Genomic DNA, 72,089 nt, shown 5'->3' with positions numbered 1-72,089 from the left:
GACAAATGCATATTTTTTTCCACCCAAGCAAGTACTCCTAATTGGCCTAAAAGGATCTACATGGATCAATTGTAATACTCTATTAGTTGATACATCATTAATGGATTTAAAGGAGGGTCTTTTATGTTTTCCTTTAGCACATGCATCACAGATTTTATCATTATCAAATTTTAGTTTTGGCAATCCTCTTACTAAATTTCCTTGAATATTTGTAAAGCACTCATGCTTGTATGTTATAGTCTTCTATGCCATAACCAACTTCATGTTCATCCTTAGCAACTAGGCACAAATTAGTCATATTTATTGTAACTAAATGCACCATGTATATGTTTCCTATTCTATGACCAATAAGCATAATCCGATTAGATGCAATGTCAATGACTTTACAACCATTTGATTCAAACAATACATTGTATCCTCTGTCGCATAATTGACTAATACTCAATAGATTATGCTTTAACCCATTCACATAAAATACATTTTCTATTTGTATGGAAGAGGTATTACCTATAGTAACTATACATTCAATGTAACCTTTTGAGTTGTCACCAAAGGTTACCACTCCTTCTTTTTTGTCATTAAGTCTATAAATCGACTCTTGTCTCCGATCATATGTTTTGAGCATCCACTATCAAGGAACCATGAATTTGAACTTGTATTTTATGCCTTGTAGCAATGCTCATTTTCCTACAAACATTGATTAATTTTTTATTTTTGGTACCCAAATTCTTTTGGGTCTATATTCATTAGTCTCTAAATTCTAGTCCCCTTGGGTATCCATTTATTTAGGATATCCTTATCCTTAGTAGTATTGAGTCCTTTAAGAACCCATATACTTCTAACGATTTTTCCATTAGAGGTTCTTTGGGGACCTCTATGATTGTAATTTTTAAAGCTTTTTCTAATATAATTGGATTTTGAACTTTCTCCTTTTTCAAAATATTTTGTTCAAACTTTATCAAAAGAAACTTTAAGATCATCAATTTCTTTTTATTGATCATCGTTGACTCTTGAAAGTAAATTATGCAAATCATAATTTTTCTTTTCAAAATTTTTGATTTTGATTTGCAATTCATTAATTTTACTTTCAAGATCATTGTTGGTCTTAGATATGAGATTATTTTCATTTTTCAATTTTGAAATATCTTTCTTGTATTTTAAAAATAATTTCTCATAATCCGAAGCCAATCTAGTATATTCCTCTAATAACTCATCCTAAGAATATTCTTTGAAATCAAATGAGTTAGAGGTTACCTGAGAATCTTCCCCGCTGGCCATCAAGCACAGGTTCACTACTTCTTGTTCCTCTCCATTTGATGATTCATCATCATCGCTCCAAGTAGCCACATGTGCCTTGTTCTTTTTCTTTGATTGACAATTCTTCTTTAATTACGGGCAATCGTATTTGGCATGCCCAGGATTTTTGCATTCATAGCAAATGATCGGGTCTTTCTCCTTTGGTTCATTTTTGAAGCCTTCATTTCTTTTGAATTTTCTTCCTCTTTTGGGTTTCATTAATTTTCTGAACCATTTGACAAATAATGCCATCTCTTCATCATTATCATCATCATCAGAATCACTCTTATCTTTTATGGATATGAGAGAAACTCTAACGTTCTTCTTTTTCTCCGTCTCCTTCTTTTTCTCATCCTTCTTCTCGAGGTCTATCTCATCTTGAATCATCATTTCATGCATGAGGAGAGAACCAATAAGCTCATCGAGAGTTAAAGACTTTAAATCTTTAACTTCGATAATCGCCGTCTTCTTTTATTACCAAGCTTTTGGAATAGAATAAATTATCTTCCTCACAAGCTTCTCATTTGGAATAATTTCTCCATATGCTTTGAGGCCATTGAAAATCATAGAAAATCTATCCGTCATAGCTTTGATGTCTTCATTCGATTTCATTATGAAATTTTCATAGCTATGAGTAAGAAGACTGATTTTAGTTTCTTTTACCTCGTTGGTGCCTTCATGAGTGATGTTTGCGTGTTGTGAGTACTATAAAATTAGGCGCAAATAATGTGCAAGTATATACAATCGCTCAAGTAGTAAAGTGATGAGTGAGTATCGTCTCCACAGGGATTGGGTGAAATTACAAAAGTCTAACCAAAGCAATGCACTATTCTATCTAAGTATAGTTAGTCTTGATATATAAAAATGTCATGGCAAATGAAAAGTGTATGATGGTGGATTTTGATTGATGGTATGATGGTGTAGCAAATGGAAATGCAGTGGCAAGAAAAATATTTAGTGTTGAAAATGGTGTAATGTCGAGGCAATGAAAAATGGTAAAAACAATAAATAAATAACAAATAAATGATGAGTAGATAATCCTCACATGACAAGTTTCCACTGGAATGAATGGTAGGGATTGATTTAAGGATGCTAAACTTATCTCTCAGGATATTTATGCTAACTATATTTACTTACTCGACAGGGTTTTCTGAAAGTGCTCCTGCTATCTCTAGTCAAAGGAACCTAATAGAATAGGATGCCATGGTATCTGCTCTCACTCAACGATGATGACATCCACACTATTGATAAAAACACCCTTTTTAGCCATTTAAATCCTATACTAGTCTCTCTCGAGTACCTAGGCCGATTCAAAGCCTCTTGAAAAACACTATAGCTCATTGCTTATGAGGATCTTGTCTTGTGTTTCTCTCAATACTACAAGTATTTTTAGCTTAGGTTTCTCTCAAACACCTAACCTTCATATAAGAAATGGACACTCTTATGCCTCTTATAAGCCTATATGGTGAAGTATTCATAAACAAAGCAAGAAATAACCAAGATAAATATAAATCTACCATTAAAATAAAGTTTAAACAACCATGAAACCAACCCACCAAATAAGTTAGTTCATGGAGGGGTTCGAAATATCCATAGAACAAGCCATAAAATATTCGTTCCAATAACCCAAAAATAAATAAATAAAAATAGCAGCAAAGGAAAGTGAGAAGAAGCCTTCGACGCGCGCCACTGGAGCTCTCTCGGCCACCACCAACTACCTTAGCTCGCTAGCTCCTCTCGGACGCCTAGGTTGCCACTACTTGAAGCTTTATCAATAGAGGAAAACCCAAGGAAGAAGAAGGGAAAAGGAAAATAAAAATGAGATTTTTCTACTCTGCCCTATACATCTTTCTCTCTCCCTTGTGAGATGTCCTATATAATAAAAATATCTAAGGGTAATGATGAGGTTGTTGGGTGATGTTGGGTGCAAAATACCCCTCATACCCCTAGAATCACACCATATGCGTGAACATTATCCTCCATTGGCAGTGGTCCTCTGGCAGGCAGTTACAACCATCATTTCACGTGCAGAGTCAGTTATCCTCGTACAATTGTATCTTTTTATCGTTTTATGTGCCATCTGCTTCAACAACGTGCGATGTTGTAGCATTATTTCCCAAAGGGACCTTTTTCTTGCTATTCCCTACACACCAGAAACAACTGCAGCTTTCTCTCATACAATACCATTAAGAAATAAAACAACAATACCACCAAAATGCAACTACATGATCGTAAAATAACTAAAATGAGCTCTTAAAAAAATAACTTAAGTGAAAAAGGCCTTAAAAGTAGCATTTTTAGGAAGTTAACACACCCCCAAACTTAAGCTATTGCTTCTCATCAAGCAATGGATAGCAGTTACATAAGCAGAATGTCATGGCAACTTTCAACAATAATATAGTAGGACAAAATTGAATTTCAACCCTCAGAACAATAGGCTTCAACATGCTAGACATATCAAGAAGTCAAGTACTTTTCCCCTGGTCAAGATCCTTTGTGGTCGTGTGTGTGTGTGATTGTATCCAATCTATACTTAGAAAATTTAGAATATTTCTAATCAAGTCCTCTAGTTTTTGTCAAGGCATTTACTTATTCATTAAGCACATTTTTACTCCCCTTTTCCTTAACTTATTTTTTTTAAAATGTTGTTACGAAGGGAGTCAGCTTATCACACATACTTTCCACACTTTAGGTGAAAGGGAGCATACTTTCCACCCCTAGCTAGTTAAGTAGAGTCATCAGTGACTGTTTTCATTCACTCATATATCGAGGCTGCCATTTATTAAAGAGAGTTCCAGGCAATGCCACGGCAAAGAGGAGTGTCCCTCTACAACTATACCTACGTTTTATTCACAGTTTCATATTTCACAAAGCATCAAGCCCTAGAGTGAGTTATATCATTCTCAACAGTCAATTACATTCAAATTCTAGCCTAAAAAAATTCATCATCATCGGGTATCTTCAAAATATTCTATCTAACTGTCCTACTATTTAATGATGTCATGGCATAATACTACGCTAATGCTATCATGCATATGCTCTACCGAGAACACTACCTCCCCCAAACTTAAGGGAAGCATTGTCCTCAATGCGTAAAGAGAACTAAACTAAATAAAAACTAAATGACATGCAATGAAATGCAAAATAAATGCAAATGGATGCAAGTGAAGTACCTCATGATTTGCGTGGTGGTGTTGCCTTGGAGCTACTAGTAGCTCCTCGTCTGGTGCGCTTGTGTAGGGGTACTGGGATGGACTCTAAAGAACTGGAGTGATGACATGCAATATTGATGCTTCCAGCCGTGGTTTTGGTACGTTGGCCACTACGTGGTGCAGGAGAAGGATCGGGCGCAGGAACAGGACTGGGTGTTTCTTCAACAGGTATAGTAGGCAGATATTCAGGAGTCTTAGAACGGTGTTGGGAAGTAGTCGGTTCATCAACTGGAGGATCGGCTGCATCTTGCTCGGGCTCGAGAGATGCCTCGGCATTGAATGCTGACAGAATTTCATCAAGAAAGCCAAGGAAATTCCGTTGACCATGGGGAATAATTTCTTGAAACATCGTTTCCACTACAACATCTCTATGCTTCACATAACCAAAGAAATTACAAATGTCACCATGTAAAGTATATAGGTGAGTCTGCATCACAGCTTCTTTAAGAGCAAGTAACCTTGCCTCGGCATTTGATTGTTCAGTACCTACAACTGCTCATGAGTAGGGTCCTTAGACTTTGGATTTTCAATTCCTAATAACAGTGTAATCTAGCCCTAGTAATGCCCAATATTCTAGGTAAAATCTCATCAAAAGCATTCTCATTGACCTTTTTCTTATGACATAAAGCATTTATTAAATTAGGGAACACTAAATTACTTGCCTTTTTACCCAAACACTCATGAACTTGATGAACAATGATTCGACCAACAATAATAGGACAGGATACCATGATCGAGTGTAAAAGCATCAAACGAGAAAGTGATACCATTGTATTGTGTGATGTAGGCATGAGTTTGTGTTTGAGAAAATGGTTCCATAACTTGGCGCTCGGTTGAAGACGCTCACGGTTGACCGAATATCGACTGGTTTGGCACCCATTCTAGTCGGTGTTTACGAAGCACAAGTTCTCCAAAATCCCATCGTAGGTGGTGCTATTGACATCATTTTCGAACGTGGAATATCGGTCCTCCACATCCTGTAAATGAAAATACCTATTAATCGCAGAGGGTGTAAACCAAATTTGTTTACCTCACATGAAAATGGAGTGTTGGTTCAACTTGGAGATGTTGGCGTAAAACTCCTTAACTAACAAGGCATTAAACGAACCCGGATTCATTGCAAATTTCTTCCATCACGTCCGGTCCAAAGCCACTATCGACTTTATCGGTAAAGATAAAACCCAACTCAAATAAGAGTTTTCGATTCTTGAAATTTTGAAATTGTGCCTTGGCTTCATCATTCTCGAACTGTTGCAAAGTGGAAGCCTCGGTTGTAGCCGGTCTTGTACGCACATTTTTAGTGGTTTTGAAGTAAGAAAAATGAAAAACGAAGAAGCTTGATGTTGTTAAAAACTTGAAGGATTTTCTACTATGGAGGAAAATGAAAGAAGATGATAAAGAAATGAGAGAGAAAAAAAGGAAAAAGTTAAAGATGAAAGAAAAAAAGTTAAGAATGAAAGAGATAAGAAAAATGAAAAATGAAGAAGCTTTGATGTTGTTAAAAACTTGAAGGATTTTCGACTATGGAGGAAAATGAAAGAAGATGATGAAGAAATGAGAGAGAAAAAAAGAAAAAGTTAAAGATGAAAGAAAAAAAGTTAAGAATGAAAGAGAAAACAAAAAGTTAAAAATAAGAGGGAAAATGAGTGATAGGATGGTTAAAAAAATTGAGTGGGTGGGGGGTTAATGCGTGTATGGGGAAAAAATAACCTGCCAAAAGTAATGATGATGATGGGAAAAAACGTGGAGAGAGAAAAGTAAAAATCATAAATAAAATAAATTAAAAAGAAAAAAATCAAAAGAATATCTTCCCCATTTAATGTGTTGTCCTTTCCTCCCTTGGTAACCGCTCCCTGTACGGTTTGTAGCACTGTGGTCCCTATAAATCAAATCAAAAATTATTTACAAAACAAAATAAAAATAAAAATAAAGAAAAGTTTAAATTTTAAATTTTTATTTATGCACAGACACAAATTCAATGCCGTGGCATCGAAATTTGATTTTCTTCTCGCACTCTTCAACATCGTGCAGATGCAAAACTGCTTTGTTGTGTGGTGGTGGAACTCCATTATAGGCTTTCAGACGCTGGCCATTGATTTTGAAGATTGTCTCATCTGTATTTTTAATGTCAACAGCTCCATGGGGTAGACATAATGCACCTCAAATTTCCCTGACCATCGAGATTTGAGCTTTCCAGGAAAGAGTTTGAGTCTGGAGTTATAAAGTAATACTTGTTGGCCCACATGAAAATATTGTGGCATCATTTTCTGGTCGTGGCATCAGTTTCTGGTCATGCCATTTCTTGGTTTTCTCCTTGTATATCCGAGCATTCTCATATGCTTGTGCTCTAAACTCTTTCATTTCATTAAGTTCTAGTAATCTCTGCTCCCCAGCTAGTTGAGCATCAAAATTCAATTGCTTGATGGCCTAATACGCCTTATGTTCAAGTTCAACCGGGAGATGACAAGCTTTTCCATACACCAACTGGAATGGTGAAATCCCCAAAGGAGTCTTGAACACTGTTCAGTACGCCCAAAGTGCTTCATCCAACTTCGACGACCAATCCTTATGCCTTGGGTTCACCACTTTCTCTAAAATCTGCTTGATCTCTTGATTGGATATCTCATCTTGGCCATTCTTATGCGGATGATATGTCATGGCAATCTTATGTCAAACTCCATATCTCTTCAATGCATTGGCAATCAACTTGTTATCAAAGTGGGTTCCCTCATCACTTATGATAGCACGAGGTACTCCAAACCGAGTGAAAATATACTTGTGAAAAAACTTGAGTATGGTCTTAGAGTCATCCCCAAAGCTGTTTGATGTTTGAAAATATACATTTTGTAAAATGCTTGGGCATCTCTAAACAGAGTTGGACAGTAAAAGCCTGATTGAAGGACCTTAGTAGCAGTCCTTGCTCCACCAAAATGGCCTCCACATGGGGCCGAATGAAAATGGTACAAAATGTCGCGTTATTCTTCTTCAGGTACACATCATCTAATGAATTGGCACAATGTTTAAACAAATTTGGTTCGTCCCAAAAATTATGCCTTGCATCATGCTTGAACTTCTTTTTACCCTGGCTGTCTAAATCAAAAGGCAATATTCTTTTAACAAGAAAATTAACAAGGTCAGCGTACCACGGGATTACCGCAACATATACAATTTTCTCATCAGAAAATTCCTCTTGAATATCTACAGTGTCATGGCATTCATAATTTTTCTGTAGCCTAGATAAGTGATCAACAACATGATTTTCAGTTCCTTTTCTATCTACCACCTCTAAGTCGAATTCTTGCAAAAGTAAGATCCACCTAATAAGTCTAGGCTTGGCATCCTTTTCTGTAGCCTATTAGGTAAGGTCTAAATTTATCAAAAACAAATACCACCGCAAGCAATTCTTTCTCAGTAGTGGTGTAGTTCAATTGTGCTTCATTTAAAGTGCGACTAGAATAATAAATAATATTAAAAAGTTTACCTCGACGTTGCCCTAAAACAACTCCTAAAGTATAATCGCTTGCATCTCACATCAGCTAAAATAGTGATGTCCAATCGGGAGAAACTACAATAGGTGCCGAGATCAATCATCGTTTCAGCTCAGTGAATGCGCCGAGGCATAACTCGTCAAACACAAAGGGTTGGTTTTGTTGAAGCAATGTGCACAAGGGCTTAGAAATCTTGAAGAAGTCTTTGATAAACCTTCTATAGAATCTAGCATGTCCAAGAAAACTTCTTATACCCTTGATCGAAGTTGGTGGTGGCAACTTTTCAATTACTTCAATCTTCGCCTTGTCTACCTCGATACCCTTGTGAGAAATTTTGTGGCCTAATACAATGCCTTAAGTCCCCATAAAGCGACATTTTTCCCAATTTAAGACCAACTCAGCCTCATCATATCTTTTGAGAACTTTTGCTAAATTGTCGAGGCATCGTTCAAAATCGTCTCCATAAACAGAAAAGTCGTCCATGAAAATCTCCAGAAAATCTTAACCATGTATAAAAATATAGCTTGCATACAGCACTAAAATTTTGCAGGGCATTACAGAGTCCAAAAGGCATCCTCCTAAAGGCAAAAGTGCCATAGGGACAAGTAAATGTGGTCTTTTCCTGATCTTTTGGTGCGATGGCAATTTGATTGTACCCCAAGTACCCATCCAAAAAGCAATAGAATGCTTTTCGGCCAATCAATCCAATATTTGGTCGATGAAAGGTAGAGGAAAATAATCCTTCTTTGTAGCTTTATTGAGTTTTCGATAGTCCATGCATATCCTCCATCCGGTAACAGTGCTAGTGGGTAATAACTCATTATCCTAATTAGTAACCACCGTCATGCCTCCTTTTTTCGGAACACATTGGACAGGGCTCACCTATGAGCTATTTGAGATAGGGTAGATCACTCCAGCATCAAGCCATTTCAGAATTTCTTTCATCACCACTTTCTTCATAAAAGGGTTGAGTCTTCTTTGTGGTTCTATTGAATTGTCGTGGCAATCTTTAAGCAGAATCTTGTGCATGTAGATCGTGGGATTGATACCTTTCAAATTGGCCATATTCTAACCAATTGCTTTCTTATGCTGCATCAATACACTTAACAAACTTTGCTCTTGGTTAGCAGTAAGGTTAGCGGAAATAATCATCGGTAAAGTTTTATCGCTACCTAAGTAAGCATATTTAAGATGCCCTGGCAAAGTCTTAAGCTCTAGAGTAGGTGCATGCGATAATGAAGGCTTAGGAGGAATAAATTCATCAAAATTCAGAGGTTCAAAATTCATACCTGATCTAGCTTGTAATAAGCTAGATTTTTCCTCCAAAATTGGAAAGTTGTCAGACTCCACTAAGCTTTCATCATCCACCCAATATTCATTTTCTGCTAGCTGAATGAAATTGTTCTGGCAAAGTGTTCAGTCTCTTCTTCAACCACTGATTTCAATTCAGAAATGCCTTGGCATTCTTCAATGTCATCGACATACTTGAGAGTTTGTAACACATTGACAGTCACACACTGATCAACCACCCTCATGGTGAGTTCACCTTTTTCATAGTCTATCAAGAAACATCCAGTGGCTAGGAAAGGTCTTCCCAGAATGATAGGTGCCTTGGCATCAACTTCGCATTCCAGAATTAATAAGTCGACTGGAAACACAAACTTATCCACCTTACTATGACATCTTCGACTCTCCCTTCAGGTTTCACATGGGATCTGTCGGCAAGTTGTAAAATAACCGAGGTGGGTCTTGCATCTCCTATGCCAAGTTTCAAGAATATAGATTTCGACATTAAGTTGACACTTGAACCAAGATCACACAGTGTCTTTCAATGAAATTAGCTCCAATCAAACAAGGAATAATGAAGTTGCCCAGATCATTTAGCTTTGGTGGAAACTTACTCAATGAAGAAAAAAATTCTATTGTCGTGGCAGTAGTCTCTACTTTCCTCTTCTTGGTACAAATTTCCTTCAGAAATTTGGCATACATCGGCATTTGTTCAATAACTTCTAAGAGAGGTACATTGATATGGAGCTGATCAAGAATGTCCATGATCTTCTTGAATTGAACTTCATCATTATGCTTCTTCAATCTTTGATGGAAGGGTGGTGGAGGTCTAGCTTCTTTAACTGCAGGAATATGATTTTCTTTTTCCTTGGCATTATAATCTGGTGCCTTAGTAGAATCCTCCTCCTTGTCCTTCTCAGAAATGATACCATCATGTAATTCAGCTTCACCACTTTCAGTAGTGGGAGTAGAGTCTTCATGTTGTGCCCACTAGCTTTGACTTGTTTATTGATTTGTGTTTCACACCTAAGAGTTAACACATTACAATGCTCTTTTCCATGCCCTTTAGTGACTTCCGTATCACTTGAAAAACATCTTTGCTGACGCTCTTGCAATGCCATAGCAATCTGACCAACTTTTTCTTCCAAAGCTCTCAGGACGAGCTATGGCTTTGAAGTAAGGCGCCTTGACTATGAAGTAAAGCTCATTGATTCTTAATTGAAGTAGAATGGTCTTGCAGCATTGTCTTCGTAGTAGATATGAACTCTTGAATGATAGCTTCCAATGAACTTATGCTCGATGAAGTTGAAGCTCCTTTGTTGGTATTATGCCATGGCATAGCATTTTGGTAACCTTGAGGCTCATTGTGATTCTACTGCCTAATGGGCTGATTCGCATTGTGAGCTCCTTGATTTCCCCATGAGAAATTAGGATGTTGACGCCATCCATCATTATAAGTGTTAGAGTAAGGATTGTTGTTGGCTCGATTGAAATTACCTACAAAGTTGATATACTCATGGTTGGTCGGACAATCGCTCTTGCGATGATTGCCTTTTCATAACAGACATGCCAAGCTATTTGCTTTCACTTCCTTCATATCAGTAGAACGTTGTAATTTTTTTAGCATATTAGTGATAACTGAGAAATTAGGATGTTGACGCCATCCAACATTATAAGTGTTACAGTAAGGATTTTTTTGGCTCGATTGAAATTACCTACAAAGTTGATGGACTCATGGTTGGTCGGATAATCGCTCTCGCGATGATTGCCTTTTCATAACAGACATGCCAAGCTATTTGCTTTCACTTCCTTCACATCAGTAGAACGTTGTAATTTTTTTAGCAAATTAGTGATAACTGAGAGTTGAGGGGACACCGAATCTTTGGTATCTAACTCAAATGCTCCAGGTGCTCTCTTTCCACTCCCAAGACTAGAGGAAGGAAATTGATAATCATTGTTAGCAATTTTGTCCAAGATAGCAAATGCCTCAGTAGGTGATTTATCCAACAATGTCCTATTTGCTGAGGCATCCAACATTATCTCGTGGGTACATTGACTCCATTATAGAACATAACTACTTGAGTCCAATTGTGAAAACCATGATTTGAATACTTTCGAAGCAAACTCTTGTAACGGTCCCAACACTCATACATGGATTCGTCGCTGCCCTGGTGAAGGATACTATATCATTCCTTAGTTGAGTATTCATGTTCGGTGGGTTGTACCGCAATAAAAACTCTTGTAAAGATCAACCCATGATCCATCAAACCAGATGGTACACCACTCAACCAAGCTCTTGCTCGATCACGCAATGAATCCGAAAATAACTTTAATTTCAGAAAATCCTCATGCACTCCTTCTTGGCGGAAATAATCACAAACTTCCAGAAAATTTCGAATATGTTGCCTAGCATCTTCATTTGGCATACTCCCAAACTGCCCAATAGAATTCAACATGTTGAACGTGACTGGTTTAAGCTTAAAATGTGTAGTTTGAATTTCAGGTGCCACAATTCTAGGATTCAGATCATCCAACATCGAATTTAAATGATCACGAATAACACGTGGCCTACCAACAGGATCATCATTGTCTAATGTCGATACATTCTGATTTACATCGTCTTGACCAATGCCTTGGTTTCCAATCTATACATATTTTCTTGAGCAAGTTGAGCACGTCTTCTTTGTCTGAAGAGTCTTTCAATCTAGGTTCTATCGATTCCAAAGGCTCTTCAGAATGTCTTCTAGGCATATACTAAATAAACCTAAAAATATAAAACAAAAATATCAAGTAAACTATACACAAATAAAAATGCAAAAATAAAAAGCTCTAGCAAAACTAAATAACTTCAGGTTGCCAATCCCTGACAACGGCGCCAAAAACTTGTTTGCGTGTTATGAGTACTATAAAATTATACGCAAATAATGTACAAGTATACACAATCGCTCAAGTAATAAAGTTATGAGTGAGTATCGTCTCCACAGGGATTGGGTGAAATTACAAAAGTCTAACCAAAGCAATGCATTATTCTATCTAAGTATAATTAGTCTTGATATATACAAATGTCACGGCAAATGAAAAGTGTATGAAGGTGGATTTGGATTGATGGTATGATGGTGTAGCAAATGGAAATGCAGTGGCAAGAACATATGTTTAGTATTGAAAATGGTGTAATGTCGAGGCAATGAAAAATGGTAAAAACAATAAATAAATAACAAATAAATGATGAGTAGATAATCCTCACATGGAAAGCGTCCAGTGGAATGAATGGTAGGGATTGATTTAAGGATGCTAAGTTTATCTCTCATGTAGATTTATGTTATCTAATCTTTACTTACTCGACAGGGTCTTCCGAAAGTGTTCCTGCTATCTCTAGTCAAAGGAACCTAACAGAATAAGATGCCATGGCATCTGCTCTTACTCAATGATGATGACAACCCACACTATTGATAAAAACACCCTTTTTAGTCATTGAAATCCTATCCTAGTCTCTCTCGAGCACTAAGGGATTAGGATGTAGTATTCCTAGGCCGATTCAAAGCCTCTTGAAAAACACTATAACCATTTCTTATGAGGATCTTGTCTTGTGTTTCTCTCGAATACTACAAGTATTTTTAGCTTAGTTTTCTCTCGAACACTTAACCTTTATCTAAGAAATAGACACTCTCATGCCTCTTACAAGCCTAGATGATGAAGTATTCATAAGCAAAGTAAGCAAATAACCAAGATAAACATAAATCTACTATTAAAATAAAGTTTAAACAACCATGAGACCAACCACCACCAAATAAGTTGGTTCATAGTGGTGTTCGAAATATCCATAGAACAAGCCATAAAATATTTGTTCCAATAACCCACAAATAAATAGCAGCAAAGAGAAGTGAGAAGAAGCCTTCGACGCGTGCCACTGGAGGTCTCCTCAACCACCATGAACCACCTTAGCTCACTAGCTCCTCTCGGACGCCTAGCTCGCCACTCCTTGAAGCTTTATCAATAGAGGAAAACCAAAAGAAGAAGAAGGGAAAAGAAAAATAAAAATGGGATTTTTCTGCTCTACCTATGCGTCTCCCTCTCTCCCTTGTGAGGTGTCCTATATAATAAAAATATCTAGGGTAATGATGAGGTTGTTGGGTGATGTTGGGTGCAAATTACCAGGTGGTAGTGGTCCTCTCGCAGGCGGTTACATCAATCATTTCACGTGCAGAGCCAACTGTCCTCGTACAGCTATATCTTTTTTTCATTTTCTGCGCCAGAAATGCCAAGGCATTTCAATATGCTTCAGCAACGTGCGATGCCACGGTATTCCTTCCTAAAGAGACTTTTTGCTTGCTATTCCCTGTACACCACAAACAAATGTACCTTTCTCTCATACAACACCATTAAGAAATAAAACAACAATACCACCACAAATGTAACTATATACAACTACATGATCATAAATGACTAAAATGAGCTCTTAAACAAACAATAACTTAAGTGAAAAAGGCCTTAAAAGTAGCCTTTTTAGGAAGTTAACAAGTGACTTGTAGTTTATCCGATATTTTCTTGGCAGTTGTACAAGATGAAACTCTCTTGTATTCATCTGGTCCAAGAGCAGAAAATAGAATACGATAGCTTTTGAGTTGAGCTGGAACATTCTTGTCTCTTCTTTACTCCATAAATTTGGATGTGTAGATGGTTCGATGTATCCGTTCACCATGATTTTCCATTCTCCCATGTCACTAGCTTGAATGAAGTATCTCACCTTATTCTTCCAATAAGTATAATTAGCTCCATTGAAGAAAGGAGGCTTGTTGACGGACTGAGAATCAAGAACGAAGTCGAAGTTTGAAGCGGAGGCCATTGATGACTTGAATATCGATATGACTCTTCCCGAATCGACTCAAGAGGTGGTAAAACCTTCAAATGAGTGTAGTTCGGATACAAATTGTTAAGTTAATCGATTGAAAAAATAGCCAAGAGGGGGTGAATTGGAAATTAAAAATTCGGTGGAAGCTTTTTAGAAAATTGAAAATATTTGCACAGCAATTTAGTGTGGTTCGAATTTCTCAACCAAAGTCTACGACACTACCTTAGCTTTCCACACTAAGGATTTTCCACAAATTCACTAATTTATCTTTCTTTTGAGGATAAAGAGTAACCTTACAACTCCCTCAAGAATTATACCCCAAAATATTGAGAACACTCTCTCCCTAAGAGAAAATTACAAGTTTCACAAACTTACAAAAAAACCTCTCAAGGAAAGATGTTTGCACAATTCTAGAACAAAGAAAGAATACTAAAAAATAAATACAATTGAGCAAAAATGGTGTTCTTGAAAGCAAAATGAATATTGAATGAAAATATGCTTGAATTTCTCAACTTGAGGTTTGATGCTTTTTGATAACTCCGTTAAAAGGTCACATAACTTTTCACTTAAGTTATTGACTGTCTAAGAGTCCATTTAGGATCATATAGATGAATTTAGGAGCATATAGTTTCATGTGGTGAAATTATGTTTGTCGCGGTATTTTATTTTGTAATCAGTGCTGCATTATAGGGAAGGTGTTTTGTTTAATGATGTGCAGGATTTGGGAGCAAGGATAAGCAGAAGGGAATTGCCATGACATGATTAGACTACTGAGAAAAATACGATTTTCTCGAAAACTCGAAAAATATTTCTGGGCAGAAAAGATAAAAGAATATATTTTTAGTAAGAGCTAGTTGTCAATGTCTATGCGTGATTTCTGCAATCATCCATAAAGGAGGGGCCCATTACCACCTATGCACCATCTTTCACATAAAAGGAATAAACTTTAGGGTACTAGGGTAATTTTAAAACAAAGCCCTAGGTTCATTCTCTCCCTATAAATAGAAGATGAAGCCACAATGAAAAAAAAATTTGAAACTTTTAGACAGCCGCCAAGAGCCTAAAAATCTGGAGAAAAAAATCTCTCTTTTTTCCATCAATTGTTTTTGTCGTGGCATTCCTCATTTGACAAGCTAGAGGGAGTGTCGAACTAGGCGTCTGAGAGGAGCTTGATCACTGGGACAGTTCATGATGGCCAAGGTAAGCTCCAGTAGTGTACGTCAAAGGCTTTTCCTCTTTCCCTTTTCTCTTTGATTTCATATTTTATCTTTTGTGTTGTAAGGAACTGATTAACTTGCTTTGTGTTTGCTTATTTCGAACCCTACAATGAACTAATCCTATTTGGTGGGAGTTTATTTTGGATATTTCAGATTTGCTTCAATGAATGATTATTTTTCTTTGTTGTTATCTATTTTGCATATGAAGTTTAATGCCTTAAGGTTGTAGGAGCTATGAGATTAGTCATTTTATAGATGATTACTTAGTGTTCGAGAGAATGTATAAGTAGCACATCCTTAATATTCGAGAGAAACTAGGGAGGAAAAACATAAGCAAGGGGTTCTAGATAGTAACTAGGCTTAATCCACCTTAGAGATAGGCTAGGATTTCATTCGACTAAAAGGAGATGTGCATGAGCGACAGGTTAGATGTTAATGTTGCCGTAAAAAGGTATGCCGAGACATATCCTATTATCTAGACCAATAGGATCCCTGCAGTAGCTAATGCCAACCGGTTTTGCCAAGGCATCTTTAATCTATCAGTCCCTTAACTAGAGATAGCATAGGGAACCCTTAGTAAACTATGTCGGGCAGATAAGGCATAGAAGTAAGACCATTCTGAGAAGTAGACTTAGATTTTCCTAAGTGACTCCTATCACTCATTCCCATAGTAGCTTGTTGTGTGAGGAGTCTAAAGTCCTTATAAGCAAATCCAGTATTTATAGTTATTTTGCCTTTACATTTGTTTGCACTTAGCACAATTAAATTTTCCATAACATCTCAATTTACTACCATATTACCATCAAACAATTTCCACAACATCCATTCATTTTGCCACAACATTTTCATTTGCAAATAACATCACTAATTTTACTTAAGTGACATAGTAAAGTGCTTTGATTGAACTTATCAATTTCCTCCAATCCCTGTGGAGACGATACTCACTCATCACTGTATTACTTGTTCGATTGTGTATACTTGCACATATTTCCGCACCATATTTAGTACTCATAAATAACGGACAAGTTTTTGGCGCCGTTGCCGGGGATTGGCAACTAGAAGTTAATTTGTTTTGTCATAGTATTTTTATTTTACTTGTTTATTTTTCTTTTATATATAGGTTTACTTTTTATTTTCCTTATCTTTTTCAGTTTTTTTTTTGTGTATGACCAGACCTTGTGCCATTTGTGATCACTTAAATCCAATCTTAGATGACTTAAATCCAGGAATTGTGGCACCAGAAATTCAGGCAGCCCACTTCAAGCTCAAACTTGTCATGTTTAATATACTGATTTCCATAGGGCAAATTAGGGTATGTCAAATGAAGATGCCAGGCAACATATTCGAAACTTGTTGGAGGTGTGCAATTCGTTTCATCAACAATGAGTGCACGAAGATGTATTGAAGTTAAAGCTATTTCCATATTCTCTGCGTGACCGACCAAGGGCTTGGTTGAGTGGCGTTCTAGCTGGTTCAATAGAGTCGTGGACTAATATGTTTAAAAAAAAATTTGTCGCGGTATAATCCTCCGAACATGAACATCCAACTGAGGAACGACATTACTTCTTTTCGTCAAGCTGATGACGAATCAATGTATGAATTCTGGGATCGATACAAAGGATTTTTCATAAATGTTCAAATCATGGTTTTCAAGATTAGACGCAAGTGGTGATGTTCTATAATGGAGTTAATGCACCCACGAGGACGATGCTATATACCTCGGTAAATGGGACATTACTTGACAAATCACTAGTAGAGGCATTTGACATTCTGGATAGGATTGCCACCAACGATTATCAATTTCCATCTACAAGGCTTCAACTTGGGCACAAATCACATGGAGCTTTCGAGCTAGATTCTAAGGATACGATATCCGCCCAACTTGCTGCTATCACCAATATGTTGAAGAATTTGCAAAGGCCAAGTGAGGTGAGAGAAGTGAAGGCAGCTAATTCAGCATGTTTATTATGCCACGGCAACCATAATAAGAGTGACTGCCCAACCAATCAAGAATCCATTAACTACGTGGGAAACTACAATCGAGGCAACAATAACCCATATTCTAACACATATAATCTTGAATGGCGTCAACATCCAAACTTTTTATGGGAAATCAAGGATCCAATAATACTCACCAACTGGCTCGTCAGTAGAATTTCAATTACTCCCAGGGTTTTCAATCGAATATGCAAGGGCATAATTCTAACAAAGGAGGGCCATCTTTATCTACCACCAGTTCTTTGGAGGGCACAATGTAAGAGTTCATAGCAACAACGAAGACAATACTGCAAGACCATATGACCTCCATAAAAAACCAAGTAGCTCTGTTTTAGAGCCACAGTTCGTCATTGAGGGCATTGGAGAGCCAGATTGGTCAAATTGTTGCGGCATTACAAGAACGACGACCAAGAAATCTGTCGTGTAACATTGAAGTCACAAAACCTCATGGCAAAGAATACTGCAATGTGCTAACTATACAGAGTGGTACACAAATCAATGTCGAAGACAAGTTTGGGGGAAGTTTGAAGAATGATTCACCCCCTGAGACTGTGCAAGCTGATCAAGAAGTGCTAGAAGAAGCACCAAAGGAAGAGGATAATGATGAGGATTCATCGAGTAAATCGACTGAGGGAGCAAAAAAAATGCCAAGCCAAATTCTGTTCCCACCCCGTTAGTACAAGAAGTCAAACCCCCGCCTCTTTTCCCGCAAAGACTGAAGAAACATAACGAGGATATTTAATTCAAAAAGTTTATTGGCATTATGAGTCAACTTCAAATCAATGTTCCTTTTCTGGAGGCTATGGAACAAATGCCTATATATTTTAAATTCCTCAAGGAGATTTTTACCAAGAAAAGAAAGGATGAGCAGTATGAGACAATTGCCACGATAAAAGAATTTTGTTATTCTTTAAGCAAGGTGCCACCAAAGAGACATGATCCGAGCAGTTTTATCATCTAATGTTCGATAGGATACAAATTTGTTGGGAAGGCACTATGTGACCTTCGCTCAAGCGTGAACTTGATGTCTAAGTCAATTTTCATGAAGCTTGGGATAGAAGATGTGACACCCACCTCTGTTATCTTGTAATTTGCTGATCGTTCACATGTTTGTCCCGAAGGGCGAATCGAAGATGTCATTGTGCGGGTTGATAAATTCGTTTTTCCAATCGATTTTTTGATTCTGGACTGTGAGGTCGATGCCACAACACCCATAATTCTGGGGAGACCCTTCCTAGCTACCGGTCGCATTCTTATCGACTGCGAGAAGGGCGACCTGACCATGAGAGTGGCCGACCAATGCGTCACTGTGAACGTCTTCCGATCTCTCAAATACATGAATGATTCTGAAGAATGCCAGACCATTTTATAAGTGGATACAATAATCGCAAGAGAAGCATATCAATTTTTCCATGACAATTTCATTCAGCAGGAAACTAATGAGAGGTTACTTGAAGACTTAAAGGTCGAAGAGCCTAATGATTTTTCTTCCAAGGAACAACAGGCTAGCTTTCTCATAGCTAGCCCAAGTACGCATTTTGAACCTCTAAATTTTGAAGAATTTGTTACTCCTAAGCCCTCACTACAACATGCTCCTACCCTAGAGCTAAATAATTTACCACAACATCTTAAATATGATTATCTGGGTAGTAATGAAACTTTACATGTGATTATTTCCTCTGCCCTTACTCCTAACCAATAATCTAGTTTGTTAAGTGTTTTGTCGTAGCATAAGAAAACGTTAGGATGGACAATGGCAGACCTGAAGGGAATAAGTCCAACTATTTGCATGCACAAAATCATGCTGGAATATTGCCTTGGAAAATCCATAGAACCACATCGAAGATTAAACCCAATCATAAAGCAAGTTGTAAGAAATAAATTCTCAAATGGCTTGACGCTGGAGTGATTTACCCCATTTCTGATAGTTCTTGGGTGAGTTTCGTCCAATGTGTGCCAAAGAAGGGAGGCATGATCGTGGTGACAAGTGAAGACAATGAACTACTACCTACACGCATTGTCACCTGGTGACGAATCTATATGGACTACCGCAAACTGAACAAGGACACCAAGAATGATCACTTTCCTTTTCGTTCATCAATCAAATGATGGATCAACATGCTGGCAAAGCATATTATTGTTTCTTGGATGGATACTCGGGGTATAATCAATTTGCCATTGCACCAGAGGACCAATAGAAGATAACATTCATGTGTCCTATGGCACTTATGCTTTTCGAAGAATGCCTTTTGGACTCTGTAATGCCCTGCAACTTTTCAGCGCTGCATGCAAGCCATATTTTAATACATGGTTGAGGATTTTCTAGAATTTTTTATGGATGATTTCTTTGTTTCTAGAGATGACTTTCAGAAATACCTCGGTAATCTAGCAAAGGTACTCAAACGATGTGAGGAGGTCAATCTCATACTGAATTGGGAAAAGTGTCACTTCATGGTGATCGAAGGCATTGTTCTAGGCCATAAAATTTCTACAACGGGCATTGAATGGACAAAGCCAAGATCGAGGTTATCAAGAAGCTACCCCTGCCAACTTTTGTCAAGGGCATTAGGAGTTTCCTTGGACATACTGGGTTTTATAGAAGATTCATCAAGGACTTCTCCATGATATCCAAGCCCTTGTGCACCCTACTGCAATAGAACCAGCCGTTCGTGTTCGATCAGAAATGCCATAGTGCATTCAATGAGCTGAAACGAAGACTTATCTCTGTACCGATCGTGGATCCCCTAGATTGGACATCACCATTCGAGTTGATGTGTGATGTAAGTGATTTTGTCGTGGGAGATGTACTTAGGCTACGTAGAGGTAAAATTTTCAATGTTATATATTATGCTAGTCGTACCTTGAATGAGGCACAATTGAACTATACTACTACTGAGAAAGAATTGATTGTTGTGGTATTTGTATTTGACAAGTTTAGGACATACTTGATAGGTACCAAAGTCATTGTTCACACTGATCACTCAGCTATAAAATACTTAGTGAACAAGAAAGATGCCAAGCCTAGACTTATTAGGTGGATATTACTACTGCATGAATTTGACTTAGAGGTAATCGATAGGAAATGTACTGAGAACCAGGTTACATATCATTTATCTAGGCTAGAAAACACTTCAGAATGCAATGACATTTTTTATATTAAAGAAGAATTCCCTGATGAGAAAATTTTATATGCCACGACAATCTCGTGGTACGCTGACCTTGTTAATTTTCTTGTTAGTGGTATTTTCCTTATGAATTGAACAACCATGGTAAGAAGAAGTTCTATTATAATGCCAAGTTCTATTTTTGGGATAAGTCATATTTGTTTAAACAATGCGTCGATCAAATGATTCGATGATGTGTCCCTGAAGAATAGCAACGAGACATTCTACACCATTGCCACACAGCACCCTGTGGAGGGCATTTGGAGGTGCGAGGACTACTGCAAAGGTCCTCCAATCAGGCTTCTATTGGCACTCACTATTTAAGGATGCTCGCGAGTTTTTCAAAGCATGCGATACATGCCAATATACTGGAAACATTTCCAGATGACACGAAACGTCATTGCAAAATATTCTGGAGATAGATCCCTTTGATGTTTGGGGCATTGATTTCATGGGACCATTCCCATATTCTTTCAAAAATTTGTATATTTTGCTTACCGTGGACTACGTATCTAAGTGGGTTGAAGTAATTGCCACACTGAAAAATGACTCTAAGATGGTGCTCAAATTCCTTCATAATAACATCTTTACTTGATTTGGAGTACCAAGAGACATCATCAGTGACGAGGGAACTCACTTTGATAATAAGCTAATTACGAAGGCATTACAAAAATATGGAGTGCGACATAAGATTGTCATGGCATATCACCCACAAACCAATGGGAAAGCTGAAGTATCCAATCGAGAAATCAAGCAAATCTAGAGAATGTGGTGAACTCTAGAAGGAAGGACTGGTCCCCAAAATTGGACGAAGCACTCTGGGCTTATTGAAACGATATTCAAAACACCTCTAGGAACATCGCCTTTCAATATGGTATATGGAAAAGCCTGTCACCTACCTGTGGAGTTAGAACATAAGGCATACTTGGCGATCAATAAGCTGAACTTCGATGCACAATTAGCTGGGGAGCAAAGGTTACTCGATCTGAATGAAATAGAAGAATTTCGAGCACAAGTATATGAAAATGCAAAGCTTTACAAGGAAAAAACCAAGAAGTGACATGACCAATGCTTTTGCCACGACATTTTCATATTGGCCAGCAGGTGCTCTTATTTACTCGAGGCTAAAGCTCTTCCCTGGAAAACTGAAGTCACGATGGTCAGGACCATTTGAAGTACACCATGTTTACCCTCATGGCATTGTGGATATCAAGAATATGGATGATAGATCCGTTTTTAAAGTCAATGGACAACGTCTGAAGGCTTATCAAGAGCTCTTCCCATGCGTGATAAATCTGCATTCTTCTTGCACGATGTCGAAATCTGCTAAGCATCTTGAAGATGTCGTTACATTTTAAATTTACTCCTGTGCATAAATAAATGTTTATTTTGGTACTATTTTTATTCAGTTTCCTTTACCATTTTATTTTTCTTTGCAAGGTTAGGGTCCATCTAGATTTCAACCATACCAACATTAGATTCTAAACACTCCAGCCCCACAAAATTTCAAAAGCGCACAAGTCGCACGACCGCCGCACCACCACCAGCATGAAGTCAAGGTACCTTGCATTTCATAGCATGTAGTTTACTTTTTCCTTAGTTTTTTTAGCATTGAGGACAATTCTTCTCTCAAGTTTGGGGGACGTAGGGTTCTCAAATAATTGCATGGTAGTATTAGTAGAATAAATATGCCATGACATTAGTAAGTGTTAGAATTAGTTTTCTGGAAAAAATTAATGATGCCCGATGATGATAAACACTTGATGGCTAGGATAGAATGTACATGACATTTGAGGATGATAGAACCAACTCTAGGACTTGCTTCTTTGAACCCTTTGAATTCACGATTGTATGTTTTCCATGCTTAAGGAACTTAGAAATTTTTTATAAGAGAATTCTTGAATGTAATGGCATAAAACTTTGAATGATGGAAACCCCACAAAAAAAAGAAAAAAAGAAACAAAAAGAATGAAGTTGTGAATAAATGCTTCGGTATATCTGTAGAGGGACACTCCGCTATGCCATGGCATTACCTGGAAACTACAAATAAATAAATGACAACTATGTTATATGAGTGAATGAAAGCAGTCACGTGATGTCTCTACCTGACTAGCTCGAGGGTGGAAGGTATGCTCCCTTTCACCTAGAGTGTGGGATGGTAGGTGTGATAGGTTGACTCCCCTCATAGCAGAATTAAAGAAAAAAAGAAAAGAAAACAATGTGGGAGTAAAATTTGTAAATGTTGTGGAAACACAAGAAATCTTGCTTAGAAAATTGTTAGGTTTGTTAAGCATGGACTGGATACAAACACGCACACACCCACACAAAGAATCTTTCCCTAGGGGACAGTACTTGATTTCTCAAACTAGTCTAGCATGTTGAAGCCAAATTCTGAGGGCTGAAATTTTACCCATATAACTATTCTACTTTGAACTTGTCATGGTATTTTTATTTTGCTTAATTCTATTCATTGCTTGAGGACAAGTAATAGCTTAAGTTTGGGGTGTGATAACTCCGTAAAAAGGTCACATTTGGGACATTTTCACTTAAGTTATTGACTGTCTAAGAGCGCATTTAGGATCATATAGATGCATTTAGGAGCATTTAGTTGCATGTGGTGAAATTTTGTTTGTCGCGGTATTTTATCTTGTAATCAATGTTGCATTATGGGGAAGGTGATTTATTTAATGACGTGCAGGATTTGGGAGCAAGAATAAGTAGAAGGTAATTGACATGACATGATGAGACTACTGAGAAAAATACGATTGTCGCGACAACTCGGATGGTATTCCTAGGCAGAAAAGATAAAATAATATATTTTTAGTAAGAGCCGGCTGCATTGTCTATGTGTGATTTTTGCAATCAACCATAAAGAAGGGGCCCATTACAACTTATGCACCATCTTTCACATAAAAGGAATGAATTTAGGGTACTAGGGTAGTTTTAATGCAAAACCTAGGTTCATTCTCTCCCTATAAATAGAAGATGAATCCACAATGAAAAAAAGACTTTGAAACTTTTAGACAACCGCTAAGAGCCTAAAAATTCGGAGAAAATGATCTCTTTTTTTTTTGTCAATCATTTTTTCCATGGCATTCCTCCATTGACAAGCTAGAGGGAGTGGTGAACTAGGCATCTGAGAGGAGCTAGATTGCTGGGACAGTTCATGGAGGCCAAAGGAAGCTCCGTAGTGCACGTCGAAGGCGTTTCCTCTTTCCCTTTGCTCTTTGATTTCATATTTTATCTTTTGGGTTGTAAGGAACGATTTAACTTACTTTTTGCTTGCTTATTTCGAACCCCACCATGAACTAATCCTATTTGGTGGGAGTTTATTTTGGATATTTAAGATTTGCTTCAAGGAATGGTTATTTTTCTATGTTGTTATCTGCTTTGCTTATGAAGTTTAATGCCTTAAGGTTTTAGGAGCTATGAGAGTAGTCATTCCTTAGGTGATTACTTAGTGTTCGAGAGAATGTCTAAGTAGCACATCCTTAGTACTCGAGAGAAACTAGGGAGGAACCACATAAGCCAGGGGTTCTAGATAGTAACTAGGCCTAATCCACCTTAGAGATAAGGCTAGGATTTCATTCGACTAAAAGGAGTTGTGCATGAGCGATAGGTTAGATGTTAATGATGCCGTAAAAAGGTATTGCCAAGACATATTATGTTATCTGGACCAATAGGATCCCTGCAGTAGCTAACACCAACCGGTTTTGCCAATGCATCTTTAATCTGTCGAGTCCCTTAACTAGAGATAGCATAGGGCACCCTTAGTAAACTTTGTCGGGCAGATAAGGCATAGAAGTAAGACCATTCTGAGAAGTAGACTTAGATTTTCCTAAGTGACTCCTATCACTCATTCCCATAGTAGCTTGTCGTGTGAGGAGTCTAAAGTCCTTATAAGAAAATCCAGTATTTACAGTTTATTTTGCCTTTACATTTGTTTGCACTTAGCACAATTCAATTTTCCATAACATCTCAATTTACTACCATATTACCATCAGACAATTTCCACAACATCCATTCATTTTGCCACAGCATTTTCATTTGCAAATAACATCACTAACTTTACTTAGGTAACATAGTAAAGTGCTTTGATTGAACTTATCAATTTCCTCCAATCCCCGTGGAGACGATACTCGCTCATCACTGTATTACTTGTTCGAGTGTGTATACTTGCACATATTTCCGCACCATATTTAGTACTCACAAATAGCGGACGCCTTCTCTCTTGATTCTTTCTTAATTCTTTGTAATTCTTGATGGTCAATGGCTTCAGAATTTGTTTATATACACCTTGGATTGATTCTGAACATTGGGGATTATTGGTGAAGTCAATATAGCCGTTATGGTGTGAATACCATTTAAAAAACCTGTTGGGAGCGTAGGGGTATTGGTACATCTTCAAAGGGTATCGGTACACCTAGTGTAAAATTCAAATATTTTCACCGTTATTTGACCGAGTGTATCGTACACCCTAGGGGTATCGACACACTAATTACATTCGATGTTTCTCAGAGCCAATTAATATAAGAGGGGTATCGGTACAGTCGGCTGTGTATCGGTACCCTTATTACATTCAAAATTTAGGGGTATCGATACACCTAGGAGTGTATCGGTACACCCCTACTTAAAATTCATTTTTGGCTCGATTAAGGTTCAAAATACTTTGTAAAATTGTTTCAAAAATATTTTAAGATTAAAACACAATTTTACACTTAAGTAAGGATTAAAACTGACATTTGAAAACTTGGAGTAATGTTTTTGATATTTGAATAATTTAATTGAATATTATTTTTGAAATCGAATATAAAATATTAAAATTCATTTATACTTTATTTGTTATATCGTAACATCAAAATGTTTTCAACAGTCTATTTTCATTCTTACCATAATTTTTGAAATTTTGTCAATCATGTCACCCAAATATTTAAATGCATCCATTCAAGCCACTTGTCGCTAACATTTAGTGGAAGAGTGACGTGACAGTTAATAAAATTAATATAATTACACATTTAATCTTTATTCCTTACACAATCTATCAAATTGGTAATAATTTTATTTAATTCAACATATCTAATCCTCTAATCATATGACGACATGTGTCATGACATCATTGGAGGGATTTTTTAATTTAATTTTTATTTAATTTTAATATTTTTCCAAATTTACTGCACCAACATTAATTCTTAATATAATATTTACAATATTTGTTACTTATCTTATACTATAATGAAGGCTAGAAAAATAAAAACAAAAGTAACAATAAAATAACTCGAACTTTGGTATATTACTAAGGATAGACACGATGCAGGGCATATCATTTCTTTAACCGTCTCGTCCCTAACCCGAAAATATATTATTTATACCCAATCCAGTCCAGTTTGATCCAATTCCAATATATTAATATTTTAAAATAGTTAAAATAATATTTTTACCTTAAACCTGGCCCGATTCAAATATATATAAAAAGATAAACTAATAATTTATATCGGATTGGATTTGGTCAATAATTTTTCACCTTAAACCCGTCCCTATCCCGCCCTGAAGCTATCTATTATTGACGACCCCAGACCCAAATTTCAACAATAAAAAATCGACCCTATTAGTTTGGGTCGGGGCAAAATCCGTCGGCTTCATATTAAATTGTCATCCTTAGGTATTTTTTTTTTGAAATTTTGGGTTTGGGGCGGGGTGGAGCGGGTTATATGATAGATAACTTTGGGCAGGATAGGGTCGGGTTTAAGGTGAAAAATCACCGACCCGACCCAACCTGGTAAAAATTATTAGTTTACTCATTTATATATATATTCGAATCAGGTTAGGTTTAAGGTAAAATATATAAATATAACCATTTAAAATATTTTAAATGATTATCGATATATTACTTTACCTATTTTAAAATATTAATATATTTGAATTGAGTCTGAGAGGGATTGGGTATAAATAATATATTTTCAGGTCGGGGTGGGAAAATATTAATATATTATTTTAGCAACACGAATTTCATTTTAGCAATATAAATTATGAATTATCAACGCGAAAATTCGCAACGCGAATCCTGCTATGTACAGAGATTTCAGAAGTTATCCAAAAGGGACAAAGAAAAACATGAGAAGAGTTTACCACTTTTGTAAGGTTAGTGACCTTCCCATTTTGATTGTCCCAAAAAACCAGACTGTATGGACTCCATGGGCGGGGTGCTTCCATGGCTGCCTCACCTTTAACCTTCAGCTTAAGATAAAACAAAATTTTTTACCACTTTTGTTCATCATAACATCAACTATTTCTTCCTTAATTCCATTAGTATTGTAATAAAAAGAATCTCTTTCTTTGCTCAGACTCAAAGCTTAATTGTTTCCTCAGTTTTCCAGTTTTCTTTGGTTGTCATTTTCCTACTCAAACCGCCTTTTAAGATTTTCCAAGTCTAACATATAATACCCATTCCTTCAAGTTTTATGATTATTCTCTCTCTCTTTTGTCTTCTCTTCTCTTTCTCATTGAAAGCTAAGCTCTCTTCCATACTCTTCTTATGTTTTGCTTTATCCCTTTTGGATAACTTCTGAAATCTCCGTTCATAGCAAGATTCGAGTTGCGAATTCGAAAATCGAGTTGCGAAAATGAAACTCGTGTTTCGAATTTAAAAATCGAGTTGCGAAAAAGAAATTCGTGTTGCAAAAATGTCAAATTCGAGTTGCGAATTCGACTTATGTGTTGCGAATTCCAAATTCGAATTGCGAATTCGGAAACTGTTTTGCGAAATTGGCTTTCGTGTTGCGAATTCGAAACTGAGTTGCGAATTTGTTGGTTATTTTTGCAAATCCAAAAAAGTTGGTTAAAATCGTATATTATAAGACATTTTGTGCCACTCAAGTTATTTTCTCTTACATATATTGAATTAAATAAAATTATTATTGTGTAAGGAATAATGGCTAAATGTGTAATTATACTAATTTTATTAACTGTCATGTCAACTCTTCCATTAAATGTTAACGACAAATGACTTGATTGAATGCATTTAAATAGTTGGGTGACCTAATTTCAAAAATTTCAAAAATGATGATAAGAATGAAAAGAGACAATAGTTAGGTGGTCAATAGTATAATCTACCCAAAAAATTTATGAAAAATAATATAATTAATAATTTATTTTAGATAATTTACGTTTAGATTTTTTAATTAATTTATAATCATATGTTGATTCTTTTATGATTTTAAATTTTTATAAATTAAATTAATAGTGCTCAAGGAACAACAGTTGAAACAGCTTAGAGCCCAGTGCCTTGTTTTTTTAGCTTTCAGATATGTACCGAACTCTTGCAATATATGCTAGAATGCTACCTCTCTAATGGGGGTATAAGTGGTAAGAATCTTTTCATACTCTGTTGTTTTTCTTTTTTGTCTATAATTTGTGTTTTCTACTTGCAGAAATTGCTTGATGCCAAAGAAGTTGCATCTTGAAATTGCACTTGGAAACTTATTTCCCCAAGAAGGTTGCTTTAATCATTTAAATTTGTTTTGCAAATTTCATTTTCAGAAGTCTATGTCATTTACTTGGTAATCATCGGATGGCAATACGGACGACCCTCTCAAAGAATTGAATGACCATAGAGGGAAATCACAAACTTCCAATGAGCCGGGTAACATATCTGAAGCTGCAATGCCATTTGGAAGGATTAATAATGCACCGTCAGGTTCTACATCTACTGGAAGAGGCTGATTCATTGTCAAAAGAAGCAGAAGCATTAAGAGTGGAGGAGAGTAATGGCCCATCTTTTTATCTTTCAGCAATTGTGGACGAAAGGAAACATATTCTAGCTAGAAGGAAGGCAGAGGCTGCAATTCAGAGCCATGAGACAGTGGAACCACAGGTGTATTTGACTAGAGTGCCTGACTCTGCTACTTTATGGGTGGCTTTACTTTTAGTAAATCTGTGGATGACATGGATAATTGCCATCTGCAAATTGGAAAGCCTGATCTAATTTCTTCTGTGATGGTTCCTAATTAGCAGGTGAACCCTGAAATGATGGGCTGGTCTGGAATTGGCGGTCATGATGAGGTTTTCACTTCGAGGGCATCTTTGCCAGCTGCTACAATCCAGCATGATTTGATGCTAGAGAGAAAAGATCCCGATTCTCAGTTTCAAAGTTCTGGTAAAGTTACTGAATCAATTTGTTCCCCCCCCCCCCTTATGGTCACTTAACTTCTTATCGGTTAACTTAGTTGGAACTAGAATGACCATCCCTAAGCCTTTTAGATCAAATGAAATGAATTTTTGGGATGTGGTGATTCTGGTGCAGAGGATCCGAAGTCCAAACTAGGTACAAAGTTCATTCTATTAATCATATGCTAAGAAATGATTTCTGTTTACACAGAGCAAGACGAGGAAGATAACTCTGTATCTACTGATCCTTTACCTTCTCCAAAGCACACTATGTCAGAGAAATGGATTATGGATCTGAAAAAACGGAAGCTATTAGCTGAGCAGAAGTGGGTTCTAAAACGGTAAAAGACAAATCAAAAAATTCAAACTTGTTTCACCCAGCTAAAGGTTTGTTAAAAACTTTATTCTGAAGTTCTTAATTCCTGGTTTAACCTTGTTTTCCCTTCTGATTTGTCTGTAAAGCCATGCTGCAACATTGTTAAGGATACAACTATTATTTGCTCTAATATTTGTGCGCTTCTATTGAAAAGAAAAGGAAATGTGTCCCCTGCTATCAACAAATTTTGTATGAAAAACAGAAGTGGAAGAAAGGTTGTAAAATCAATGAATCTATTGAAAAGAAAAGGAAATGTGTCCCCTGCTATCAACAAATTTTGTATGAAAAACAGAAGTGGAAGAAAGGTTGTAAAATCAATGAAAAAATGAGTGAGTTTGGAGTAGAAAGCTGAAGTTTAATGGGAAAGACCACCAGATACGTTCTATTGTGCTAATAAAACAACTATCCACTTCTAATTTGTTTGCATTTTCTCGCTAACAAAAAAAAGTTTTGTAGATTTCGTTCTTTTTCAAGTATATTTATTTTTTGTGAAAAGCAAGTGAACCATTTTATATTTAGCTTTAGAATTTGGAGTGATGCTGCATCATAGACTGTGATCAAGATTGAAAGGAATTCATCCCTAAAATTCGGTAAAGCCCTCTTATTGTGTAGAAATGGGCGTTTTTAGTAATTAAGCTTGCAATCTTGAGTAAGCAGCTAACTTGGCGGTATAATAACATGTTGGTAAATAAGCCAAATGAGGGCTTTACCCATATTGAGAGGTTTTTCTTTATTACTCGTTGTGAGTCACCCCTCCTTACCCCCAAAATTTATGCAGTTAGTAACTAGTTTTTTTTTATGTATTTCCTGATACCGAATATTTTTGTTAAATTTTATTTATATTCTACCTGTCCAACATATTAGTTGGAACTTATTCCTGTTTAAGAACAAAGTGGTTTTTTCCGTCTTTTACATAACTTCTATCAGCTCCAATCGCATGCGGAGGTAATTTATATGTAAATTTTTTCCCCTTAGGTGGCTTTTGGGAACTTAGATTTCAAAGATGGTGTTAATTGAGTAATAAAATATTTAGAAATGTAACATTGATGATTATTTCTCAAATCATTGGATTTTTGGATTAGATAAATCCAAATTTGTATACTTTTTATCTATATATTATATTGAATCTTGACTATTTATCCATAATATATGAATTTCATTCTTATCATTTACGTAGCAAATGAAATCCAAATCCAAAATTTCAAATTCTTGTTCCCAAACGGAGCATTAAGTTATTATCTTTTTATTTCTTATCTTGTTTTATTGTTGCACGTTGTAGCTTTGGCTGTTTCTTTGATTTTGTTTTGATTTCTCATGACATTTTCTTCTTAAATTTTGACAGTGATTTCCTGAAGGATTTTTTTTCAAACCAATTACAAATGATATGGAACGCCATGGTAGAAGGATAAAACAACTCGAAAAATATGAGCAGAAAATGAAAGAAGAGCGACAAAAGAGAATTCGTGAGAGGCAGAAGGAATTTTTCAGTGAGATAGGAGTTCACAAGTACTTACTGATTTTCTTTCTTACCAATAAATGCCCAAGTCTTCACTGGTTGCTTTGCATAAATCTACATCCTTTCTAACTTCTTGGTAAATTGAAACCCAGGGAAAGGCTGGATGATGTGTTTAAAATTAGGAGAGAACAATGGAAGGCTTCAATAGAAATTTAAAGGAGTTCCATAAAAGAAAGGAGCGTATACATCGGGAGAAGATTGACAGAATTCAGCGTGAGAAGATTAACTTGCTCAAAATCAATGATGTGGAGGGTTATTTGCGAATGGTTCAGGTAATCTTAGGTTTACACCCTCTAGTAGTGTTTCATCTTACATGTTCTTATGAATACTATTCTTGATATTTACAGGATGCTAAATCAGATCGTGTTAAACAACTACTGAAAGAAACTGAGAAATATCTTCAGAAACTTGGATCCAAGTTACAGGATGCAAAGGCTATCGGAGGTCGTTTTGGGAATGATATGGATGAGATGAGAATTGCAAGTGTTTTTGAAAATGATACTACTGTTGAGAATGAAGATGAGGCAAAGGCAAGTTTTTTCTTGTGCATTTTTTTGGAGTTTCTAATCGTCTTTCCTTTCTCACAAGCTTTCGCTCATCCTTTACTTTAATGTTGACTTTTTCTTGTCATCAATCTGATCTGCGGCATTATTTGGAAAGCAATGAAAAGTACTACCTGATGGCTCATAGGTAACGATTTTTCTTTTTTTTTCCTGCTTGATTTTTTAATTGAACTTTGGATGTCTTGGGGTTGTTTTAATTCCGAATTCTTTTCTCAATTAGTATTGAATATTTTTTTATAGGAATTGAAGGTCTCGTTAAAAACCTCCTTCATGATTAAAAGAGCTTATAGATAAACTCCTTAATCAGCGGGAGAAAGAAAAGAGTGCCTTAAGATTTCACTAATCGTTAGAAAATACAAGATACAACCTGAGAGCCACCCCCAATATAAACATAATACCAAAAGAAAATGCAAACAACCCTAAACAACATAGACACAGCCTAATCCATCTTAGCAAAGACATTAGCCTAAAAAACAGACTTTGACTATACTGAAAACCTAAACGTGGCCTGAAAGACGCCACAAAAGAAACAACGATAATAGAAGATAGAATCCAAGTTCTAGCACAAAAGCCAAAAGCTTCCACATGAAAAGAATACAAAACAAAAGCACATAACCGCCTGTCTGCCACTTTAAACTAGTCTTGACAACAGAGACTGTAGTAACCAATTTGTCCATACTGCTACACAGTACCCCATGCTGCCCATGCTCTGCTTTTCTAGCCCATACCCTGTTGTTTTTGCACTAGCACTCCACTAATGCAACACTAACTCTATCATGCTGCAACACAATACAACAATAATAAAGGCCAAATAAACCAACTGACACAATCCATAGTAGCCAAAAACACACACCAAAGCCACGAGCTTCCACACTATAACAGTTGAACAAAACAAACTTTGAAAAAACTGTAATCGCCCTTTTGCCACTAACTGCTCAACTACACATCGAAGACCCTCCGAACCTCCAACTCCATAAACATAAATCATAATCTAGTCCCCTAAAAACTATTCAGAACTTAATGATTCTGTCAATACATCCAGTGATATAATGTTTCGTAATAAAAACCACTTGTGAGCCATCAGACTCTAAACCCAAATCATTCTTGTTCTTTAAGGAATCTGCCGCTTTCTTCTTTTGAGTCCACCACTTTGCTCGAAAATCAAAATCATATAAGGATCTACCTTCAAGTTCGGGCCATTCTTCGTCTCGTTGCACCTTACTCTGGTATTTCTTGCTACGGCAGTCTCGGAGAGAGCTGAAATTTTTTTCCCCTTCTTTGCTCTCCGGTTCTGCCTTGGCTCACCCTTTGAATTTTTGAATGCACAATAATTTGTGAGGCCCACATTATTCACATCCTCCACCACCTTTGACTTTACCCGACCATCCATCATGGGGAAATCTATAAAATAAGCCTTTTTTTATAGGAATAGGAGGTCTCGTTAAAAACCTCCCTCATCGTTGCCTCTTAAAAGAGACAACTAACTGAAGGAGGAAAAGAGTATCTCAGTTTTATTAATACCCCGAAATTACATAAGATACACTTTACACTATAAAACACCTAACAAGACATAACATAACATCAGTACACCAATAAACGTTCAACCAATCCCCTCCTTAGCTAGCTTATCCGCCTCCCAATTACAACTCCTAGGGATCCATCTAACCATAATGTCCTTAGAAAAAACTAGGGCACCAATTTCCCCAACCAGAGATCTGAAAAAAGAAGGGGCAGAAACAGGCCGTAAAATCCATTCCACTACCGTTGAACAATCACTCTCTAACACTAATCTTCCTTTCTCCGCCCATTGGGAGTAAAAAAAAAAATCAATTCCCTCTTTAATAGCTTTCAACTCGACAAACATCGGCGGACCAAGTCCCACAACAATAGAAAAGGAGATAAGATTAGAGCCATTCGAGTCTTTCAAAATACCTCATATTCCTCCTTGTAGACCATCAGACCTTACCGCCCCATCCATATTAAACTTAAAAAAGTCAGGTGGAGAAGGATACCAGCACATATCCTTCTTCATCTTTGGAGGGAAATTACAATACTATCAGCAAGCCTTGGATCCCCTACCAAAATATCGACCTGAATATTTGCCTTTGGATATTTTGCTAAAAACCAATTCGCCAGCCTGAATCTGGAAATGAAGAACAGTAAAGCCATGTCAATTTTACCATTTTCGAACACCACAGAATTTCTAGCTTTCCATATAGACCAGTAAACAACACCGGGGATAAACTTCCAAATAGAAGAAGATGCCATAAGATGAGACCAAGAACAAAGTAAGGACTGAGGATCGTTAGGCAGAACTGTAACTACATCCCATAATCTTAAGAACCTATTTCACAACTCCCCTACAACCGAACACAAGATAAAAAGATGTTGAGTTGTTTTTTCATCCTTAAGACATAAAGGGCAAAAGACATTTTCCAATGGCAACCCTCATTTTTTCAGCTCCACTCTAACAACCACTTTAAGGTGAGATAGCTGCCATAAAAAGGTTTGAACTCTGGGAGGAACCAAACCAGACCACACCCATTTGCTCCACTGAAAATTCCCGCTGTATCTGCCAGAAATAGACAATTTGCAGGCCTTAAGCGAGAACAAACCATCACCTTTTCCAGACCATGCCAAAAAATCATCAACTGAATCAATCAAACCAATAATATCAATCAATAACATCAAAGAAATACACTGATCTAGTTCCCAGTCACATAAATTGCTCTTTAATTGAATGTTCCAAACCCATCCACTATATTCAAAACAACCAGATTCAGCAACTTTCCCCCCTTTATTAATAGAGAGAGCAAAGATCCTTAGGAATTGAACTTTTAGAGTTGAATTATTAACCCAGACATCATTCCAAAAAGAAATAGATCTACCATTCCCCACTTGCATCTTCGAATTTAACCTCAAACAATCTTGAACATCATCATTCTTCTCATAGTTATTCCTAATTCCTTTCCAAATCCAAGAATCATGAGAAGAAACTACCGTACTTATGGATAGAGATAAGTTGTTGCTATTGTGTTTGCAGCAAAGCAAATTCTTCCATAGAGAATCCTTCTCATTAGCAAACTTCCAAACCCACTTCCCAAGTAGCACACGATTGATCAAATTCAAGTCCAAAACACCCAAACCCCCTCAAACGGTTGACACACCAAATTCCAATTAACACAATGAATCTGATTTCTTGTTGGACCTTCCCCCCAAAGGAATCTAGCCATTATATAATTCAACTTTTGATTTACCTTAGGAGGAATTTTGAAAATGGACATGAAAAAAATCAGCAATGAAGACAACACCGATTTCACTAACACCATTCTCCCGGCCAACGATAATGTTGTAGCTTTCCAACTTGCTAATTTGGTAGAAAACTTCCGGATCACCGGCTCCCACAGCAGCTCAGAATTCTTGGTTGTACCAATCGGTAACCAAGATATGTCATAGGTAAAACACCCACCCCACAACCTATCATAGAAGCCCATTCTTTTAAAAGATCCTCTTCCAAATGAACACCATACAACTTACTCTTGGATAAGTTAAGATTTAGCCCTGACATTAGACTAAAGATCCTCAACACTCTCCTAATATTTAGAATCTGAGTAGGAGAATCCCTGTAAAAAATAATTAAGTCGTCTGCAAATTGCAAATGGGTCAGAATGAAGAGATTATCCTCCCTACCAATCCTAAACCCTTCGAACAGTCCACTGTCAGTAGCCTTAACAAACATAAGGTTCAGTAGTTCCCTGACTATATTAAACAACAAAGGAGACAAACTGCAACCTTGTCTTAACTCTTTGCCCATCATAAATTCCTCAGTAGGAGAGCCATTAACAAGAACCGAAATAGAAGTAGAAGAAATACAAAGTTCAATCCATGAAATCCACTTATCTCCAAAGTCATATCTTTCAATAACCTCAATAAAATCAGCCATTCCACCGAATCATAAGCACGCCGAAAATCGACCTTAAAGACCACGCCTTTCCTCCCCTTTTTTCTCCAATAATCAATAGCTTCATTGGCTAAGAAAGCACATTCGTGCAACTGCCTACCCGGGATAAATGCAAACTGGGAAGGGCTTATAATATCTTTAATAACAGACACAAGCCTTCTAGACAGTACTTTGGAAATAATTTTATACAAACTGCCAACTAGGCTAATTGGTCTATAGTCTTTAATGCCTTCCAGATTTCTGATCTTAGGAATCAGAGCTATAAAAGCATGGTTTACCCCATGCTCCCAATTTCTTCCATTGTAAAAATCTTCAACAATTTCATAATAAAAACCTTCAGGTTTGGCCAGAATTTCTTAAAGAAACCCATCGTGAAACCATCAGGACCTAGCACTTTGGAACTGTCCGATTGAGAAACTGCCTCCCACACTTCTTGCTCAGAAAAATTCCTTTCAAGAACCTTCACTTGCTCGAAATTCAGTTTAGCAAAATTGAGATCAATATCCTCCACCTCAAGAGTAGATTTCGAATAGTAGACAGCCTTGAAATAGTAAAAAATAACACCTCTCAACTGCTCAGGGTCTGAAATAACCTCACCACCCACCCTCAATGCTGAAATGGAATTAATTCTGCTTCTATTAAAGGCACATAGATGGAAAAACTTGGTGTTTCTATCCCCCTCAGTGTTCCACTTCAATCTAGACTTCTGCAACCAAATACTCTCCTCCTTCCTATGCAAATTCCACAATTCCTTCCTCGAAAAATCAAGCAGCTCCCTTTCTTGAGCAGAGATCCCCCCACTCTGAAACTTCAACTCCAGTCCGTTTATCTTAGATTCCAAATCTGAAATTGCTAACGAAAACCCCCTCTGATTAATCCTTGGTCAATTCCTGATAGCCAGCTTAGTTCCTTTAAGAAGAGAGAATAGACCCCTACACCCGATGTCATTCCTCAAATTAGCAATTGAATTTTCAATTACCCCAGCAAACCCCTCATCCTCTAGTAAATAGTTAAAAAAACGAAACGGCTTAGGACCCCAATTAAAACTTTCATCAGCTAACATGACTGGATTATGATCCGAAATGGATTTGGGTAGTATTTTCTGGATCATATTAGGGAGATGATTTAAAAAGGAACAAAAAATCAGAAATCTGTCCAGCCTAACCCAAGTGGGGGACTCTCTAAAATTATACCAAGTGAACCTCCCCCTACTAATGGTAAGTCCATCAGGTTATAAAATTGAACAAAAGATCTAAACAGGACCATGGAATGCCAGTTATATGTGAAACCACATTTCTCATCAAGGACGAGATAAGCATTACCCAAGCAGACATGCACAGTCAAACTACTCACAAAACACATGAACTCCCTGAAAAACTCCTCTTTGTCAGCCTCTACTGATGGACCATACACATTAATGATAACACAATCAAAATTGCTCTTTTTAAAATTCCCTAAAATAGTCAAAAATATTCTCTCCTTATGTTCTGTACTGACCTCAAAAACATCCTCATTCCACAAGCACAACAAGTCACCTGCAGAACCATCAGCTGGAGAGAAACTAATGCCTCGCAGAAAATTAGCCCCAAGCTTTCTCCTCAATCCACTTCGGCAAACATACATTTTAGTTTCTTGTAATAACAAAACTGACGGTTTTTCACTAATAACCAACCTTACCACCGCTTTAATTTTTTTTTTCTTCCCAAGCCCCCTAACATTCCAGGTAATAAAATAATCCTTAATACCCTCAAAAGCCTCTCTCTCCGCATAGTCCAGCACTTCCTCGTGTTGCTCCACTTCCTCACAATTCATTTGTACCATCCCCTGACCAGCAACCACATTCCTCAAACCCATAATTAATTCCTCCCCTATATTCCTATTCTCCTCATCTTCACCCTACAGGTTGCTGCCTCTAAATCTGTTCCCCAAACAACATAAAAGACTATCTTCTTTCTCAAAAAACCGCTCGGAAGTCTTCTCCACCAGTGAGTCCACGCTTCTTCCTGCTTCCTCAGCACACTTCTCCATCGCGGAAGGCAAAACTGGCTAGTCACTAACAAGTTCCCCCACCGTGGATAACGGGTAGGCAAATCCCTTATCCATCAAGGACGAATCTACCCAGACAGATTCTGGGTTGAAACAAGGTTCAAACTCAGAAACATAAACTGTATAGATCCATTCCCCGACTTTCAAATCTAAGTATTCTACCACTCGAGCTTGACATTTCGTAGTTATCTAAAACATTGCCCTATCAAACGAGCCTGGATATAATGTCCCTTCCTCAATGGAGATAAGATCTCCCTATTTGTCTGCAATGTTTTTGAAGGTGGAATGACTCCACACCAATGGTGGGATCCCTATGCACGAAAGCCATGCCCGACGGCTGCTGCATTGGAAATTTTCCGACCACACTTCCACTTTGTCAAAGCAATTTTTTAATGCCCCAATATGATTATTAAGAGCATAATCCCTACTCTATTCATCTTCGAAAATGATTAAAATTGTTAAACCACTTAACCTCATAATTTTTAGACCTAAAATGCCTTCTTTTTGCATAAGAGCAACCAACTCTTTCATTTTTGAAAATTTTCTGCACCGACCTACCAAGCTATTTCTGAGAGTGAAGAGCTTGTCCTCATCAACAACACCGACAATGGGAGCCTCTGAATGCTTATGAGCCTCAGCTAGTTTTGGGCCAGCAAACTTCTTTCTCCAGAAAGCTTCACGAGGTTGAAATCTCGCCATGAAAACTCTAACTATATTACCTTGAATCCTAGATCTATCAACACAGTTGACAACCTTCCTCGCGTCCTCCAATCTGGTGAAACGAACAAAACCAAACCTACTTCCTCCCTTGCTTCTTTTGTTAGGGATGAAAGAATCAACCACTTCACCATATCTATCAAAAAATTGCTAAAGACCTTGATGATGAAGAAACTCTGGAATATTAAAGATGATCACCGTAACACAACTTTTCCCAACAGATCTAATCACCTTACTCGCCATAAGTAATAGTGTATGAGATTTACAAAGAAAGGATTTTTGAAATCGCCTAACCTAGTATTGAATATTTGAATTACTTGTAATAGCTAAAAGTTTCACAGCTAAAACTTATTTTTTTGCAGCATAAAAGAAAACATCAATGAGCAACAAACTCTTCTTAAGGGTGGAAAATTACGAGAGTGAGTACAATATGCACTTTACCAACACATACATACATACATATACATATATATATATACATACATACATATATATATATATATATACATACATACATACATATATATATATATATATATATATATATATATATTTATATATATATATATATATATATATATGGAGAGAGAGGGGGGAAGGTCTGACATAGGGGGTGCAGTGTTCATTCTCTTGCATGATGTTTCTTGAAATTGTACTTTTGATGTGTAGGTACCAGATGAATGGCCTTAGATGGCTGGTTTCACTATACAATAATCATCTTAATGGCCTTGGGAAGACTGTTCAGGTATTGGTGGTTCTGTATCTTCTTTTGTTTGCAGTCTATTTTATAATTTGTTGTAAAATATTTTCATTTATAATGTTATATACTTTGTAGGTTATTTCTCTTATTTGTTACCTAATGGAAACCAAAAATAATAGAGGACCATTTTTAGTGGTTGTACCATCTTCTGTTTTGCCTGGATGGGTGTCGGAAATCAATTTCTGGGCACCTGACTTACACAAAATTGTATATTCTGGTACCCCGGAGGAGAGACGTAGATTATTCAAGTAATGAGATTCAAACCATGAATAAGAACCTTTCTTATCCTATACTTTTTGTTGTTTAAAAAATATGTAAGCCTGATTATTATTTGTTTCTGGTGCAGGGAGATGATTGTACATCAGAAATTTAACATTCTCCTGACAACATATGAGTATCTAATGAACAAGCATGATAGACCAAAACTTAGCAAAATTCACTGGCACTATATTATAATTGATGAAGGTCATCGGATAAAAAATGCTTCTTGCAAGTTGAATGCAGAATTAGAGCACTATCAGAGCTCTCATAGATTGCTGTTAACTGGAACACCATTACAGGTTACAGATAATTTTATTTGGATGTCTGTTAAATACGGTTTCATTTAACATTTGTTATGGATGCTTGCTGCCATTTCGTTGTTGGTGAGCCAGCTGTATTTCCTGCTGCTTCTTTTTGAGTTATTGTGTTGATTCAGTGTAATACTAATTTTTAACTTATCTTCTTATGTAGAACAATCTCGAGGAGTTGTGGGCACTACTGAATTTCTTATTGCCTAATATATTTAATTCATCAGAAGATTTTTCACAGTGGTTCAATAAACCATTTGAGAGTAATGGAGATAATTCTGCTGATGAAGTACTGAACTTCTACCATCTACCTATTGGAGTGTTTCACTCTATTATCTAAATTATGTGCTTATGCTAATTATTTTGACTAGGCCTTACTATCCGAGGAGGAAAATTTGTTGATCATAAACCGTCTTCATCAAGTTCTTCGACCCTTTGTACTTCGAAGGCTGAAGCATAAGGTTTTGTATTTACATGGATTGTGTTAGGGATCACTTTTTCTTTATTGACTACTGATTGTTCTGCTGTTTTTATTTTGGCTCATCATACGCTAATGCATGACTTAGCACTCATGAGATATTGAGTGGCACAATGTTTTGAAGTCCTTGTTTTGTGTGGTATTAAGATCCTCAGAGAATTCTAGTTTGGTAATTGTATTGCATCTCTTTTGTAGGTTGAAAATGAACTTCCTGAGAAGATCGAAAGACTTGTAAGATGCGAGGCTTCTGCTTATCAAAAACTTTTGACGAAGAGGGTTGAAGAAAATCTTGGTGCAATAGGAAATTCAAAGGTTCTTTTATGATATTGATCCTTATTTATAGACATGTAAAGATGAACTCTAAACATGCCACTATTTTAGATATTTACGGTTGTTTATTCTGATCTTTCTCCTTTCACAGGCTCGATCGGTGCACAACTCTGTTATGGAGCTTCGTAATATATGCAATCACCCATACCTGAGCCAGCTTCACGTGGAGGAGGCATGTCTCCTTTCCCTGTTTACTAATATGCTTAGTTTTCTTCAAACTTCTGGAAGATAAATGATTAGAAAGTATAGGATGGTCTCTTTTCTATAGCGTCCTTTAATCTTTTATCTTTATGTAATAATCGTGGAATAAATCAGTAGTGTTTTATTATTTTCTTGTAGCAAACTAGGGGTATCCTTAGTTGACTGGTACAAATTTTGCCTCGACTGGTACGTACCTAACTTTTGGATCAATTATTGTAGGTTGATAGTTTAATACCACAACATTATTTGCCCCCAATTATTAGGTTTTGTGGCAAGCTTGAGATGTTGGATCGATTACTCCCTAAGTTGAAGGCAACTGATCATCGGGTAGGCAAATCTTCTTATGTGGTTATTTAAGACCTAATAATTTCTAGAAGCTGCGTTTGGATGCGTTGTGGTACCTTAATTGTTTGTTTGCATAACAGATCCTATTGCTGAATTGTATTATTCGTAATCTTGTTCCATTGGTTTATTTTGCATTTCTCTTTTAAGCACTCTTTTTAATTTTGCTGGAATGCATAAGATGCAGTTTTTACAGGATCATCTGTGATTTGCCTTGCAAGAACCTTCACATTCTTCCTTCTTTGGTTAATGCTTGTAAATATTATAATTTTATTTTGTGGATAAATTAATGAGAGGTTCACCCTCTCAATTTCAAATTTGTAGATTATTTTCTTTTCCACGATGACTAGGCTACTTGATGTGATGGAAGACTACTGTAGACACCCATTTTTTTAAAAGATAGAACTAGCAAGAGTTCATCTCCTAGGAGGACCCTTCCACCACCATATCTTTTAAAGCAACAACCACACCAACAAACGTGCAACAACCGAAGTAGGAGTCTAATTGCATTAGGATTCTATTGTTAACAGAATTCTAAAAATAGTTAGTTTTTTTCACTATAAATACATGTAATCCTCTCCATTTGTAACACACGATTTACATACAAAAATACAGAGGAAAGAACGAAAAAATATAAAGGCAAAGTTATTGTAAACGATTCGAAAAAGAAATAAAAGGTAGCATCTTTTTTACCTTGATTCGTTCATTTTTCTCACGTGCGTGTTTTTTTTCTTGAGATTTGGTTCGAATAACCCAAAACATAGGTTGCGCCGATAACCAAAAAGGGGTGGGGTTTCGAAGTTTCGAACCTAGATCTACCCCCGAGGCGTGTTCATGTTTTTAAATATTTAATTCTCTCCCTAAATCAATTTTTTTTGCTTCAAAATTTGCCCATCGATTTGTTTTTTCCTTTTGATTTGGTCCCTTAAATTTACGTTTTAATTATTATTATTTTATTTATTTAACTTTATTTATATGCACATTTCTCTTATTACTCATTTTATATGTTTTATTAATTTATATATATATTTACTATTTTTTTATGTTTTTATTTATTATATATATATATATATATATATATTAGTTTTACTTTTTTTTATTATTTTATTTATTTGTTTTATTTATATATCTTTTTCTTCTTTTTCTTTATTTTTTATATATATTTTTATTTATTTTACTTACTATTTTATCTTTGCTTTCTTTATCTTATATTTTATTTAATTTATTTTTTCTTCATTTTAATTTAATTAATTAATTAATTATTACCTTTTTATCTAACATGGTTTTTTGACCTTCTTAAGGGCACGCCTTTAAAACTAATTAAGATAAGTAATTGAGATCGTATTTTTACCTTTTAATTTTAAATTACAATTTTCTTAATTTAAGACAACTGGAAATTGCGTAGTACCGAAAGGGCAGTTCAAGGGTGCTAACCCTTCCTTGACTGCCACTGACTCCCGAATCCGCCACATCTTTGGAAAGACGTAGATCAGGTAAGAAATAGGGTATCCGATCAACCCATTTGTTTTAAAATAAATGATCGGTGGCGACTCCAATTCATTAATCCAAGTCAAAGTCCAATTTCGGGCCCAACCGAAAGACAGTTACGACAGCTTGGCGACTCCGCTGGGGACATGTAAGGGAGTTAGGCTAAGGTAATTTCCAGTTATATTTTTAACAAAAAGGGTAAGTTTAAATTGTAAGGTAACATTTCGATCCTTATTGCTTACTTTTGATTATATTTTCGAGTAAATAGTTGTACTAACCGTTTTTAATGATTTCAGCCCTTCAAAGCTTGTTTTTCACTTAAGGCACTAAACTCGAGCTCCGAACCCTATTTAAGTGGGGATGAAAGCGACTCCTTCGTGTGAATTTATTCACCGCACATGCCTAGAAAGTAGCCTTCGGGATTCATATATCTTATGTCTTCGTGTGAATTTATTCACCGTATAGACATAAGGGAATGTTTCCTCTCGAGTTTAACTTAGTGCACACAAGCTTGTAATAGGCTTATGACTAAGAGTCTGGCAAGCCCAAGGTGGCATCAGCAAGGAGAACTCAGGTACCTTCTTTAGAACCTGAACCGGGAAACTACAAGGAGTTAGAGCCCACCCCAAAACTTCATTTCAAGCCATAGGTTGTCTTGAGTTATTTCATGCTTTACTTTCTGTTCAAAGCATGCGAACTAGAAATTTATGCGGTTAAGACTTGTTCAAAATCAACATGCGGGATAGAGATCATGTCTGGGTAGGAATAATAAAACATATGGGGTAGATATCATGTGGGGTAGGATTTTTCGTTTTTATTATTGTTTTGATTTACCTCACTAACTCTATTTTTCTTTTTTTCTCTTTTATTTTGTTTTCATCATTTGCATCATTTAAAAGAGGTGTTGATCCACCAAAAAAATGTTTGTTAAAACATGAATAATCTGCATTAATGGAAAAAGGGTTGTAATACAAGAGGTGAAAAACACGGGGGTCCGACTATGGTCAGAAAAGACTCAGAAAGAAAATAAGGAAAATCTGGATGACAACTATGTGTCACATTCGATCAAGAAGACATGGTGCCCACAATCAAATAGATCAAAAGTCAACTTTTCAAAAATGGGTTGACAAAGGTGGCAGGGGCAAGACGAGAAAAAGGTTACTAACCTCGAGAGTCCCTTCAAAGACAACAAGAACAAGATGACAAAACGATAGCTGAATTGGAAGCCATTGTCAACAAATTCAATGAACTTCAGATAATCCCTTTGATGGAGGATTTTAATGATGTTTCCGTTATAGAACAGGTTCATCAAAGGATGAAAGACAGAGATGCAGTCATTCGATACTTCTGGGAACAAGTACAAAAAACAGCTCGTCACTTGTACGATTTAGCTAGAGAAGCCAGAGCGGTTCGGCAGGGTATTCGACCGGTGACAGACGAAGGTAGAAGACTAGTTAACTTGTTTTAGGGTCTAGAGTATTTAGTCTAGATGTACCTTTAAATATGTTTATTGTCTCTTAAAAGATAAAACACTTTTGTCCCAATAAAGATTATTTATAATAACAGACATGTTTTTGGATCAATGCCTCGAACATTTCATGCATTTTTGCATTTTGCATCTACATTTCATTTTTTAAGCATTTTCATAAACATGAAATTTCTTCATGGAGAATTCGATGAAGTGGTTTTAACCACATGACACCACATGGAAACAAGATTGTAACATCAAAAGAAAAAAACTGAAATCATAACGAATGAGCCCGATCAGCTGGTTGTACGACTAAGCCTGCCAGGATGATCTAAGAAAAGAGTCCACGTATCCTAAGGGCTACGATGTTGAAGTTGTTTGCAGTTGCCACATAGGATGCTCCATATATTCCTCTGAGAACTATAAGACGCTGAAGCGCGAGATCCAAAACCTGATGGATTCAGGGGCATGGACAACCGAAGAAGGGGACATTTCATATATCATTTGCACTTAGAGGATTATTTTGTTTGAACACGTCTTTGATCTTTCATGTTTGCTTAATCTTTTAAATGATTGAATTTATGCTACTTTCTAAGGTGGAGCAATTGAACAAATTTTAATCTTTAGTTCTTCGAATATTAAATGAATTAAGGATTCTTTTAATTCTTCAAGAATTATAGATTTTTGACATATGGCAAGATTAGACTTTTCTTATCCTGTCTCAAGCCCCAAAATAAAATAACTTGATTCTTTACCCAAAATAACTCATGGTCATTACCAAAAAGACCAAATTTTGACATTACCTCCCTTTGAAACTTTTGAACATTTCCTTTATCTTTTGATACACCCATACCTTTCTTTGAGTCAAATAAAGTCACACCATTGTCTTTTTAGACTCAAAATTGACATTTTTATGCCATTAAAACCCAAGGCATTGAGTTGTTCATTTGAACATGAGCCTTCTTCTAAGACACAACTTGGGGCATCTCGCAGGGAGCATGAACATTGAGACATGTTGGGGGCAAGAAGCAGAAAGAAGAATTCACTCGGAATAATTCTACCATGTATTAATTGCACTGTTTTCATGTGAATAAAAATAATTCTGAAAATCTATCCCCCTCGGGATACCTCTTCTGTGAGGACTTCCATGTATGAAATGATGAACGACTTTCTTTCTTCATCCCTTCACAACAGCAGAAAATATATATCCCTTGTGTCCCCTTTTGAGCCTATAGTATTTTTCTTCTGATTCAACCCTAACCAAGGATCACCCTCCACACTGGGGGGCAAAGTGGAGAAACTCTGCTCGCATGAGTGAAGACATTGATTCAGATGAGATACTGAAAAGTGAACCAAATGCCAAGTGCAAAGATTTAATCAAAGCAAAAAGAGAAAAAGAGAAAAAAAACAAAGAGAAAATAAAAAGATAAAAAAACAAAGGAAAATTGAAGAAAAAAGAAGACAAGATGCATATGCAAAGATTTTCTCGATTAAAATGACGCATCGAGATTCAAACTATAAGATTGATCAAGCACAATCATTTCCGAATCACTGAACCACTTCACTCGAAGATCATAGATCATCAAATGAGATCGATCAAGCACAATCATTTCTGAATTACTGAATCACTCCACTCGAAGATCATGGAGCATCAAGAGAGAGACACATACGGGCATATTCAAATTGAGAAATATATTATCGAAGACATCAGAATGAATTGATCCTTGGTTCAATCACCCTTAAACACTTGTTTGAGCCTTTTATCCCTGTCTTTCATAACCATGAACCATGACCTACGTTACGTGCCTTAAAAGTCTATTCTAATCATACATGGATTTCTAAACAGAAGAAACTATCTTCAGATTTCATCCCGCCCATCAGGATTAATCTTTATTTGTAAAAAAATAGTGTAATTAATGCATGATAGAGAAAAATAACAAAAGGGGGTTAAAGACGTAAATTAAGAATAACTTCTTGAAACCAAAGGAGGATTCGAGTTGAAAACCTGAAAAGGCGGCTCGAATACAAAAATTGGGCAACTGAGGCGATCGCACGAATTCCTTGATAAGGCATCGCACAATCCGAGCTTGACCATGAAAGTTGGGAATCGGAGAACACATCCAATAGAGGAGCATGCAAGAAACCCCATCAAACCTTTGAGCATCAAATAAACAAAAATGCCAAACCTTTGACCAAACACAATAATCTGAGACATTTTTATCCTTTCCTTACTTAACCATTTCCCAAAAATAGATTTGATATTGGCACGTGTCAAACAACTATAATTTATTGAAGGATTAACAATGTAATTAATTATTTGATATACAATAAACTCAAGTTTTATGATTTGTCTCAATTGTAAAACCGTGAAAGGGGCAATATTTTCAAAACTTTTGGTTAAACATTTTTCGAAACTCTTTTTTTGATATTTTCAGAACTTTGAAAAAAAACATTTTTTTTTCAAAATAAGACAATCTCTCTAGAGTGGATCTTGGTAAATGACATGTGGCTCTCAAACACAAAACTCATGCTTAGAATCAATACTGAAGCAAGAAATCAGGAACAATGAGGGAATCTTTGAAGATTCAACATCAAATGTTGGGGTATTTTTTTAGATTTAACATCAAATGTTGGGACATTTTTTGAGATTCAACATCGAATATTGAGGCATCTTTGGGAATTCAACATCCTGATGCAAATTATAAGACCTTTTGAAAGCATTTCCTCCATATGCAGGAACAAGTACACAAAGCACGAGACTCCATCCAGGGGATAAAACATAACTAATTCATGTTACATGCATCTTAGACATACTTAAGAGCATCGCATTTATCATTTTTTTTATACATAAGTTTTTTCATCTTTTAGAGTCAAGTTTTAACTTCAAGATGAAGGATGCTCGATTCAAAAGCACATGGTGGTTGCTCTACCTCACAGTGAAGAGGTGACTGTCTGACAACAAAAACAACTTTCCAGTTTCAATCAGAGTCAATTTCAACTTCACGGTGAAGGATATTGAACTCAAAGTGACACAATTCGCTCGAGAGTAGATTTCAACTTCACGACGAAAGATATCTAGCTCGAAACCAAACTTCATAATAAAGGGTTCATCCACAGTTTCAACTTCACGGTGAAGGGAATCGTGTCTACCCGCAACATACAATACTTGGATTTCAACTTCACAACGAAGGATATCCAAGTCAAGGCTCAACTTCACGATGAAAGGGCCACCTACGATTTCAACTCCACGAATGAGGATATCGTGCCATTCAAGACAACACAAGTTCAACTCCACAAAGGGACGACTGGTTGTCAACAAATAATTTCCCAATTTTAGAGCCAATTTCAACTTCACGGCAAAGGATATTGGACTCGAGACAACACAAGTTCAACTTCACAACGAAGGGACGACTGGTTGTCAACAAAAAATTTCCCAATTTTGGAGCCAATTTCAACTTCACAGTGAAGGATATTGGACTCAAGATAGCACAAGCTCAAATTCACAACGAAGGGGTGGCTGACTGTCAATAAACAATTTCTTAGTTCCAGAGCCAAATTTAACTTCACGGCAGAGTATATTGGACTTGGAACAATAAAACTTACTTGCATTTCAACTTCACGACAAAGGATATCCAATTCCAAGGCTCAACTTCACAATGAATGGGTCATCCACGATTTTAACTTCACGACAAAGGGAATCTTGCTCACCATTGTCTCTCTTGAGACAGTTTCCAAGTTTCCATTGAAACAAAATATTTGAATATGTTTTCATTGAAACTAATTTCGTCTCCCTTCAGACATTTTCTTTTGGAACTAAATTTTGTCTCCCTTGAGACAGTTTCTCTTGAAACATAAACATTGAAAACATTTCCCTTGAAATGAATTTTATTTCGATTGAGATAGTTTCCCTTGAAACAAAATTTTATCTCCCTTGAAACATAAACATTGAAAACATTTCCCTTGAAATGAATTTTATCTCGATTGAGATAGTTTCCCTTGAAACGAAATTTTGTCTCCCTTAAAACATAAACATTGAAAACATTTCCCTTAAAATAAATTTTATCTCGCTTGGGGTAGTTTCCCTTGAAACAAAATTTTGTCTCCCTTGAGACAGTTTCTCTTGTAACATAAACATTGAAAACATTTCCTTTGAAATTAATTTTGTCTCTCTTGAGATAGTTTCCCTTGAAACAAAATTTTGTCTCCCTTGAGATAGTTTCTCTTGAAACATAAACCTTGAAAATATTTCCCTTGAAACACAAACTATTTAAATCAGTTCCCCTTCAAACGAGTTTTGAGACAGTTTCCCTTGAAACAAAATCTTTGAATATCTTTTCCTTGAAACAAATTTTGTCTCCCTTGAGACAGTTTCTTTTAGAACTAAGTTTTGTCTCTCTCTTGAGACAGTTTCTTTTGAAACAAATTTTGTCCCTCTTGAGACAGTTTCTCTTGAAACACAAAAAAACCCTCGAAATTGTTTCTCTTGAAACACACACACAAAAAACCTTTGAAAATATTTCTCTTGAAACACCAAACCCGAGTTCGATTACCCTCAGCTTCGAGGGCACATCATTTACAACATAATTTAAGGCTAGAAGGGTTATCTATCACCAAAACACCTTCGAGTTTGACTATGCTCAACTCTAAGGCACGCCATTTACAGTATAACTCAAGGCATGAAGGGCTATATGTCAATAAAATTATCGAGTTCAATTCCATTCAGCTCGATGACACCTCAATCACACTAATTTTCGGCTGCAATCGAGGTTTTTCAAGCCGAGAAAAAGGTCTGGGTTAGCCGTGCCTTAGTAGCAAGAAGCCTTTTTTCCGTCAGAATGGCTTAAGTCGAGAAAAGCTATCTATCAGCGAAGACTTTTCGAGTTCGGTTTCATTCAGCTCGAGGGCATATCAACCACATTATGGAGTCAAGAGATTATTTTCCAGTCGAATTTTTAGCCATGGTCTTTAAACCGAGAAGAAGACCAAAGTGGACTACAACGAGAAGCCACATTCTGATTCAAATTATTACAAGATGGACTCAACTTCGCGACGGAGGAGCCATCCACAATTCAATTCGACAAGGAGTTATTCTTCAACTCCACTGAACGAAAATTTGTGTCTTTTTATCTTTGTCCTATTTTTCGTTCCACGAAAAAGGACAAAGAGGGGAAGCTGTAGACACCCATTTTTCTTAAAAGATAGAACTAGCAAGAGTTCCTCTCCTAGGAGGACTCTTCCACTACCATATCTTTTAAAGAAACAACCACACCAACAAACGTGCAACAACCGAGCAAGGAGTCTAGTTGCATTAGGATTCTATTATTAATATGATTCTAAAAATAGTTAGTTTTTTTACTATAAATACATGTAATCCTCCCTATTTGTAACACACGATTTACATACAAAAATACATAGGAAAGCACGAAAAAATACAAAGGAAAAGCTATTGTAAACGATTCGAAAAAGAAATAAAAGGTAGCATCTTTTTTACCTTGATTCGTTCATTTCTCTCACGTGCATGTTTTTTTTTCTTGAGATTTGGTTCGAATAACCCAAAACATAGGTTGCGCCGATGACCAAAAAGGGGTGGGGTTTCGAAGTTTCGAACCTAGATCTACCCCCGAGGCGTGTTCCTGTTTTTAAATATTTAATTCTACCCATAAATTATTTTTTTTGCTTCGAAATTTGCCCATCGATTTGTTTTTTCCTTTTGATTTGGTCCCTTAAATTTACGTTTTAATTATTATTATTTTATTTATTTAACTTTATTTATATGCACATTTCCCTTATTACTCATTTTATTTAATTGTTTTGTTATTTTTCTTTTCTTTTTTTCATGTAATACTTTTTTTACATCTTATGCATTTTCTTTTTTTACTTTAGTATATATTTTTATTTTTTTTAGATTACATATATATATATATATATATATATATATATGTTATTTTTATTATATGTTTTATTAATTTATATATATTTACTATTTTTTATGTTTTTATTATATATATATATATTATTTTTACTTTTTTATTATTATTTTATTTGTTTGTTTTATTTATATATATTTTTCTTCTTTTTCTTTATTTTTTATATATATTTTTATTTATTTTATTTACTATTTTATCTTTGCTTTCTTTATCTTATCTTTAATTTATTTTATTTTTTCTTCATTTTAATTTATTTCTTTCTTACCTTTTTATCTAACATGGTTTTTTGACCGTCTTAAGGGCACACATTTAAAACTAATTAAGGTAAGTAATTGGGGTCGTATTTTTACCTTTTACTTTTAAATTACAATTTTCTTAATTTAAGACAACTGGAAATTGCGTAGTACCGAAAGGGCAGTTCAAGGGTGCTAACCCTTCCTTGACTGTAACCGACTCCCGAATCCGCCACATCTTTGGAAAGACGCAGATCAGGAAAGAAATAGTGTATCTGATCAACCCATTTGTTTTAAAATAAATGATCGGTGGCGACTCCAATTCGTTAATCTAAGTCGAAGCCCAATTTCGGGCCCAACCGAAAGACAGTTCCGACAACTACCTTTTTTTATAATAATTGAAGGCCTCGTTAAAAACCCCCTTCTTGATTACAAGATCTTGTAAAGAAGCTCTTTAATCAGTGGAAGGAGGAAAGGAGTGCCTTAGAATTTCATTCAACAACTGAAATTACATAAGATACAACCGGAGAAACACCCCCTTCAAAAACAGAAAAAAACGACACCCGTAAACAACCAAATACAATAACACTGACTTAGGCTAAACCAACTATGATAAGGCAACAACCTCTGATTAATTAACCTTTTACTAATCTACCACCACCCTTACAGACTCTTAGTGTATGCATGACCGAGAAAACACAAAACATTTAAACAATCAGCCTATAAACAATCAACCAATCCCCTGCTTAGCTAACCTGTTAGCCTCCATATTACAGCTCCTAGGAATCCATCTAAGAACAACGTCCAAAGCAGAAATGAGAGCCCCAATTTCCTCCACCAGATCACCGAAGGAAGTAGGAGTAGAGTGTTGGTTACAAATCCATTCCACTGCACTTTTAGAATCACTCTCAATAATAAGTCTTCCCTTCTTAGCCAATCAAATAAATCGAAAACATCAATTCCCTCCTTAATAGCTTTCAATTCTGCCAAAATAAGAAGACTAGGCCCTACTGCTGTAGAGAAAGTGGCTAAGGTAGAGCTGTTTGAATCTCTTAAAATAACTCCAATTACACTTTTCAACCCATCCCCTCTTACTTCCCCATCCACATTAAGTTTAAACATATCCGATGGAGGAGGTGACCAACCAATAACCATCTTTGAGATAGAAGAGTTTTAAATCTTATCAGACTGCGAGGGATCCCCTACGAGCAGATCGGTCTGCATACCGACAGTAGGGTATTTTGCCAGATACCATTTAACCAACCTAAATCTAATGAGGAAGAAGAGAGCATTGCTATCAAAATTTCCGTTATCAAACACCACCAGATTCCTAGGCTTCCAAATTGACCAGAACACGATAGTCGGGATAAACCTCCAAATAATAGAATTATGCCTTAGATTCGACCAAGAACAAAGAAGGGAAATGGGATCTTGAGGCAAAATAGTATAAATATCCCATAACTTTAGTAATTTGTTCCAAATCTCTCTTGCAACAGAACGCAATAAGAACATGTGTTCTACTGTTTCCTCATGAGAACAGCATAACGGACAAAGAACATTATCCAAAGAGATCCCTCTTTTCTTCAACTCCACTCTAACTGCCAATTTATGATGACAAATCTGCTACAGAAAAGTTTGAACTCTAGGAGGAGTCAATCCTGTCCACACCCACTTATTCCACTCAAACCTACCTTCAGAATTGCTCGACAACATCAATCTGCAAGACTTGACCGAGAACAATCCAACCCCTTTCCCGACCAAGAAAGAAAATCATCCACTGAACCGGACATCACAATATTATCGAGCAAAGACATTAGAGGAATCCACTGTTCCAATTCTCAGTCACATAGATTTCTTCTTAGATGAATATTCTAAACCAAAACATTATTTTCAAAGCCACCAAACTCAGATACTTGCCCCCATTTATTCGTCGACAAAGCAAAAATTCTGGGAAATTGAGTTTTCAATGTCAAATTATTCACCCAAACATCAGTCCAGAAAGCAATCGACCTACCATTCCCCACTTGGACCTTGGAATTAGCTCTCAATCAGTCTCCAATCTTTTCCTTTTTCACATAATTATTCAGAATACCTCTCCATACCCAAGAATCTATAGGTGAAGCAACATTTGTTATTGAAAGAGATAAGTTGTTAACGTTATTTTTATAGCAGATCATCTTTCTCCACTAACTATTTTTTCATTTGCAATTTTCCAAACCCATTTCTCAAGTAAGACTCTATTCATCAAACTAATTTCTAGGATTCCCAACCCTCCCTCTTCAAAATGTTGACAAACCGAGTTCCAATTCACCCAGTGAATTCTTTTCTTTGCTTGATCTTCTTCCCAAAGAAAATTAGCTATCAAAGAATTCAACTTCTGAGTCACCTTGAATGGAATTTTAAAAATAGAGAGGTAAAAAATGGGCAATGAGGACAACACTGATTTAACCAACACAAGTCTTCCAGCCATCGACAAAGAATTAACTTTCCAACCTGCTAATTTTCTGTTAAAAATATGGATTACCGGTTCCCACAAACCAACATAATTTTTCCTTGAACCAATTGGTAAACCAAGATATGTCATTGGAAAAGACCCCACTCCATAGCCCGCTTCCTTAGCCCAATCTTTTAGTATATCAACTTCCATATTAATGCCATACAAAGTGCTCTTTGACAGATTTAAATACAGCCCAGACATAACACTGAAAACCCTCAAGACTCTCCTAATATTTAATATCTGCATCGGTGAATCTCTACAGAATAATATTAGATCATCTGCAAACTGTAAATTAGTCAAATGGAAGGAATTTTCAACACTACTGATATTGAACCCTTGGAAAAGGCCTAGATCAGCAACCTTGATCAACATTAAGTTTAATAATTCCCCAACTAAATTGAACAGGAGAGGGGACAGACTACAACCTTGTCTCAACTCTTTACTAATGTGGAATTCCTCAGTTGGAGATCCATTCACTAACACCGAGATTAAGGCTGTAGAAATGCAACAATCAATCCAAGAAATTCATTTATCCCCAAAACCCATAACCTTCATTAATCTTATTAAGATTGACCATTCAATTGAATCATAAGCCCTACGGAAATCAACTTTGAAAACTACTCCACGCCTCCTTTTTTCCTCCAATATTATATGCCTTTATTTGCCAAAAGAGCATAGTCAAGCAATTTTCTGTCTGGAATAAAGGAAAACTGCGAAGGGCTGACTATGCCTTTAATAACTGAAACAAGCCTTTTCGAAAGCACTTTGGAATTTATTTTATATAAGCTGCCAACAAGACTTATGGGTCTAAAGTCTTCAATGCCCTCTGGATTCAGTCTCTTGGGGATTAGATTTATAAAAGAGTGATTAACCATATTCTCCCATTTCCTACCTCTGTGAAAATCCTGAACAAATTTCATAATATGCTCCTTCATTATAGGCCAGAATTTTTTAAAAAATCCCTAAGTAAACCCATCCGGTCCAGGTGCCTTGGCACTGTCCGTATAACACCCCCAACCCGTATCCGACCCGAATACGAGTCTGAGGTGTCACCTTGAATTTTCAAACTTTGACACTTATTGAAAAACAAGGAAATTTAAAAACTTTCATTCAAAATAAAGACTGTTAATTTACAAAAATTGACCATACTACACAAAATCGATCAGAGCATTTATAACTCACAAATTGTTTACATGTCAACACACTAATTACAACAAAATACCTACATTGTAAGTTACTCCTGATCTGATCCTTCCTGTAAAGTATATTGTCCACTAAGCTCTTAATTCTGATCTTCCTGCTTCTTGGCACCTACGTATAAATCACTTACACGCTAAGTCACAGACTTAGTGAGGCAATAAATGAACATGTAACAATAAATTCATGAATATGCACCCTTACCTTTTTATCATGATATTTCAATGTACATATATATTATATGATAACATATGTAAACATGATATGCACATATGAACTTTACTTCTTATACACTTTTCCATTCCATTTATCTTTAAATTGCCCATGTACATTATTAAGAACAGAGGTACTTGAGTAAATTGAGGTTGTGCACTAATGCTGTCACCACAGCTCAATAAATTCCCTCATGGGGGCACCGAACATTCGTTCAGTATTTGTCCCGAAGGACCACTATGTCCCGAAGGACCACTAATTGTTCCGAAGAACCACTATGTCCCGAAGGACCACTGTATATCCCTCGACTCTTGGCATGCCAATTATACCCACATTTCTCATATTAAAGGACATGGGCTTAATTAAAATTCTCATTATCATATCACTGCTATCACTTCTCATATAGCACATAATTTATTTCATATACACACGATTCTTTTCAATATTCACATACATGTATCATATTACCCTTGCAATGGCATTTGTTCACATAATATCATATTAAAGCATAATAAATTGTGCACAAAATCACTCTAACAATAATGCATGTATGCATATACATGAATATGAAATTATGAATTCAACTATCAGAGATAGACTTATCACAAGTCTTATCTCCATACACTTAAACCATAAGATGCACTCACCTTAGCCTTGCTCGTTTTGACTCGATATTAATCCTTTGATTGTTCCGGAACATACTTACGTTCTATATCTACATAGTAATACATTAATACATATCAGTATACTAATTAATATATGCTAAACTATCAATTCTTAGTCTAAAAGAAAGGATAACTTTATCTTTAATGAGGGTATGCATCGATGCACTCTACAGTATATCAATGTATTCCTTAACGGGTGCATCGATGCACTACTTATGCATCGGTGCATGAATCACATTCGATGTTTTTATTCAATGGGGTGCATCGATGCACTACTTATGCATCGATGCACTAATGGCATTCGATGTTTTTATTTTATCATAGTGTATCGATGCATATTGAATGTGCATCGATGCATATTGAATGTGCATCGATGCACATAGCCCAGAATTGTTATTTTAATCACAAAATTCATCCTTTTTTCTCCCCAATTCTTCTTATTTCACTTCCTTAAATGTTTCTAACTTGCATACATATACTTGCACTCATTACTACTCAATAATCACTTCTTTAAACTTAAAATCCAAACTTCCACATAGAATTCAAGAATTTCACCTCAATTCCAACATGTTCAAAATCTAATTTCAACACTTCATATCCTTTAATTAGATAGATGACAAGTCAAATTCAACTTCTTATTCCAATTATGAACTCTATTTCGAAACTTCATTCACAAACTCCAAATCATTAAATCCTCCTACACTCTTCATTTTGTTGTTTTGAAGCAAATTAAGCTTTCCTTAATCTTACTTATCACCTAATAGTCAAAACCCAACTTAAATTTTAGCACATAATCATCTTAAAAGAAATCTCACCTTTGCTTAGCTTCACACATGAAGAACAAGAAGAGAAAGGAAGAGAACTCTGGAAGCTTATGTTTTTTTTCTTCCTTCTTCCACGTGTAACTAATATAAATATAAGAAATCTTAATTATTTTCCCTTACAAATGACCATTCTATCCTTCAATTTCATTTTTCCTTGCAATTCAACCCTATACCAAATTCAACACTATTCAATCATTCTATTTTAATCACCACATTCTGAAGTTTTATAATTTAGTCACTAACCCGATATTGAGGCTGTTACAAATCTCCCCCTTAAGAAAATTTATCCTCAAATTTTCATTGCGCAAAGAAATGGGGGTACTGATTCTTCACGTCTTCTTCACGCTTCCATGTTGCTTCCTCTACTTTATGATTCTTCCACAAGACTTTAACCAATGGAATAGTCTTGTTCCTCAATTGCTTTACTTCGTATGCTAAGAGTTTAACCGATTCTTCTTCATAAGTCAAATTCGGTTGAACCTCAACTTCTTCTGGGGTGACGATGTGGGAGGGATTGGATCGATATTTTCGAAGCATTGAGACATGGAATACATCATGAATCTTTCCCATTTCAGATGGTAATTCCAACTGATATGCTACTGATCCCACTCTTTTCACGATCTCATATGGACCAATAAATCTGGGACTCAGCTTTCCTTTACGTCCAAACCTCAAAATTTTCTTCTAATGAGATACTTTTAAAAATACCTTATCTCCAACTTGATACTCTATTTCCTTTCTCTTTGAGTTTGCATATGATTTCTGTCTATCAGCTGTTGCTTTAAGATTATTTTGAATAACTTGAACTTTTCCTTTCACTTCTTGAATCAATTCTGGACCGAGGACTTCTCTATCTTTAAGCTCATACTAATTTAGGGGCGTACGACATCTTCTTCCATAAAGAGCTTCATAGGGAGCCATTTTAATGCTTGATTGATAACTATTATTGTAAGCGAACTCAGCAAGAGGCAAATACTTTTCCTATGATCCTTTGAACTCGATAACACAAGCTCTTAACATATCCTCTAAAATTTGGATTGTTCTCTCGGATTGCCCATCGGTTTGTGGATGAAACGTTGTACTAAAGTTCAACCGAGTTCCCAACGTTTTATGCAATGATTTCCAAAATCGTGAAGTAAATCTAGGATCTCGATCCGAAACAATAGAAACAGGCACTCCATGTAAATGTATAATCTCCCTGATGTATAACTCAGCATACTTATCCATGGAAAAGTCGACTCGTACAGGAATAAAATGAGCAGACTTAGTCAATCTATCTATAATTACCCAAATGGAATCTCTTTAATTCGGGGTCAAAGGTAACCCCGCTACAAAATCCATTGTTACATTCTCCCATTTCCACTGAGGAATAGACATAGGTTGCAACAGTCCAAACAGAACCTGATGTTCAGCTTTGACTTGCTGACATGTCAAACATTTAGATATGAATTCTATAATGTCTCTTTTCATTCCAGGCCACCAATATCGACTTTTAAGGTCCATATACATCTTGTTTCCTCCCGGATGCATAGTCAATGGACTACAATGAGCTTTCGTTAACAAATCTTTCTTTAACTCATCATGATCTGGAATCACCAACTTCCCTTGAAAATACAGACTCCCATCCGACTTAATCTGAAAATCTTTTACTTTCTCTTCTTTCACTTGTTGTAGCTTTTTCAAACATATTTCATCTCTAGCTTGCAATTCTTTAATTCGATCCAACCACGATAGCTTGAGAGTTATTTCTATATAAATTGCACCGTCTTCACTAATTGATAATCTGGCATTAAGAGTTCACAAAGTTACAAACGTCTTTCGGCTTAAAGCATCAGCTACTACATTTCCTTTACCCGGATAGAAATCAATCACCACATCGTAATCCTTTAAGAATTCTACCCATCTTCTTTGTCTTAAATTCAACTCTTTCTGAGTCATCAAATACTTTAAACTCTTATGGTCTGTGTACAAATAACATCGTTCACCATATAAGTAGTGACGCCATATCTTAAGAGCGAACAATACTGCCGCCATCTCCAGATCATGTGTTGGATAATTATTCTCATTTGATTTTAATTGCCTCGAAGCATAGGCCACCACTTTACCTTCCTGCATTAACACACATCCCAAACCGTTATGAGACGCATCACTGTACACTACAAAGTTCTTACCAGATTCGGGTTGCACCAAAACTAGAGCTTCTGTCAAAATCTTCTTTAACTTTTCAAAACTCTCTTGACACTCCGGAGTCCAAGAAAAGTTTACATCTTTCCTCAATAACTCAGTTAGAGGTAATGCTATTATAGAAAAGTTTTTAACGAATCTTCGGTAATAACCAGCTAACCCCAGAAAACTCCGGACTTCTGACACATTCTTTGGAATTTCCCACTCTAAAATAGCTTTAATATTTTGAGGATCCACTCGAATTCCTTCGGAAGAAATCACATGTCCAAGGAACGTCACTTCTTTCAACCAGAATTCACATTTGGAAAGTTTGACATAAAGCTTCTTTTCTCTTAAAGTCTGTAGAATTGTCTTCAAATGTAAATTATGCTCTTCTTCCGACTTCGAATACACTAAGATATCATCGATGAACACCACTACGAATCGATCCAAGTAGGGTTGAAATATTCGGTTCATAAGATCCATGAAAGTAGCCGGAGCATTCGTAACTTCAAACGGCATCACAATAAACTCATAATGACCATACCTTGCTCTGAATGGTGTCTTTGTAACATCTTTATCTTGAATCTTCAATTGATGATACCCAGAACGTAAATCAATCTTCAAAAATACTGAAGCTCCCTTTAACTGATCAAATAAATCGTCAATTCGGGGAAGTGGATACTTGTTCTTGATGGTCACTTTATTGAGTTGCCTATAATCAATGCAAAGATGCATAGATCCATCATTCTTTTTGACAAACAAAACTGGAGCTCCCCATGGTGAAACACTTGATCTAATAAATCCTTTGTCCAATAATTCTTGCAATTGGATCTTTAATTCTTGTAACTCTTTCGGAGCCATTCTGTAGGGTACGACGGCGATAGGTGCAGTTCCCGGCATTACTTCAATATGAAATTGTACTTCTCTGTCTGTAGGCAAACCCGGTAATTTTGCAGGAAAAACGTCAGAAAATTCTCTGACTATAGGGATTTCTTCAATCCCCTTCTCTTTAGCTCTCACATCCAGCACACTTGCAATAAACCCTTGACATCCCTGTAGCAATAACTTCTTTGCCGACATCATTGAAATTACATTAGTCAATGGGTTCCATCCTTCACTAAATACTATAACTTCTACCTCTTCTGGACTTCTCAATGTTACTCTTTTCAGCCTACAGTCAACATTAGCATAATAACGATATAACCAGTCCATTCTCAATATCACCTAGAATTAATCAAAAGGTAGTTTCATTAGATTAGTAGGGAATTCAATTCCCTGAATCCGTATGGGACACCCTCGACATACCATATTAACTCAAGCATTGTGTCCTAACGGATTGATCACTATTACCTCACTGCTAGTAACTTCTAAAGAAATATTCAATTCTTGCACCAACTTACTGCAAATGTAAGAATAAGTAGACCCCGAATCAATCAATACAAACACATTCTTGTCATACAATTGGAAGGTACCTGCTATGATCTCTGGGTCATCTCTATCCTCGCTAGTCTTGAGATTATACACCCGAGCGGTGGAGCGTATCTCTTGTGGAGCTGATGAATCGGATTGACTTCTTCCTCTGCTTCTACCTCTACCTCTCTGGGGAGCCGAGGAAAAACTCTCTGGCTGAGCGGAATCACCGGCTAACATGGGATAATCCCGAACAAAATGTCCAGTGTCTCCACACTTAAAGCAAGCTCCAGAGATCAATCTACAAGTTCCCGAGTGATTCCACAATGTGGACATGGCTTAGCTTGATTCTGATTAGATCTCCCAGAACTTGATCCCACCGACTGAATTTGTCGACCCCTCATCTGATTAGATCCTCTAGCGGAGGATGTCACCGACTCTGTTCTAGCTTGGGGTCTAATACCAGCATCTCTACCTCTATTGGATGGTGCAGAACTCGAGGATGCACCTGATCTCTTAGATGTCTAAGCTCGTGAATCTCCAAATATCTCATTTTGAGCTCTTTCCAGAGCTTTAGCACGGTTCACCACTTCTTGAAATGACGATAGATTCAACACAATTAACATTTCTTTTATTCTTGGACGCAAACCTTTTACAAACCAATCGCAAGCATCCTTTCCCGTAGGAATAAGCTCAGCAGCAAAGCAGCTCAGTCTATTGAATTCGCACTCGTACTCATACACTCGTACTCATACACTCGTACTCATACACTCGTACTCATACACTGTACGACTCCATTGTTTCAAACTCATAAACTCTTGTTTCTTCTGCACATGAACTGATCTCTGATGTACTTATGCTTAAATTCTTCTAAAAAGAAAGACCAAGTTACTTGATCACCAGACATCCTCAAGGTAACATTGGTCCACCAAATTCTCGCTTGCCCTCGGAGCAAGGAGACTACTCCATCCAATTTCTCAGCTTCAGAACAGTGAAGTCCTTCAAGCATAATCTTTACGTCATTAAGCCAAAGGTCTGTAGTAACAGGACCTTCTTCGGATTCACCTCTAAACTCTGGGGGCTCCTAAACTCTTCAACTCTTTTGCAACATTCATTCTGGGAGTGAAAGTAACAGAAGGTTGAAAATGCGCTAATACCGCGTCCAGTGTTCTAAAGAACACATCTTGTTCACCTCTAGGCACTCCAAAGGGTGCCTGCTCTTCACTCTGCCTGGCCAGGGCAGGTGAATTGTTGCTTTCAGTGGGCCTATCATCTCCCGCTTCACTCTTAGAGCTACCATGTTCGGACATCTATAATAATAATATAATCATATCATTCTATTAGCAAAACAGTATACTTACTGTTATATCAGATCAGAAGTTCTCACTATTTTATTGGCATGCACACATTATAAGACACTCTAGACACCGGTTCATGCCGAGAATCGACTAAACCGTAGCTCTGATACCATTAAATGTAACACCCCAACCTGTATCCGACCCGAATACGAGTCTGAGGTGTCACCTTGACTTTTCAAACTTTGACACTTATTGAAAAATAAGGAAATTTAAAAACTTTCATTCAAAATAAAGACTGTTAATTTACAAGATTGATCATACTACACAAAATCGATCATAGCATTTATAACTCACAAATTGTTTACATGCCAACACACTAATTACAACAAAATACCTACATTGCAAGTTACTCCTGATCTGATCCTTCATGTAAAGTATACTGTCCACTAAGCTCTTAATTCCGATCTTCCTGCTTCTTGGCACCTACGTGTAAATCACTTACACGCTAAGTCACAGACTTAGTGAGGCAATAAATGAACATGTAACAATAAATTCATGAATATGCACCCTTACCTTTTTATCATGATATTTCAATGTACATATATATTATATGATAACATATGTAAACATGATATGCACATATGAACTTTACTTATACACTTTTCCATTCCATTTATCTTTAAATTGCCCATGTACATTATTGAGAACAGAGGTACTTGAGTAAATTGAGGTTGTGCACTAATGCTGTCACGACAGCTCAATAAATTCCCTCATGGGGCACCGAATATTCGTTCAATATTTGTCCCGAAGGACCACTATGTCCCGAAGGACCACTGATTGTTTCGAAGAACCACTATGTCCCGAAGGACCACTGTATATCCCTCGACTCTTGGCATGCCAATTATACCCACATTTCTCATATTAAAGAACATGGGCTTAATTAAAATTCTCATTATCATATCATTGCTATCACTTCTCATATAGCACATAATTTATTTCATATACACATGATTCTTTTCAATATTCACATATCTGTATCATATTACCCTTGCAATGGCATTTGTTCACATAATATCATATTAAAGCATAATAAATTGTGCACAAAATCACTATAACAATAATGAATGTATGCATATACATGAATATGAAATTATGAATTCAACTATCAGAGATAGACTTATCACAAGTCTTATCTCCATACACTTAAACCATAAGATGCACTCACCTTAGCCTTGCTCGTTTTGACTCGATATTAATCCTTTGATTGTTTCGGAACAGACTTAAATTCTATATCTACATAGTAATACATTAATGCATATCAGTATACTAATTAATATATGCTAAACTATCACTTCTTAGTCTAAAAGAAAGGATAAATTTATCTTTAATGAGGGTATGCATCGATGCACTCTATAGTGTATCAATGTATTCTTTAACGGGTGCATCGATGCACTACTTATGCATTGGTGCACGAATCACATTCGATGTTTTTATTCAATGGGGTGCATCGATGCACTACTTATGCATCGATGCACTAATGGCATTCGATGTTTTTATTTTATCAGAGTGCATCGATGCATATTGAATGTGCATCGATGCACATAGCCTAGAATTGTTATTTTAATCACAAAATTCATCCCTTTTTCTCCCCAATTCTTCTTATTTCACTTCCTTAAATGTTTCTAACTTGCATACATATACTTACACTCATTACTACTCAATAATCACTTCTTTAAACTTAAAATCCAAACCTCCACATAGAATTCAAGAATTTCACCTCAATTCCAACATGTTCAAAATCTAATTTCAACACTTTGTATCCTTTAATTAGATAGATGACAAGTCAAATTCAACTTTTTATTCCAATTATGAACTCTATTTCGAAACTTCATTCATAAACTCCAAATCTTTAAATCCTCCTACACTCTTCATTTTGTTATTTTGAAGCAAATTAAGCTTTCCTTAATCTTACTTATCACCTAATAGTCAAAACCCAACTTAAATTTCAGCACATATCAGCTTAAAAGAAATCTCACCTTTGCTTAGCTTCACACGTGAAGAACAAGAAGAGAAATGAAGAGAACTCTGGAAGCTTGTGTTTTTTTCTTCCTTCTTCCACGTGTAACTAATATAAATATAAGAAATCTTAATTATTTTCCCTTACAAATGACCATTCTATCCTTGAATTTCATTTTCCTTGCAATTCAACCCTATACAAAATTTAACACTATTCAATCATTCTATTTTAATCACCACATTCTGAAGTTTTATAATTTAGTCACTAACCCGGTATTGAGGCTGTTACAGTCCGAATAAAAGATAGCCTCATGTTTCGAAAAATCAACCTCTAAACCATCCTTTTGATCATCTATCAATTTAACGAAATTTAGATTAATTTCGTCCACCTCCAGAGTTGATTTTGCATTATAGTTGAGCTTGAAATAATCTGATATAGTAGCTCTAATCTGGCTCGGATCAGTAATCTCTTCACCCGCCACTTTCAAGGTCGAAATGGCATTTACTCTGTTCCTATTCAGGGCACATAAGTGAAAGAATCTGGTATTTCTATCCCCATCCTTTATCCACTTCAGTCTTGACTTCTGAAGCCATATACTTTCCTCCTTCCTATGCAAATTCCACAATTCATTCCTCCAACGCATGAGTTGCTCCATGTCATGTACAAAAATACCCCCACCTTGAGACCTCAATTCCAAATTATTTATCCTGGTTTCCACATCAAAAATCTTCTCGGAAAACCCCTTCTGATTAATGTTTGGCCAGTTTTTAATCGATTTCTTTATATCTTGAAGTAGGCTAAGTAAACCCCTTCGACCATTCTCCATCTTCAAATTAGCAACAGAATTCTGTATCACCCCAGCAAACCCATCTTCCTCTAGCAAGTAGTTAAAAAACCGAAAAGGTTTAGGACCCCAGTCTTTGAATTCTTCTTCAAGCAACAAAGGGTTATGGTCGGATAGGGATTTTGTTAGCAATTTTTGAATTACTTTTGGAGAGTTCTGAAAGAAATTGTCACTTAATAAAAACCGATCTAGTCTTATCCAAGTGGAAGATTCCCTATTATTTCACCAAGTAAACCTCCCTCCAACTAATGGTAGCTCCATAAAATTTAAGCTTTGGACAAAAGCGTTAAAAATATCCAAAGAATGCCAATTCTGAGCCACTCTGATTTTCTCCTCTGGATCTAGGTAAGTGTTAAAATCCCCCCTAAGCATACTGGAAGTTCTAAAGATTGCACAAAACTACTCAGCTCTCTGAAGAAATCCTCCTTATCAACCTCTACAGCCGGACCATACACGTTAATAATAACATAGTTAAAATTAGTCGCCTTAAACTTCCCTGATAAAGCAATAAATCTGCTATGAAAATGTTCCCTACTGACTTCAAAAAAAATTCATTCCACAAACAGATTAAGCCCCCTGCAGATCCAACAGTTGGCTTCCAGCTTATACCTTTTAGCCAAATACCCCCCAACTTCCTCCATAATCCATTCTGGAACTTATTCAGTTTAGTTTCCTGTAGAAGCAGAATGATTGGTTTAACTCTGCTAACTAATCTTGCAACAGCTCAGATTTTTTCTTTTTTCCCAAGTACCCTAACATTCCAGGTAATCATTTTAAATTGTGACATTAAAGAGACAATCAGAAAAACCTTAAACAACTGACAACAACACTCAAGAACCCCTTGAATCCCCTTTCAACTCCATCTTCATGATCACTTCTTCCAAAACATGTTGCCCCTCTTTAAAAGAGATCCCTAACATGTCACAAACCTCTCTGGTAGCAGCTACCTCAATTCTTTCCTTAACAGAAGGGTATGAATACTCAGAAGTTACACTGTATTTATCCAAAGAATCCCTAACCAAACTCCTATATACCCTTCTATAGACTCTATCGTGAAAACTAATAGAAACTTCACCCTCCGAGCCAACACTACCGGAACGAGTGGGGGCAATCCTTAACTTTCTTTGATTCGCTGTAGAAAACAGACTGTAGAAAGAAAACATACTGTATTGTAGAAAACATACTGTAGGAAACAGACAAGTCTGTTATTTTATTCTTGCATACTTTCAGTAAAAACATATTTCATATTTATATACAAATTATGCCTCTAAACTAGGAAACTCTAAGTTAGAAAAGATATTAATCCTGGGAGATGTAATCCCTTGAAATAAGGGATTGAAAAAAAGAAAATAATTACAGAATCTCTTGACAGCTCATTTTTATAATTTCTACATTCGCATTATTCCTTGGGCGAGAAAGAAATTGAATCGAGTTTTTAAAACTAATCCCCTTATTTCCCCCTGTTTTCCATTTTCCATCCAAAGTTAATAACGAGCATATCCCACCCTGATTCCTATCTAACTCTCTTACACTCGAACTCAGAACATTACTGGCGTTGAGGTTCAACTGAGGAACATCTTCTACCAACTTTATCGTCTTTGAGTACGCCTTTTGTTCAACAGAATATTTCCCCCACTCTTGCTTTCCAGTAATTACATTACTGAAAACATGAACCCCATCGCCACTTCTCTGCCCAACATACTGCCACTGGTTCATAACATCAGCCAGTTCAGCTTGAAACTCTTCATTCGTATGAGCCACTCCATTATCGATCGAATACACAATATCCTCCAACAAATTAGATTCCCTCACTCCCATACCCACGTGATTCCCACTTAGAATTTTATTAATCCCACAGACAACTGGCAGCCCACTAATCTCTAACAAATCCATTCTAATATTATGCCCATTATCATGGTCAGCCATTCCATACCCCAAGATGACATCCCCTATGCTTAAGCCTCTTTCTCCCCCTTCAATAAAAAGCTCTGACATATTCTGCTGACCTGTGTCTCCACCTGGAGATGTCTTCTTAGAATAAAAATTAACACCTCCAAAATTATTTAAAACTACTTTCCCACTCACACTCCCCTTGACACGCGTGCCACCCCCATGTGGAGAATCTCGGTCCCATGCTTCTACCCTGTTGTGAGAGTCAGACATCGCCTGAAAACCCATCTGCCCATCCTGACCTTCGATAACCGCCTCTTGACTCCCGTCCGACGAGATGTTCTCCCCAGGATCCACTGATCCTTCCTCATCAACCACATTTTCTAACACCAGGAAAAAATATGCATATCCTTCCACCTTAATTTTAATAGTAAACGACCTTTCATTCGTTTTAATGGTAATATGGGGGTACATAGAACGGACTTTCCACCCTCAACAGCATATGCACCACCCTACAATCCACTCGATTGACTGTTTGCTCCTGAATTTTCACAAGCTTGCCCCATCTCGAAGCCAAACTTGAGAAAAATGAATCTGACCAGTAATTTAATGGGACACCCATCAGAGAAACTGCACAGAACAGTAATGGAACACAATTCTCGTCCAAAACATGCTCCAACCTTTCAAACCAGAATGATAATGCCTCCAACTTTCCTTCCATCGTTACAACCTTCTCCTCGACTGATCGAAAAACTACTAAACATGAGTTTTTTGCATAATCCCATCGTACCACCTTAACATTGATTCCTTCAGTTTTTAAAGCTCTATGCACAAATTTAACATCAAAAATCACCTTACAAATACCTGTTAAGGACAAACTCAGCCATGTCATTTCCTCCATAGGAATGAACACTTCCAGAGGCTTCTTCCTCCCCCTCTTCTCTCTATAATTGCCCACTTTCTGGCCCTCAAATTTATTAACTCCCAATATTGTATCCTTGTAAGACCTACCATCAAAAAACCTGCTCAGCAACTACTTCTTCCCTCCAACACCAACTTGGGATGTTGATCTTTTCCCTATCTGTTCCTTCTCTCCAGTACCAAATCCCCCCAACACGTTATTTCACTTCAAATGCGATGAAATAGTATTCCTCTGGTATTTTGCAATCGACATCGTTACTCTCACCCCATCAATCAAGACAATGTTCATCATTTCCTTTGCATAAAGAAAATCCTCTTTGCTTGCAAAGTGCACAAACGCAAACGTACAATCCTTATAATTGGGTCTCCTATTCACTACCGGAATGAACACCTTAGTCACTTTGCCATGGAAACTAAAACGTTCCCATAAAGCCCTTCTAGGCACTCTCCTACTAAGATTATCCACAAAAGCTACCCAAAAAACTCCTCCAGGCACTGAACTGCCATTACTTGGAGAGACACTACCTTCCGAAAACTCTCTCTGTCTCTCTAGACATTCTTTAACCGTGATGGAAGACTACCTCACCTTTAAACAGTATCGCTATCTTCGGTTGGATGGCCAGACATCTGGGGGTGATCGTGGTGCGCTTATTGATAAGTTTAATCAAAAAGGTTCTCCCTTCTTCATATTTTTTCTTAGGTAATATTTTCTCCTAGCATACAAAAAAAAAGACATAGGAAGGGGAAAAAAGAAGAAAAAGAGAGAAACATCTATGTTGTATGCTTCTGAAGCTCTGGAGGGGAGTAAGGAGGGAAATCCTAGTCTAGAAGTTTATCAAAATTTAGACGTGTTCTTATGATACATCTTATTCTAGTTATATCCTAGGAGGTTATATGTTGTAGGGGTTTAGACATTAAAGGGGATCAGGTATTTGAATTTTGGATGGTTAACATGTAGTAGACATCTTTCGAATATTTCAGTCTATCAAAATTTAGGCATATTATTATCAGATCTTTTTTTTATAATAGAAACTGCATTCCCCTCATTTGGAATATCCTTATTCTCATTAAATATTGGTAAAATAAATAATTAATTAATTGTTTGATAGACTTTTTAATTTGTTTGACTTTTGCATGTGTTTTCAAAGGGTTTTCAAAATAATAATGTTCGATCAGAAACAATAATTAAATATTATTGTGTTCACTCTTAAAATTATTTTGGGTGCTATTATTTTTAAATTTATAATGGAATTTTAATATTTTTTATTTCGATTGGAGTAAGAATCGATTGCTTCAAGGTATGATAGATCAGTTCTTCTCGATAGGAAATAGTTTAATATTATTATTTTTCATCCAAAATTTCTAAAAATGTTATTTTAGGGAATCTTAAATTAAATTAGACTCGAACTGTACATTTTATTCGAAAGATAATCTATTAATCGATTAGGTACCGATTTAGGGCATTGTGGGGGTGCTAATCCTTCCCCACACGTAACCGACTCTCGAACTCAAATATTGGTAACGTAGACTCTTTGAACTGTACGTTTTATTTTTAAAAAATCCAAAAAAATTAAACGAGAGATTTTTTAAAACCACGTTCACTTTTCACAAAGAGAATAATTAAAAATTGGTGTGGTTTTTAAAATTTAATCTGGTAAAAGACCATTTCGATAGCTTGGCGACTCCGTTGGGGATTTTTTAGAGAGTCAAGCCATTAGTCGATTAATAAATTGTTTTTGCAAATAAACTTACAATTTCGTTCTAATTTGGTTTTTGATCCCTTGTTTGGTTTTAAATAAGTTTTGTTTTCATTTTGACTCTTAATTTGTTTAAACACTAAATAGTTGTACTAATTTATTTGATAATGTTTTCAGATTAAATAATTGTTCAGGGTCTTAAGTTTTCTGTTCAGTGTTGTTTGCTTTGTTTTTGCTTTTCCTCACACACTGCACAACTGCATTTGCATAACATGAGCTAAAACTCCACTCTGTCCTATATAAGTAGCAGTAAGTAACTACTCCCTAGTGTGGTTTTCACCTCCGTGAGGGATAGTGAAACGCTCCTTGGGCTCACACCTTATGATCCTCGTGAGGTTTTTACCTCCGCAATGACATAAGGAAGTGTGTCCCCTCGAATTGAACTCGATCCGAAAGCCTGTGATGGGACAGGATTGAGGGTTCGATAGCCCAAGGGGGTACGATAAAGGACAATTCGAGGACCCCTTACTTTAGAACCAAACCCAGCATGTAGTAAACTTAGAACCCAGATACGAGCTTACTCAGACCATATGATCCTGTAAAGAGAGTACACAATGAAAAGCATGTTGCGTGTTTTAATTTACTTAATATTACTTTATTTTAAAAACAAATGTATGCGAACTAGAAATCATGCGGTTAGGTTTATTTTTCCATACAAAGCATGGAACTTGAAAACCCTTTGAAAACACATACAAAAGTCAAACAAATTAAAAAAGCCTATCAAACAATTGATTTATTTTACCAATATTTAATGAGAATAAGGATATTCAATTAATTAAATATCTCGAGACGAGACCATAGATTCAATTCTTTTCTCAGTGAATTTAATTAGAAGACTATGATATTTTCCTCAATCCCCGAATTTTAAAAAATAGATTCGATTTAATTGGTGTTACTTGATGGGATATACTTTCATTTTAAAATTATCGAAAGTAATTTTATTATACGTTAAGATAGTCACTATATAACAATATTAAAATGTTTGAATATTACACTTAATCAATTTATTTTGAATCGAGTCCAGTTATGCTGATGAGGATATCATATAAGAATTATTATAACTAAAATGAATTATTATGCAAACAATATGCAAAAATTAAAATTGAAATAAAAGTAAGACTAAAACATAAATAATCAACAATAAGCCTTGCAATCAAATAGATAAAATGGATCTTTGAGAATTAAAGTGATGGCCAAATTAAATATTCCCTAATTTAAAAGTTCATGGACTAATTCTAAAGAGATATTAAATTTACAAATTAAACTAACTCGAGCAACCTAAATTCAATGTTAAGTTAGACCAGTAAAATTATAATTTAGTATATAATAGGAGTAAAAAACATCAAACTTAAAGTTAATTGATTAAATTAATTTAAACAAAAAAAAAAGTGGAATTCAATCAAATATATGACAAAATTTAATAAACATGGGCAAAAGTTAGTGAAATACATTTTAAAGTGGAACATCCATAATTATAATGCCCTTTTTAAAAAACAAAAATTAATGTGATTATAATTAATAAAAAACGTGGGAACATAATAAAATTTGGCAAAAATTAATAAACATGGGCAAAAGTTAGTGGAGAGTCCACAATAATAGTGCTCCACCTTTCTATTTTTTATTATTACTTTTAATAATGGTAGCACTTTATTATTATTTTAATTATTCAATATTTTATTTTATTTTAAACACTACTAGATTTAAAATATTTAAACATAAAAGGTAAAAAAATAAAATTAAATAAAATTAAATAATAACCAAAATAATAATATAGGATTAAATAATAAGATATCAATTATTGGTCATAATTCGAAATATTACAAAAATATAAATACTAGTAGTCTAATTTATCCTTAATTATTAATCAGTTATTAATATATAAAATATTATAATTAAAAGGACAAAATATGATATTTACCCTAAATATATGTAAATATGTGGGTAGTGACTAAAATAAAAATAAATAAAATGCGAAGACAAAATTAAAAGATATAGAAACCTGATTTCGGTAATTATAATGGAAGATTATAAAATACAGGGACTGTGGACAGGGTTAAACCAACCCTAAAAATTATACAGACACTCCATTCCCAAAACGACGTAGTTTTGAGGAGGGTATAAATAGGTCTTAAATGGCCATTTTCCTCATTCCTTCTCTCTCTAAAGAGAGAGAAACTCTCCGTTCTCTCTAAAGAGAGAGAAGCTCTCCGTTCTCTCTAAACTCCCTCACCGGAGGAATCTTCGATCACCGACTGACCACCAGCTGGTCACTATTCTGGCCACCGTCGATCACTATTCACCGCCGTCGGTTACTATTCCAATCACTATTCACGACCGGAAAAAATCAAAATATCTCAAAATGTAGATTTATTAACCCTCTACCTGAATCCGAGTTTCTTTTTCTCTAAAAGCTAATCAATTGGACTAAATCTGAAATTTTACATTCGGTTAACGATGGTTTCCGACGATATTTGAGCTCCTCGGTAAGTCTTCTTTCTCTTCCTTTCCTTTCGGTTTTGTTTGTTTTTTTCTGTTTTTTTTTTCATTTTCTTCCTCTCGTATGGATGCTTCCTTTTTTCTTCCTCTTTACAGGTTCGTCAAGGCTTTTTATAGGCATTGGACAACCGTTCATTTTGGTGAGTCATCAGATCTACGATGGTTACTCACCTTAGCTTCGATGAGTTGTGTGGTTCTCTTTGTTCTTATGGAGCCTTCAGTGCGACGATGACGTCATGGCAGTAGCAAGTTGGAGGGAGCAGTTGGAGCCGGCGCCGGAATAGCTCTAAGATTGGTGAACCCTAGGATTCCTGCTAGAAAATATCTGGACTGTTGGATCTATCCAGATCTAACGGTTGAGAATGATGGTTGAAGATGTTGAAAAAAAATCGGGTTTGGGTCGTCTGGCTTAAACCGGGTCTGGGCCTAGACCGGGTTGAACATGTAAAATGGGCTCCGGTTCATATTTGTAATACTGGGCTTCGCTAAGCTTGTTGTAATCTGTAAAATAATAATATTAATAAATTATTATTTTTATTGTTAATAATACTAATATATTATAATATAATATAATAATATTATTAGTAATATCGAAAAATAAGTGTCGACAACTGCCCCTCTTTGTTATATTCTTGTGTTAACAAGAATAGGGAAAAGACGAAAAGACAATACATTTTTTGTCCAGTGAATCTCAAGGTTTGAAATATGATTAAGAAATTTGTTCCGCTGTTACTCATGAAAGATTGAATCGAGGTAGATTTTATTCCACTAGCACTCAGGGAATATCAAATATTGGAAGATAGGGATCTGTTCCGCTTCTTCTTGAAGCAAATATCAGATCTAGAAGGAGTTTGATCCATTGAATTGGGGCAGACTTGTTCCACTTACTCTGAAGGGAATATCAAATCTGGAAAATAGAAATTTATTCTGCTTACTCTGAAGGGAATATTAGATCTGAAGGAATTTGATCCATTGAATTGGGGAAAACTTGTTCTACTTACTCTGAAGGGAATATCAAATCTTGGAAGATAGGGAGATCTGTTCCGCTTACTCTGAAGGGAATATCATATCTGAAAAGTTTGATCCATTGAATCGGGGCAAACTTGTTCCACTTTCTCTGAAGGGAATATCAAATCTTGGAAGATATGGAGATCTGTTTCGCTTACTCTGAAGGGAATATCAGATCTTGGGGAAAAGAGATTTGTTCTGCTTACTCTGAAGGGAATATCAAATCTTGGAAAAGAGAGATTTGTTCCGCTTACTCTGAAGGGAATATCATATCTTGGAAAAGAGAGATATGTTCTGCTTACTCTGAAGGGAATATCAGATCTGAAGGAATTTGATCCATTGAATTAGGGCATACTTGTTTCACTTACTCTGAAGGGAATATCAAATCTTGGAAAAGAGAGATTTGTTCTGCTTACTCCGAAGGGAATATCAAATCTTGGAGAAGAGAGACTTGTTCCGCTTACTCTAAAAGGAATATCAAATCTTGGATTTGCTTCACTACTCTTTCGTGAAGGCTTAAGATTGATTTGCTTCACTACTCTTTAGTGAATGCTTAAGATGAATTTGTTTCACTACTATTTTGTGAAGGCTTAAGATGGCTCGGATGACTTAATCATCATGCTCGAAAGGCTTAAAGATGACCTGAAGGATTTATAATTTTTGGAAATAGTTTACTAGGTAATAAACCTTTCTTACTTTTTAAAAATTTCAAATTTTCAAATTTGAATGAGAAATCTTTCTCATATTTTGATATTTATAAAACAACTTAATGGTTGGGCAACATGGCCCACTTTAAAGTAATGTTTCCTCTGTGGATTGGGCCCACTCTGTTCTTCAGGTTATGCCTTTTTAGACATGATTCTCTGCGTTTGAGGTTTGAATTCTAGCTTCCACTTGTTGTGATTTTAATACCATGAATCTTTTTTCCATTGGATGATCTGTAAAAACCAAATGTTTATGTGTGAAATGCGAATGCAATGCAATGCCTTTTTTTTATGCACTTGATGTTCTCATGCATGCGTAAATGTTGATTCAATTTTCCTTTGACTCCAAAGTGGGGAACCAGGCTTTCTTTCTCTTAATCATTCTTCTCTAGGATTTACACAGACATTGGCATATCAGCTTGAAACTTCTAAAAATCTGTACAATCATCTTGTGGTCTTTGTTTTCTGTCTTCATTTCGGAGGAAGTGTTTTATCTCTCAAAATCTTGATGCAGTCAGTAATATGATCTTGAT

At 36.1% G+C, this 72,089-nt stretch overlaps 2 protein-coding genes across 2 annotated transcripts; both read left to right on the top strand.

The window, feature by feature from the left end:
* The first annotated feature begins 28,174 nt into the window (after positions 1-28,174).
* Positions 28,175-29,272, top strand: LOC120191486 (chromatin structure-remodeling complex protein SYD-like). Its single transcript, XM_039194427.1, has 3 exons — positions 28,175-28,381; positions 28,522-28,663; positions 28,886-29,272. The coding sequence occupies exons 1-3, from the start codon at positions 28,193-28,195 to the stop codon at positions 29,017-29,019; spliced, it is 465 nt and encodes a 154-aa protein (XP_039050358.1). The 5' UTR covers positions 28,175-28,192; the 3' UTR covers positions 29,020-29,272.
* A 1,159-nt stretch (positions 29,273-30,431) lies between these two features.
* Positions 30,432-66,300, top strand: LOC120191484 (chromatin structure-remodeling complex protein SYD-like). Its single transcript, XM_039194426.1, has 15 exons — positions 30,432-30,556; positions 30,659-30,838; positions 30,914-31,095; positions 31,212-31,256; positions 38,216-38,272; positions 38,523-38,598; positions 38,689-38,861; positions 38,960-39,173; positions 39,346-39,471; positions 39,554-39,643; positions 39,856-39,972; positions 40,082-40,162; positions 40,411-40,518; positions 40,858-40,893; positions 66,158-66,300. The coding sequence occupies exons 2-15, from the start codon at positions 30,698-30,700 to the stop codon at positions 66,293-66,295; spliced, it is 1,584 nt and encodes a 527-aa protein (XP_039050357.1). The 5' UTR covers positions 30,432-30,556; positions 30,659-30,697; the 3' UTR covers positions 66,296-66,300.
* The last annotated feature ends 5,789 nt before the right edge of the window (positions 66,301-72,089 follow it).

The sequence above is a fragment of the Hibiscus syriacus genome, unplaced genomic scaffold, assembly GCF_006381635.1.
Source record: "Hibiscus syriacus cultivar Baekdansim isolate YM2019G1 unplaced genomic scaffold, ASM638163v2 tig00116970_pilon, whole genome shotgun sequence".
Classification (NCBI taxonomy): Eukaryota; Viridiplantae; Streptophyta; class Magnoliopsida; order Malvales; family Malvaceae; genus Hibiscus; species Hibiscus syriacus.
Note: the sequence above shows the minus strand (reverse complement) of the source record. Positions and strands in the feature narration are given on the sequence as shown.

Coding starts and splice junctions, on each gene's coding strand:
- LOC120191484 (XM_039194426.1), top strand. CDS start 30,698: ATGGAAGGCTTCAATAGAAATTTAAAGGAGTTCCATAAAAGAAAGGAG. Junction 39,644..39,855: donor TTCGAAGGCTGAAGCATAAG/GTTTTGTATTTA, acceptor TCTCTTTTGTAG/GTTGAAAATGAACTTCCTGA. Junction 40,163..40,410: donor GCCAGCTTCACGTGGAGGAG/GCATGTCTCCTT, acceptor CAATTATTGTAG/GTTGATAGTTTAATACCACA.
- LOC120191486 (XM_039194427.1), top strand. CDS start 28,193: ATGCACCGTCAGGTTCTACATCTACTGGAAGAGGCTGATTCATTGTCA. Junction 28,382..28,521: donor ATGAGACAGTGGAACCACAG/GTGTATTTGACT, acceptor CCTAATTAGCAG/GTGAACCCTGAAATGATGGG. Junction 28,664..28,885: donor TTCTCAGTTTCAAAGTTCTG/GTAAAGTTACTG, acceptor CTGTTTACACAG/AGCAAGACGAGGAAGATAAC.